Here is a 71159-nt window from a genome sequence, read left to right as displayed (position 1 = left end):
CTAAATAACAAACCCACGTGTTGCACCTCTCTGGCTCTGCAGTTGACAAAGACACACTATCAACTTCCCCATGGGCACCATCAACACATTGCTCAGACTGGTTCAAGAAAAAAAAACAGAAAATACTTCACAAAGAAAAATACTTCGGAAAATCACAGTAATGTTAGAATCAGAATCTTAGAAAGTGTGGAAATTGACATTTCAGACAAACCCATACAGCATTTGTCCTAAATACTGTATACAGTCTGAGTTATATTAATGCACTCCCACCTGACATCACTGTGCTGTAGAAATAACCATTGGACCTTAATAGCAAGGCCAGAGGAAGTTTGTGCTACGGCGCAATTAACCAACATAGACTGTTAAGTTGTAAATATAACCATTCAAAGGCCATCAAGTCCAGAGGAAGCCAAAAGGTGACAGGTGGAGAACGCACATCAATATCCATCCTGCCATCTTTCCCTCTGACCTTGAAGGCTCAATATCACAGAGCACGTGTAAAGTCACGAAGAGGTGACAGTACGAAGATGGAGGAGGGAGGCAAGGTAATGTAGCAGCGGGCCTGCTTAATTCCCCCATTATCCCTTTGTTTCCTCCTCATCGGAGGACCGGACGTGTGAAAGGGGAACTCCCTCGCCTGCTTGTGGCCTCGTGATGAAGTCATTGACGACAGAAGTGTATTTCAGTATCTCGCAAAAGTACAATTTTCTCCAGAGGGGCATTTGCAGAACTCGAGGTCACAAGCACAGGCTGAGGATGGGAGTCCACATATTGGAAAGAAGCCAAGGGCCCAAGGATATAGAGGGAGAAATCATGTATTGACATTCAACCTTAATGACCCACAAGAAGTACGGATCTAGACAGGTAGGCAATTATACCAAGACCGCAGTCTCCCCAATCACCAGGCTACCTATGAGCTTTAGAATCCAATCACATCACTTGGCAATGTAATAATTACAAGCAAGGCAGGTATTTATCATGTGTTACTCCACTGCTTGTTGTTTATATGGATATGACTGATGGACAGTTACCTTACCTCCTCTTGCATAGAATGCATAGGAGTATCCCAACAAAAACATACCCATACAATAAAGAAACATTAACATGGTGCATCTCAGGGTGAGCTTTTATTTCACAGTACTGTACACATTTGCCTTGAGCCTTCCCCTCCATATCTACAAATTTCATGATTTTTGAAACAAGACAATTTCAAGCTTGCCTTTCATTTCCAACAGCTTCAGGCCATTTCAGACGTGAAAAGATGTTGTTCACCAAAGACGGGCATGGGCACACACACGGGCGCACACAAACACACACACACTACACACACACACATACACACTGTGCACGCACGCACTCTCTCTCTCTCTCACACATTCAATCACACAAACATGCACGTGCACTCACGCCGCGCACACGCACACACACACACATCGTGTGTACAAACATCGGGAGATATTGTGTCCTTGATCACACGCAAGAGCACACATTTTGGACATTAGACCAGTACAGAAGGTCTTTGTGTCCAGCTAATTATCTACAATTTACAACCACATTTAATTACCTTTTTTTCTCCAAGAAACCTCATCAAATACAAAGTATAAAACATTAGATTTAGTTAATACATTACCAAAATGGAAATAAGGGGGAGGGGGAGGTAAAATAAAAATATATAACCCAGTGAAGGATAAACCCTAACAATTTCCTAGTAAGTAATTTGTAGTCCGGCATAGCCCTCTCAAAGCAGTGATGCAAAAAACGTACACAAGTTTTTAGGAAAATATTTGAGATCTTTAAAATAAAATAAAAACATTTAAATGGCATGAGCAGTGAAATGCTGTCCCTTATTTATATATATAAAAAACAGTACAGAAGTGATCTGACGAATGCCATGTCATGCCAAAAAGCGGTATGGTCCGAGTACAAATATAAAATAACCACAAATCTATCTGCATCTAAAAGGGCCTTTTACATATTTACAACATTTCTAAAGGGAATGAAAGAGCCAAGAGCCAACATTTCAAGCTGACTGACTTTCAGATAATAGTCGATCACACAATAAAACACATTAAGAAGAAAGGGCTGCTGGTGGTGTTAAAAGGACTTGTAAAAAAAAATCACTCAAATGGGCTATCAGGCTACAACATTCTTCCAGCCATCACATTCTTCGTACAACCACACACAGATCATTTTTGGCATCAAGTTCCAGTTTTGTTTTTGCTTGCATGTTGTTGGGTGGTTTGAGCATGACGGGGCATGAGTAGTCTAGAAGAGGTATTTCCGGCAGGTATCGACGCCACATTTGCACTCCACTCGCATCTGTTTCTTTGGGGAACACGGCAGGCCCATCACGTTAAAATTAGAGTCCATCTTTGTGCTCTCCGCATCCACCGGGTCAACTGCGGAGCGGACAAGGAGGAGAAGGCCTCGTTACACACGCGAAAACATTTCAGGAAGAACCAACTCACAAGTTCTATAGTAGCCTACATCCTTTACTTGCATTATTTTAATCCATTGTGTCCTGGAGCGACATATACGATGCATTAAGGTTTTTGAGATTTGAGCTGTTTTATTAAAACTGTGGGTATGTTAAAGCTGAATGAACACATTCTAGTGCAAAATGAAGGTCCTAGCTTTTAAATACAACTTATTCCATGCTTTAATGTGCTTCGGAGGCTGAAATATTCAGGTTTTAATAGGGGGAGGACACCTTTTCCCAAAAAGGGCTTAGGCAAAAATGGGTTAATAGTCAATTTTGGGGGTTTTGTGCCATTGATGACAGAATACTGAAGAAATGACAGAAAATGAGTGCAGGAGAGAGCAAGTCGGGTGCGTGTGTGGGTCCCCGTGGGCAACCTGCCCAGTCATGAAATACATAATAACATTGCAATCATCTTTGCGCTATCCCACCTGACAGATTCCCTCCATACAAGTGCAAGCTTAAGATTTATGACTTGACAATTCCCCCCTGAGCTTACTGATGATTATGTGTTTTTACAATATCAGCATAACTTACTTTTTTTAAAAGATTTTTTGGGGTCTTTTTTTACTTTATTTGATAGGACAGTGTGAAAGGTGGACAGGAAGCAAATTAGGATAGAGACGGGGAGGGGTCGGCAAAGGACCCGGGCCAGGAATTGAACCCGGGTCAGCCGCATGGCAGGCGAGTGCCCTACTGGCTGGCCAGGGCAGGGCCAATATCTGCATAACTTCATGCAAGCTGGTTTCCTAGAGATCAGTTACCAGTTCTGGTACATTACATCAATACAACAATTACAAGAAAAGCAATTTCATCCAGGGACTGAGGACAGCTACCATGCCAAACATGTGCTTACTGTACACTCAAGAGGTGGACTAGTGAAATTGTCATCACACATGTATAATAAATACAAATGTGAGAGTAATAGAGCTGCCGCCCTCTCGAGTTTAATTACCCATATTTATTTATTTTATTGGGATAACATGACAGGCAGACGTTTTGGCCTAAGCCTTCTGCATCGTCTTAGTGTGGCTTTTCTCCAAATACTATGTGTGAATGCTGTTCGCTCGCACCCGAAGACCTTGTAAAGAAAAACAGTTTGGAGTCGATTGCTCATTTTGAAAAAAAGAGTAGTAGAGCTGAAGACATGGGGTGGGACAGATCTTGTATCGTAGTTTAGTGGTGAGTATCCTCTCAGCACTTACTCTGCATTTTATAGTCGAAGGTGAGCTCCTCCCCGGCCTTGATGCTGCGCGTGGCGAAGAAGGCTATCCTGGGCAACCGCTCGTCCAGGTTATCAATGAACACGTTGTACACTTGAAGATTTGGTTCACACTGTGGTAGGACATTTAGAAATTGATTAATTCAACAGCACGGCAAGTAAAAAGTAAAAATGCAAAATCGTAAATAATTATTACTTTTTTTTTTTAAACCAGCCATTTTTTTCACACTAGCCATTATATATATCATGAACACCCCATACTATGCCCAACTGACCTTTCAACAAGGGTCCAAATCCAATCCAAAAAATATACTCAAATCCAGCAAATTTTATGTTGTTGCATTGTCCTTGTGAAAGCAACCAACAAAATCAAGCGAATATCACAGACATGGCGTAGCTGGCCAATGACTGGTCAAAGTCAACTTCCATTAAAAGAGTTTGGAAGGGAAATTTGTACTTAGTGGAAGATTAAATTAGTATTATCTGGTTACATGGGAAGTGTGACAAATAGCATACACCACGGTAGATTAATCCCAATCGTACTTAGTCTATAAGGCAAGCAGTCTAAAAGTGTCAAAAGTAAAAGTGAATTCATAATGTACAAGTACAACACTAGTAGACTTACATGATATTACATAGCTGTTACAGCAGTTAGTTTAGTTTATTAGGACCCCCATTCCCACACATTTGGTCCAACAGACTCCGAATCAGTTGAGCATAACTGGGCGAATAGACCGGCCAAGCTCAGGTCACGGCTGGTGTATTTGTGCTGTAAGACAGGTGCACTGGCCTACAGTAACTATGGACCAGCTACTCGTTGAACTCGAGCATTGGAAGGAGACTGTGCCAAAGTTTTTAACTACTTTGACATGACACTTTAACATGCCTGGTGTTTTTTTCGGGAAGAGAAAGTAAAAACCCCATCCCTGCCACAGAGAGTTACCTTCTGCAAACATGGTACACTTAAGAGAGACGCTCATCACCAGCCTCGAGTGTACGTTGTGGTCAGCAGATTCAAATTCCTATTTATTTCTACTTTCTGATGCCACGTGCATATGCGTGCTAAGAAAGAAAGAAAGACAGACAGACAGACCGAGACAGATAGACACGACACACACACTCACACGCACACACAGCATTTACCGTAGATGACTTACACTGTGGTTGACAAAGTGCGAAATGTTGCCATAGTGGGCTGCGTCTACAGTGTACTCGTCCACGTCTACATAGTCCAGGTCAAACAGGTACGTGGCTCCCTCCTTGTCGTAGATTTGACCTCGCCTCTCTGCCTCCTCTGTTGTGATAATCTGAAACGGATCAAATTTCAAAAGAAACCAGTGTTGTGGTGAATGATGCGCCAATCGGTGTTCTAACAAAGGTGAGGTCACATCCTGTCAGAGAGGAAGTTAGTGAGTGTTTATTACATGTTCACATGGGCAAATGCTTGTCTATATGACTACAGTCCCACACCAGATTTCAGGCACCACAACTCAGATTTTTCAAAATAGTGACTACACGTAGAGAGCTGTAAGGGCCCCGTTATACCATCCGTTAAAAGCTTTCACACGGTTGCGGAGGTTTGACGGAGGTCGTCTGTCACTTTGTCTATTAGTCAAGAGAATCTGGTGGACTCGAGACAAAACGGAGCAATACCAGAGGAATTTGTGCGGGCAGTACAGTCAGAAGGACACCAATTCAGAAAGCTAAAAGTAGAAGAGTAGTATTTCTCTTTCTCTCATTCTAAAAATGGTGTAAAGAGTTAAGCAAATAATGAGTTTATGAAGGGGGTATATATCCACTATTGTACTAGCCTGCATTTGTTCCCATTTCAGCTCTGAGAGTGCTAAATAATAAACCTAATAGGGTCATTTCACGTGAAATCAGACACTTTGGGCCGACCCGGATTTCAATCATAGTTGGTGTGCCTTTTTAGTAGCAAGGTAGCACCCCAGAACTGCATTGGTTTGAATCTGACACTAATATTAAGGGAGAAACAGACTAGGAAAGGTTCACATGTGAGGGTAGGACACTATATATTACACAATCAGCTTGGAATACAACAACTCTCAGAATATGAATTATGATGAATTGAAAAATTGAATATCTAAAAAAGCTACTGCTGCTTCAAATGCACTGGTAGAGTACAAAATGAGAGTGTAGACATTGATTATCTCTTTAAAGTACGGTAAAGGGAAGATGGCACAGGTACACAGAGAAGGAATGTTCAAACATTCATATATCATCATTTGGTGTGTATAAATGGACATCTGTCTTAGTTTCTGAAACCTGGGACCATGGACACTGACCATTTTTGTTTTGTTTTTGTTTTGTCATGTGATGCTACTATGGTATTACCATATTATTAGTAAGTGGCTGTATGATGCCATATTTGTACATACTTAATATATTTGTACATACTTAATACTGTATGATGCCATATTTGACATACTTAATATTAGTGTCAGATTCAAACCAATGCAGTTCTGGGGTGCTACCTTGCTACTAAAAAGGCACACCAAGCATGATTGAAATCCGGGTCGGTCGGGTCCCAAAGTGTCTGATTTCACGTGAAATGACCCAATAGGTAATCTTAAAACTCCTGTATTTGTTTAAACGACATTACACAAATATTAAAAGTTATTTCAGTGTGTCATCTCTGTGAATTGTAGATTGGGCAATTTCATTTGGAATACATTATTTGTAAAATTTAAGACAAAAACACAGCAACTGTGCATTCATAGCGGTATAGGAGTATGAAGGCCAGATCCGGGAGCAACGTCTGTAACGGAAAAATGAATTTCGTCTGGTCCCGGAACTATAATAAAACAAGTTTAAGCCAGGCCTCTCCATAAGACCCAACATCTAAGAAGATTAGACCTGTTATTCATCATTCCTTGTTTTTGATCTTGAATCCTTTGAAGAGACATGACTCAGGCTGTCTATAAACAAATTAGCCACAGAAACAGACCCTGTTTGCGAAACAGACCAGGAGCAAGACAACCACCCCAGCCCCCGCCCATATTTCCTCCTACCTCTCCTACATACTCCATGACGAAGGTGTTCTTGCGTATGCGCTCCAGCGTGCGCACGCCCCAGCCGCGGCCGTTGTCCGTGCGGAAGATGCAGAGGCTGTGCCGGATGCCGCGCTGCACCATGCGGTTGGGGCACTCGGGCCCGCATCGGCAGCGCTTGTTGCACTCGTAGATGGGCATGCCGGGCCGTAGCCGCACCTGGCCCTGCTCGTTGTAGGCGAACTTGTGCTGCGAGGCGCCCGCGCAGCAGCCGTTCACGGGCTCCTCCAGGCAGTCCGTACACTCGCAACCCAGCGCCACCTCCGTCAGTGAGATGCCCTCGCCCACCTGAGCATAGGATTAAATCAAATTAGATATACCTTATTAATTCCAAAATGAATTCCAGAACTATTGCAGGTACTCAAAAACTACACAGCTTCTGCCCATTGTCAATGGACACAGTGGAAGTTAGACCATTTTCAGCATTTAGAGAAGGCAAGGTTGAAAGAGTGAGCGCAGTAAAGGAATGTGTTTAGATTTTCAAGCATTAAAGGGTATGTTGTAGCTGTATATGATGGCAAACGGTGGCTAGCATGTGTTGAGGAATGTATGCTGAACACTGGGGTGCATTTCTCAAAAGGGAAGTTGTTAGCCTGTTAGCAACTTTGGTAGTTGCCAATGGGAAACTGCATTGAAAACAACAAAGTAGCTAATGTAGTAAGCAACTATGGCTTCGAGAAATTCACCCCTGGAGAGGTGAAACTGAACTTCCTGCATCCTCATGGACCATCTCCATCCTTCACTTTCCCATTCAGACCAGATAGACTCGTCATGGATCATCAGGATGTGCTTCTGGCAGTGGAATCTGTTACTGTAACGGGACGTACTTATACATTATCTACAAAAGACACAGCTGCTGCATCAAACGCACTGGTGGAGTACAAAATGAGAGTGTAGCCATTGTTTCTCTCTTTAAAGTAAAGGGAGGAGGGCACAGGTCCATAGAGAGGGAATGTTCAAACATTCAGAAACCATCATTTGGTGTGTATGAATGTACATCTGCTTAGTTTTTGAAACCTGGTACCATGGAAGCTAACCATTTTTTGTTGCATATTCCGATAGACACGCTGTCGTGATATATTACAATGGTATTACCCTATTATTACTAGTTGATCTGTATGCCATATTTGTGAGTGACACCAAAAGATTCCTCCCCAGGGTTACAACAGTGAAGCACCGCCAGATGCCTTCATTGCAGTAGTTTATATAAAAAGCAACTTTGTTATTACAGGGATTTAGTTGCAGTCCCTGTGAGATGCTGACAATGAGATGTTGGATTCCTTGCTCAGGGGCACTGCAGCCCCTTCAACTTCTACTGATTACCCCTGATAAGCCAGAAATCCCCTGACTCGTGGAAAGCCTGTCCAGAAAAAGACATTCAGGGCTGTGTTTCCCAAAAACTTGTGGAAAGCCCAAGTAGTACCTGTGGAAAGCCTAAGTAGTACTTCAGTATGAGGGGCCTCCCAGGCAATATACCACATCACTAAATGTTTATGCGTACAATCCTTTTATAAGCCTACATACAATATTTTTTCTCGCACATGCAAATAAAATGGTTGCGCCAAGTGCACTACTTAAAAGTTTTGGGAGACGCAGCCCAGTTCAGTTCAGTTCTCACCTTGTAGTCGTTGATGTAGGTAAAGTGGCGCGGTGGGCCCTCCAGGTCCACGTGGTTCTCCACGATTATTCTCCCTCCGCCCTGCTGCTGGTTGAGGGCGTTCAGGTGGCGCTCCCAGCGTTTCAGCCTTTTGCGGAGCTTGGCCCGCTGCACCATGTGTGAGACGGTGGCCTGGTCCAGGCGCTTGGGGATGACCCGCCGCTTCTGCTTCCGCATCTCCAGGGTCAGGTCCTCCCAGAAGTGGTTGAGCAGCTCCACGCAGCGCAGGTTCTTGCGCGGCTCCCACGTGTTCCTGGACTCGGGGAAGCCGCGCCATTTCACCAGGAACATCTCCTATGAGAGACACGCAATTTAAAGGATGTGTGCACCATTGTTTTTATTTTTTTTTTACAACATTCAATCCCCTTTTCTGAGTAGTTGTCTGTGATGTAATAGAATCCCTCTCACCATTTTTTGTAATGTTCGCTGCCGTCTCTGTTATGTGGCTAAATTGGATTCAACTCAACCTGCTTCTACAAGGCTAGTCATTTGCATGCATGTAAAACATTGCCAAAACATCCCTAAATCAACTTTCATGCAGAACTTTTTGCCATCAAAATGGTAACGACCATTAATTTGTTACGCAACACTCTTGGCAATGTCATAGCCATGTTATTATGGTGTAGTTATACTTGGGTTCTGAATGTTTGTAAACACGATGTTATGAGGAGGGGCAAGACACTGGCAGCCAACCACGTGCGCTATTTTTTTTAACCGACAGCGGTTTGCAACAATCAGAGGTTGAGTTGTGCGCAGATAGTTTCGCGCAGTCAGGTTATAAACAAACTTTGGAACCCATGTATACTTTTTCAGCCATTAGTGAGACCCCATCTACACTATAGGGCTGGATAAATGTTAAAGTAACCGTCATGGAGATTTTGGAGAAAATGATGTACCGATATTCGCAATTTACCACTAAACAGTTCAGTGCTTAAAATAAATCTATGGGAACACCTAATAACTGATTAGCAACAGTAGAAGAAAGTTGCATGTGGCCTTATGTCAAAGTTATGTACCGGTATACAGACATGGCCTACAACATGGCAGCATAAGTTATACTACAGTGCATATGAACACTGTTTCCCCCTCGGAAAAGGCAGTGTTCAATAAACTGTTACAGTAGGGTTAACCACACTACAACACAACTGAAACCATCTCACTCTCACTCACACTCACACACACACACACACACACACACACACACACACACACACACACACACACACACACACACACCTGCGGCGGTGGAGTCGTCCCATTCCTAGACTTCTCTGAAGGAACAACTTTCTTGTAGCTGCATAGATATTCCACTTCATATTCGGACAGGTTGGCTTTGCTGATGCCCAGGTCTCTGGACGTCACTCCTTCCAGGCGGCAGAGGCACTCCAGCTCCTCTGTGGTGGACTTGCAAGGGACTCGGCAGTCTACAACCACAGAAAACAGAAAAGGATGTAGAGCTCAAACATCGTCCCAAACATTACAATTGACAATGGCATTTACACTTGTGTGAATCGTGAATGAGATTCTAAAGACCGTGAATACCCACACAGCAGGTCAAAAAACGCTTTAAAATTGGAAATATCCACAAATGGTGTTGTAAGAACTTGAAAGGCAGCCAGAAACTGCAGGTATGTACTTGCACGTACTGTAATGCATGGTTTACCTAAAGTTAAAGTGGTCTCCAAATGCTGTATTTCTTGAAGAACAGAAGTAGGCCCCCCATCTACAATTCTGACTAAAAATTCGTGTTGTGTTTCGTGGACAGTCAGCAGGGAAACTGAACTTCTACGATAACAAAATTCCCCACCACTTTAAAATTAGCCAAATGTAGTGCATTTCTGTAAAGAATGGACCTGTAATAGACCCTACGTCGACAGCACTGGGCTGATTGATTGTGGTGTGGTTCAATGTCTTTAAAATGTGCACGTTACAACACATTTCAATGAATGTGCAGACTGCTCCATACTGTTGCCTTATCTCATGAAAGTCGAGCAACGTCTGTAGCGAATAAATGCTGACTTCCAGTATCTTCTCTCCTGTCCGTACCAGATAATGACCACTAGCTGCTAGACTTACTGCTAACTGAGGACACTGCTTATAGTGTATCCCGTCTAGCCAAATCTTGGACAGCTTTCTTTCCAGCAACAGCCAGTTGACGTTATGCTAACATGGCTGCACACAACAGTTAGCCCAACATCAGAAAGCTTCTCTTCCAACATCAAGGGAAGGTATTTAGTTCAGCGCGACTAAAGGATAATAACCTTCAGAAATGAAGACGTTCATCCACACTGTATTCTCCCCTTGGATGAATATTACAACAAGAAAATGATGTAAATATGGCTGAAACTTTAAACTTTGCGCCAACCGGGTGGGCCGACTTTACAAATGTCAACAATTAACCTGTTGCTGTTCGATCATTTACATTAAACAATCCCATACAATGCGGGCACCATTTGCTTAGATTGTTCTTTGTTGAAATCGTTTGCGGTTTGGCGGAATGAGATGTTCATCCACTTTTACTTGAAAGAGTGCTCTTACCTTTCAAATATTCCGCCATGGTTCCTAGGACCGCCAAAACGAAGATAGAAATCGTTGTCAATCATTGGATAGGAAGTGGTTCGCGGGACAGTCGACGGAACCAATAGGAAATGACCATATGATTTGACGCACAACGTTTGTCCAGGACATTTCCGATAGGGGGAGCAGTTTCGGCTTTTGGTACAGAGCCGGGTGCCTGAAATCATTCATCAACAGTACAGTACTAGTACAGAGTAACGTCTATGTCTGAAATTACTTAGTTAGGCCTATGCGTGTTTATCTCCATATCTGAAAGCAAGATGTAAACAAACTCAGAAAAAGCAAAGAAGTAAGTTGATAAATGTATATCATTTATTATATCGGAACAATGCATGTCATAAATACATCAGACAGTAGTTTTGTAGTGTAAGCCAGCATGACCTTTACATTAAACGCACAAAAACACAAATAAAAAACTCCCATTTTGATATGTTTCTAATCTCTTCATTATTTTTTTCTATACTTTTCCTCGGGAACTGCAAGGCAGTGCCACATAGTGTCGTGCAAATGTCATTTAAGACCAACATTGACAGCAGACAAATACATATGCCGCTGAAATTAAGGACATGTAGTACAGAATCCCCCCCACCCCTTCCAGTATACAGCAGTCAGTTTTTCTAAGCAACTGTGACAATGCACTTACAAACATACAGGTAGCAATACACTTGCTACAAGTAACACTCCCCTACCCTATTTTGTCAGACGAAGGCGGCATCTCTTCAAATGGCTTGTGTAGCCGGACGGAAAAAAGAGAGTGAGTCTTTAACCCGGTGAGGTAAAGGCCTAATTGCACATAATGGAGCACAAAGGAACGGACAGATAACGGTCATGCCAATGACTGTATATTAGAATGGACACCAAGATTCCATTCTACCCAGCAACACCCACTATTCCATTCTAATCGGAAACACCCACTCAGACCGGGACGTGATATATGGAGTGGGTGTTTCTGATTGGCATTTCCAACCAGGAAATTCTTTATTCTGGTTGCAAATTGACAACTTAAAAATGCTTCAAATATGTTGAACTGTGTCATGTCCATACATGTACAGTCATTGGGTCACATGATCAGACGCACTGGTCCGACCAGCGCCCAAAGCTTTGGTGGTTGCCGGCGCTTTGGAAGCATGGTGGTGGTAGTAGTAGTGGTGATGGTCATGGTGGTACTTGGCGCTGCTGTGGTGTTGTTGTTGTTGTTGTTGTTGTTGTTACTTCTGCTTGCGCCTCCAGGGGGGTAATTCCAAGAAGCTGGTCGAGTAGTAAACCAGGTTAAGTTAACCTTGTGGTAGTAGTAAATATCTAATAGAAGAGCCTGGAGTCCTCATTTCCTTCAGTAAATGATTCTTGTAGGCTATCTATTAGCAAGTTTACCACTTGTTAACTAAGGTTAACTAAAGCCTGGTTAATCACGTAACCATGTTCTTGAAATACACCCTAGATAACCATGCCGTCATGGAAGCATGGTAGTAGTAGTAGTGGTGGTGTTTGGTTGGTTGTACTCTGCGCTTGGCTGTTGTTAATTGTTGTTCCTACTTCTGCTCGCGTCTCCAGACGATGACCATGCCGGTGGCGTCGGAGGACGCAAGCAGAGACTCGTCGCAGTTGAAGCTGACGTCCAGCACAGGGCCACTGTGGCCCTGCAGCTTGTTGACGATGGCCTTGGTGTTACGCTCCACGTCAAAGAAGTACACGCACGCGTCCTCGCTGCCCGTCACTGCATGGAAGACACACAATTAAATGTAAGTTATATGTAGGTGAAAGGTTGTAGTGGAGGGCGCGCACACCTGAGAGAAAAACATCAGCAGGTGCCAAGTCAAAGAAGTACGTATCAAACATGGGGAAGGATTTGCACACCGCTTGCAAAAGACTTAATCATCGCCATCCTCAATAAATTAAGTCTTTTGCAAGCAGTGTGAAAATCCTTACCCCTTTTTCATACAAGTCTGTGTTCTCATTCTCATTCATCAAAATAATTTACTTGTAGGGAACTGGACTTCCTTTTTGGAGCTCTTTTGATGAAGAGGGCCTAGATGAACAATCATTTTCACGTTCAGTTCTAATTCTTATGTGGGAATCAGAAGTTATTCATCTCTGGAGACTGGACCTGAACGGCAACTACTCCATGCATGACAAGTAAAGGGTCACATGACATGTAAAGGTGCAAGTTGGCCTGAGCATCTGAGACCCTGAGGTTAGTGCCAAGGGGAGACACTATTCATATACACTGATTGTAACTAGCATATACAGTACACACTGCACATTCACAAGGACCACCATGGAAACGAGCTCCCTAAGCTTTTTTGTGTTATCCTTTTGACGTGTTGCACAAGGTTTTCAAGACATAATTGTTGACGTTATTTGTATACCTTTTTAATGCTTTGTACAATGTCAATAAACTAAATCAAATCAAAGAAGAAAGCTCTGGATTCTTTGTATTGAAGACGTTTTGAATGCTTAATATGTAGTGTCTGTGCCTGGCCTTGGCCTTCTCTTGTGCCTCAGGAAATAGACTGCAGGAAGTGGTATTGCACATAGGTGGTTAAGTGGCGACCCTAGATATGGTGACTCAGCACAAGTTGTAAATCTAGTTCCAGAGTGGTGTTTCTCAATGGGGGCGTTACAGAGACAGCTGACAGGGGGTGGTGCTTACTTGCGATTGGGGGACATAAGCCCATTTTATTTTTTTAAATACTAAGGGGGAGGGGGCATTGTTGGCCTTATGATGAGGTCAACAAGGCTTATGATGAGGTAAATGGGGGCGTATGTTCTAAAAAGGTTGAGAATCACTGTAGAGGAATGTTGACAAGAACTGAGGTTATTGGAAAAGGGAGAGTTTTGTTTCAATTTGGCATTTTTATTTTTATCTTCCTGTTGGGTGCCAAAATGGCCTAGCATATGAGATTCTGTATCATGTGGCTTAAAACAGTGCTTCCTGTGCCTCAAACTTTAAAATGAGAAATAGGCAACATCAGATCCATTATTGATAAATGAAATGACCAGAATAGACTTAGAACTGAAAACTTGAAATGTCAGTGATAATTAAGCCTTTGACTTCGATATTCGATATTCGAATATAAGTCGAATGTTAAGAAAATTCGAGACATTCGAACGAATATTAATTGGCCATTAATATTCGAATCTGACATGGGTATTGCTTTTTTGGGTATTTCATTGTTATTGATTAAAATAATTTCCTTTCCACATCGCAATTCACAGTCTCAATTTATATTTTCCATGGCTGGTTAATTACTACAGCTGTGTTGAGGAGAGTCGCGTGCGTGGCTCATCTCTCTATGTTCCGTAGCAGGACACTTGCGGCAGGCAGTCTTATCTCCCCCAGAGTCCGCATAACAAGCAGATGAGTGCTGCAGAGTTCCATTCAAGTGAATGGCTACAGTTAATAAACAAAGCATCATCACATTACTTTCTGGAGTTGTTGACGAGTTTCTGGAATTATGTGATTCAACCCACAAGTACCTGTGATTACGCCAAGAGTAAGATAATAACTTCTTGTTTTTTGGATTTTGACCAAATTAGCTTCGTTGGTCTGGGTGTCAGATCAGGCAGACTCCAGGTGATGATTTTGTTAGCATGCTTTTAGCATGTTTTTAGCGCACTGCTAGTTTGTGTAATGTTCGTTTTTAGACGAGAGCAGTCATCTTACCTGGACCTACAAACACACTACCTAAATGTCCGTCATTAGTGATAGAAAATAAATAGGGCCTACATATTTGTTGATATTGGTGCTGTGTGCTCAATTCTCATGATTCCCATGATCCAATTCAAATTTTAACTTGGGCTACAAGTTTGACATGGCTGCTAGCTTTGCCATGTTTTAATCTGCATTCACACCTTTAAGTACCGTCTTCTTATAAGTGCTGAACGATCGCTAAACAATAATGGCTGGTTGAATGCATGTTGTTAATGGGCCATTAGGCTACATCTCTGGTTGGAATAGCCTTTTACTAGTCACTGACTGGGGGAAAGAACAACTTCAGCTTGACATCAGGTCTAACTGGGGCAATTTTAATGGTAAAAAATATGGATAAATATTCGAATATATTCGAATATCGTTTTTAATTTAGAAACGAACTTCGACTATGATTTTGGGGCACAAGTCAAAGCCCTAGTGATAATGTTTTGAATTAGTGAATGTCAGACATGGGGGCGTCTGACAAGATTAATTTATGTCCTGTTACGGCCTGTCATGCATCTCAAGAGTGAACATCTGTTGGTGGGAATGGATATTTCAAGGCTTCAGTTCCCCAAATCCTCTCTAGCCCCAGTGGGCCGCGTAATTTTTAAGATAAATAAATTAATAAATACATGTGCCGTAAAGAAGGGATTTGAGAATCCTATCAGCAAGCCAATCTGCAGAGTTTCTAAAGACACCACCATAGTGTATTTTCATCATAGAAATCATGTCTTACTTGTGAAGAATGTGCAGTAAACATACTCTGCAGAAGCAAAACTGTAACTTACAGGAGAGATACAGTATGTGAATGCTAGACCCTTACAACTTACCACTTCAACGGGACAGTTTAAGCTGACCAAACACTGCTATTGAGAGATGGGCAGAAACCCAAAACTAAATTTGGGGCACCCACTTATGCTGCATAGGTTCATTATGTAGAATCGAACTACCAAGTTTTAACTTCAGTATTATTCAACAGACCTGCAAACTCGTCAGAGAAAAAAAGGTGACAGTCTCCAGCGGACCAACACCCCCCCCCCCCCCTCTGTAATCGACACACCGCAGCGCCATGGCAAAGCAACGGGGCCGCCAGCGGGCCCATCGGAGAGCCAATTTGAGCTTACATAGCCTACACCACACCAGTAAAAGATATGAGCCAAGTAGTTTATTTCACCAGATTCTCTTGCTCTTCAAAACACTTCAAACTACCATTATCTATTAACTACACTCACCGGCCACTTCATTAGGAACACCTCTCTAATGCTGGGTTGGACCCCCTTTTGCCTTCAGAACTGCCTGCACTGCCTACTCGAGTAGGCTGTGGCATTCCAACAAAGATAAATTGGTACTTATTGGCCCAAATAGTGCCAAGAAAATATGCTTATCCCATTATATCTCCAGTATAAAACATTGATGTAAGCAGGCTCGGACTGGGAACAATTTTCGGCCCTGGCATTTTCCCTCTATACCGGCCCCGCCATCAGACAGGGCAACATTTTTCCAATCTTCTAGTGTTCTTTATGGTGACACCCCCCAAAAAAAACTCTCCGGTTCTACATGACTCACGTGAATGACCTAATTGGTGACTGTCACCAAAAGGTGACGAGTTTGCAGGTATGATTCAACCACATAACACACTTCTGTTCCTGAAAGAGAGACCGTGAGGAACATTCTTGCAGGCGAAGAGAAGCTGTTATAAACAGACCATCACCTCTAAAGCCAGGGTTTATGGTGTGCATGGACAAAGACAGACTTGGAAATAGCTGGAGCGTAATGCTCCTTGATTGTGTGCCCTCTGACAGCTGGTCTGGGAAGTGACAATGTAGTTCAAAGCCAACGAGAAGACATCAAAGGCTTACTGGAGCCAGAGAACGATTCCCTGAACTCAACTGAAGCAAACTGATGGGTCATCCTCATAACAATAGTGGCAGAACAATAAGCTTCTTGGTCACTAGGCAACAACCTAGTCCCAAGCCAGTCCCATGACTTTGGTTGGTATGATCCCTCACACAAGTGAGTTAGGATACAAGTAGAGAGATGGCTTCTAATTTTAAGGTCATGTTAATCCATGTTACTGAATTCAATTAATTATCTTCCAACAAAACAGCCAACTTCAGACAAGACTGTAACTAATGTTTTTTTTCAGTCATGGGGAATGGGAAGTGGCCTATCAACATGCAAATGTGAGCAGTAGTGCCCCTGCATTGTTTCAGTTTGAATTACAAGCAAGTAGCAACAGCCATCACTGTTCTCAGGGATGAAAACACCTCCAAAAGGGGAACAACTACAACTTATATCCTTTTTAAGTTAAAAGGTAATTAACGGCAGAGTTCACACCTAAACTATTAGAACCACAATGGCAATGGTGACATTGGCAATCATGGTAATACTTGTATTTTAGGTGTCAACAGGCATTCATAATGAAGTGGAATTGATACACCTAAACGTCACTTCCCCTTCCCCTATAACTATTTTTTTTGGTCATTATCTTCGTTAGCAGTCTAGCTTTGGGACTGTGTACTAGAGGGTTCAAAGGGTCTCGAGGGTACCCATAGCGACGTATCTCCTCTCGCTGTTCCTGGAAATGACAGCATATCTCTCCGTCTAGTCTAAGAATAGTGTGGTGGTTAAACCCTTTCCACTACTAGCACTTAACATGTTTCGTCCCATAGCTCATGGATAGTTGTACTGTTATCTTGGAGTGAGCAGCAGGAGCCACTGATTTTGGACCACATTCTCTTGGTAGCACTATGGATTGCTCCTTAAAAGGTCCAGTTTAAAACAGCTTAGAAGTAAGGATAGACCGATATATATATATCGGTCCGATATTTGTGATATTTAAGTGTATCAGTATCGGCCGATATGCGTGTGGTTTTGTATGATACACAATATTTATCACTTTATGTCATTCAGGGTTTTTTTTTTAAAGCAGCAAGACATTTTATTTTTTTATTACTTGATTGTTAGACATTACTTGATTGTTAGAGTGGGTGTTTAAATGTTACAAGTTCTACCTCAATTTGATAATGTTAAAAGAATGTTTATGGAATATTTGTCATTTTTTAACCTTTTTTTAACCCATATCGGCCCCAAATATCAGATATCGGAAATCGGGTATCGGCAAAGGGTGATGAAAAAAAAAACTACTTAGAAGTATCATGGACCGTGCATGGTATGGGAAAAAAAGAAATGGCTCCTACAGTAGAGTGGGTTAGCATTCATCTTACCTATGCATGCCCCCTGGCAAAACATACGCATGCACACACGGGGGTAGTTGTGTCGTTAGCATGGTGGGTAGTCACACGCGCAAGCACACGCACACACGCACACACGCACACACACACACACACACACACACACACACACACACACACACACACACACACACACACACACACACACACACACACACACACACACGAGTGTCTTACCTACGCAGGCCCCTTGGCGGAAGGACATGAGGGGGCAGAAGATGCTGTGGAGGGGCTGGGAGGCATGCTGGATGGGGAAGCTCCTCTTCAGCTGCAGAGTTCCCTCGTTATCCACCACCCTGTTACCACACACAACACAACACAACACAACACATTATACGAGACACAGACACACACGCATGCACACATGTTAACACGCATGCACATGCGCAAGCACTTTAAATGTGTCATACAAGAGGCCACAAGTTCTCCCAAGTGGCTGCACAATAAGAAAATGAAGCAATAAGATATCAAATTTGTAAAACAATCAATAGAGAAAATGCTAACATGCTACACATTTGTGCTTTCAAATCTGTTGCTGCTATATTCCAGAGGGAGTAATGGACATGGACTATCTGGTTTGACAAACATTTTTTATATAAGCACAACCCTGAAAATATTACGCAGTGAAGTTGTGTACTGTGCGTATTAAAATAGCAGTAATGCAATTTCATAACCTATAGCTTATTATGAATTCCAAACATTTTAGGATCTAGAGAACCCTCATCACTCCGAGCCACTTCTGTGATACCCAGACAAGCTTTTCAAAGTCAGGTCTTTCTCATAAAAGTTCTAGAAGGAGATTTTAGGCTATTTTTAGTTACATCAGCATGAAATGCTGAAGAGCCTGAGCGGTGCTTTGCTGTGTTGCAGTGGCACACAACATTTGGAGAGCACTTCAGCCGTTCTACCTTCACATGTAACATTCAGTGTTTTAAGCAGCAAGAGGAGGTCTTAAATTCTTCGACAGAAAGATCCACACGAGAGCTCCGGCTGGTGTGGTCTCTACATAATTCAGCATCTGCCTAGTATAGTGGGTTAAGCCATTTGTATAGTGGGTTAAACCATTTGTACCCTACTTAAAACTCTCTGTAATGGCATAACAATGTTATGCCACATACAACAGTGAGTTGGATGGCCAGGGATCCTATCTGCACGAAAAGGCTACATAAAAGGTCCAGCCGTGACTCAATCTGATGGGCACTCCACTGCTACACTGGCAACCCGGGTTCGATTACGGCTCGAGGTCATTTGCAGACCCTTGGCCGCCTCTCTCTCCCCACTCGCTTTCCTGTCAAGATCTTCACTGCCCTATCACACAATAAAGGTAGAAAAGCCCACAAAAAGGCTACCTAAAAGACAGTAAAAGCAAACTAAGGCCTTGGCCACGGCTCAAACAGCTAATAGCACTGTAGTGTTATGCGACCCGGGTTCGTTTCTGGCCTGTCATTTCCAAATCCTAACCTATCTCTCTCCCACTCAATTCCTGTCACCATCTCACACTATCATATCAAGTTAAGGCATAAAAGCCCCTATTTTTTAATTCAATTATTATTATTTTTTAAAGCTAAGCTAAAGGCTTAATAAAAACAATAAACAGCATGTGCTGACCTGTAGAGGAGGAGCTTGTTGACGCAGGCGTTGACGAGTAGGGAGGGGTCTCTGGCCTCGCGGCTGATCCAAGAGCGAGCAGAGATGCTGGAGATGGGGCTGCCCTCAGTCACCACCAGACGCTTCGCTTTGGTCAGCTTACCTGCAGACAAGACACAAGACATGAGGGGATAAATACATACAGTACGCTTCAAAGCAAATAAGCCATGATGGTAAATAAATACATAACTAGACATCGAATGAGACCATGCTGTCGCCAGTAAAAAAATGTGTGCCACTAATAATTACATTGTAACAGATTACATTGAACACATTACATTGTTATAATTATTGTTTTTGTAACACACTGGTGATTATAATGCACTGGTAGGATGAAGGCATCACAGAACGTTGGTGACTGCTAAATTATCAGTTTGTTCATGAATGTAATCAATATGGCATCATATTATTTAGCATACTGTATCATCATTAGTTTATGACAACACATGTTCAATAATTATCCTGAAGTAAAGGATGGATGTCCACAACACTGTTATTGCTCCCAGTTTTTATTGGGAGCATTAACAGCAGGGCTCTAAATTAACACAATTGTCCTGCTGTCACAGCATTTCCGGTCTGCTAGGTGTGGTTATGCCTTGTTCAGACCAAGAGCGACCAACACTAACGGAGTGACGGAAGTCATTACTTCTCTATGGAAGGCACGCAACCAACGCTACCAGAGCGAATTCGCCAGGGGCGAAGCAAACTGAGTGACCAGAGCAAATTTTAACGATTAAAGTCAGGCTAATCTTATGGTAATGAGCTATGACGCGGTTCGGCGAAAACCAATTGGAATGTTCGTATCAACGAATGTCCCAGGCTGTCAAGCCAGAGCCATTATGTGATTAGCTAAATCAAGCATATCAATGCCGCGTCCAGAACGAATTCAAGGCGAAACTTCTTCTGCTACCTCCGCTACCAGGCAGCGTAGTTCGCTCTTGGTCTGAACGAGGCATTAGGCTGCCCATAGCCCCTGTGAATGATTTGGCATTAGCAAACTGTATCAAAACACTAATAAAGCCACCCTTGTTGGTGTGGGTTATAAGGTGGACGATGGAAACCCATGTGTACCTGTGGCCATGTCGAACAGGAAGGAGAATATGCTTCCCCTGTCGTCTCCGGCCCACAGGATCTTCCCCGGCGCGTCAAAGGAGAGGGACATGACCCTGCCCGTCAGCTTACTGGAGCCGCCCTTCACCTTCTTACCTGTGGAGATGTTCACCACCTGCAGCAGGTGCTTACTGTTCCCCACCTGTAAAGCGCACACACACACACACACACACACACACACACACACACACACACACACACACACACACACACACACACACACACACACACACACACACCCATGAAGTTGCTCAGTAAAATCTTAGAAACTCTGATTGCAAGCAGAGATACTGTCTGTATACAGTGCTAAGATTGAGAGAACACTGCACTTCCTCATCAAGACACTACACCGTGACACATTTGCACAATGCACTTGCACAATATTTAGTTGCATCATTACAAACCCCAACTCTGGTGAAGTTGGGACGTTTGGTAAACAGTGAATAAAATCAAAATGCTATCATTTTCAAAACATTCAGTCTATTCATTAGATGGAGAATAGTGAAAAGACAACATCTTAAGTATTATAACCGAGAAAAAATATTGTTTTGGGGGACATATGTACTCATTTCTAATTTGATAAATCCAACACGTCTCAAAAGAGTTGGGACGGGGATCAGTGAAATTTAGTAAACATCCAAATAAGATAAAACAACAAAGAAGAACATTTCAAAATGAATTGTACTGACCCAGAAGACATGGGAAACTGTCCTTTGCTTACAGAAGTCAGCAGAAGTTGTAGAAGTCCATTCTTTTTGACAATAATAGAGCATTGCACATCCTGTGCTACAGTGAAAATGGACCATCCAACTTGTGTTAGTGCTAACTTCAAAAGTCAGCCTCCATGATGGCATGCGGGTGCAGTAGTGCATTGGTTAAGATGTTCTCACTCATCTGTAGAGTTAAATACAGTGCTGAATGGTATACATGGGTTTTAAACAGCATGAAAAGTCACTCATGCATTATATTTTGAAGGGAGATCTTCGATTACTGCCACATAGTAAGGTCAAATTGCATTCTCTACTATGTTTTAACAGTTTGGCTCCATCATAAGGACCATCAGGTGATAAAATGGTGGGTTTTTGGTCAAGACCTGTCACACTGTAAGCACTACAGAAAGGAAAACATTGCAAAACATGACAAGGAATACACCCACCATTTAAGCTGGTGAAATCATGTCCAAGATAGGAATTAACACTGTTTTTTATATAAAATCATCTCATCGGTTAATGTATCTAACTGTTAAGTGTTGTCTTTTGTTTTGTTTTTAGTCTTCCTCGACATTTGCTGCCATTTATTGTCCCCGTCCCAACTCTTTTGAGACGTGTTGGATTTATCAAATTAGAAAAGAGTACATATGTCCCCCAAAACAATATTTTTTCTCGGTTTTAACACTTAATATGTTGTCTTTTCACTATTCTCCATCTAATGAATAGATTGAATGTTTTGAAAATGATCGCATTTTGATTTTATTCACTGTTTACCAAACGTACCAACTTCATCGGAGTTGGGATTTGTACATTACATGACATTATATTGCATTACAATTAGCTGACACGTCTTTTAAGTACAGGATATTGGCTACAGTCCCAGCATCAGTGTGGGGTAAGGTGTCTTGCTCAAGGGCACTTCAGCCATGGATTAAGATAAGGAGTGGGAGGGTGAGATTCCCATCTGCAACCCTCTGGTTTAAAGCCCATCTTCTCAACCACTAGGCTACGGCTGCCCTTCATTCACATTATTTTGGATCACGGACAACCACAGACTCTCTTCCCATTTCAGGATGGAGATGCGCAGAGGTTACATTAATAACACAAGATAACATTCAGTGCGTTGTGCCCGGTCACCAGGTACCTCAATCCTGCGGGGTCACATGTCAACTTGTGAACTGTGAAGCTTCAGATTTTGTCCCTCAGCCCAATGGCAAAAGGACCCAAGCAAACTAGTGAAACTCAAAACTTCACGCAAGTCCTACAAACACTTTCCATGAAGACAAGAAAACATATTTGCACAGAAAACAGGCTGCACCACCCAAAGAATGTGGAGGAGAAGAGACAGTCTGTAAATAATAGTGTGCTAAAATGGCTTCAACAGCACAACAGGAGTAACACAACTATCTAAAAGTCGGCCTATTGTACCCATCTGGACTAAATGTCCAGTGAACAGACATTGTGTACAATAGGCCGACTCTATCTTGTCTGGTCGGAGGAAAGAAGGTGGATTGTATGGATATGGGATGTAGGGAAGGTGGACTATAGGGATGTGACTCCAAATAATAGCCATTAATGGCAATTACAGGTTTAATTATTTCATTGATTACAATGCATGGAGTATGTGTTTTGTCTGAGAGGACACAGCTATCTCTGGAGGTTTGATAACACTACTTTGACGGAAGGTGCACTGTAAACTGTGGGTACAGGGCTGTGGCTTTAATTCACAGTAATTACACTTAAATTACTGCACTGATAGTTATTGTTTGAAGTCAGGAGACAGCGCAGCACAGCCTCCCCACAGCAAGGTTGTCATTCATGGGCTGGAGGGTACACTGCAGACTGCGGAACGGAGTGCGTTATTGGGCTACTTATTATATGAAGTCAGGAGGCAGAGCAGCACAGGCTCACCACGGTGAGGTATTGGCTGTGGGCTGGGAGGCATACTGCAAACTCTGCAGGGCTCTAAATAACATCTACTACAGTTTTAATAAAAACTCTGGACTGACCACGGTGAGGTTGGGCTGAGAGGCTCACTGCAAACTCTCTAAATAACATCTACTACAAACACAAGCAGATAATTGGAGTGTTTCTGGGTCTTCACCTTTCCCCCTTGGTGCTCATCAGTGTAGGGGCTCTTAAACTTGGTCCAGGTAGACAAATGCTGAGGCACTCAAGGTTGCAATTTTCACTTTTTTTTATTTGGCTACAATAATCGCCTACGCGTTTCAGTCCTTATGGCCTTGTTCAGGGCGTATCCAACATCTACTACAGTTTTAATAAAAACTCTGGACTCACCACCCTGAGGTTGTTGTTCATGGGCTGAGAGGCACACAGCAAACTCTCTAAATAACATCTACTGCAGTTTTAATTAAAACTCTGGACTCACCACGGTGAGGTTGTTGTTCATGGGCTGGAAGGTGCAGCAGAGCAGCTCGCTGGCCTCTGGGTCGCCCACCTCCCGGATGCAGCGGCCGTCCTCTGTGTTCCAGATGCGCAGCGTGCCGTCCATTGACGTCGACACGATGACGTCGTTACTCAGCGACCAGGCGAAGTCGGTGACGGGCCCCGCGTGGCCGCGCAGGGTCACTTTGACCGCCGGAGGGGGCGGGGACAGCGTCATGATTGACAGGGTGCCGTCCAGTGAGCAGCAGGCCAGCAGGTGCTTGTCGTCGTTGGCGAACTGCAGTCTTGGAACTGCAAACAGGACACATGGCGAGGAGAGACAGACCACAAAAGAGGGAAAGGAATGAGAATAGACCTCAGTACACAGCGAAAACATTGAATACAATTGAAGGTGAAGATTGTGCACATCCCAGGAAAAGGTGCAGGACAACGGCTGTAGTTTCGAAGTGAGAGGTTCTCATACTTAAAATCCTTTTTGTTTTCTTTTATTATTTCATGGCTGGAAATAATGGTCATGATAATGTCCATGAATTAATAAAAGAAAACAAAAAGGATTTTAAGTGTGCGGACCTCTCACTTCGTAACACTGAATACAACCCAACAATACCTTCTTTCAGTAAAATAAACTATGAACACATTTTATTAAAGCAATACTGCACTATATCTGGAAATACAGTATGCACATTTCACACCTACTCTTCAATTAAACGATTGAGATTACTTTTCTCCTTTTCTTCCAGAAGTTCACTTGGGAAGGAGTAAATGAGTCAGAATATCACTTCAGGTGACAATGGACAGTTTGAACATTAGCACTCTATGCAACGTCTTATAATTCTGATATGCCTTTCACATTCTTCACTTCGAAAGGCTTTCCTGACTTGTAAGAATAACTGTGTGTGTAAACCAGAAAGGATCAAACCTACAGAGTAGCTGAGGTCGTTGAAGAAGTTTTGCCATGAATTCGCCGTATTTGAGCTGGGACCTACATTGACATGTTTGACTTACCTAATCATATAACGGTTCTGGCTTGTGAACCTGGGACATTCGAAGACATGAACGTTCCCAATTGTTTTTCGCCGAACTGCGTCATGGCTCATTCATTACCATAATATTAGCTGACTCTTCATCTGTGAAATTCCCTCTGGTCACCCAGTTTTCTTCGCTCACTTTGGTTGCTCAATTCACTGACTCTCCATAGAGAAATACCGATAATTACTTTCGTAGCGCAGGTCGCTTTTGGCGTACACACACAGAAACAACTCCATGACAGTTCATAACTCAACTACTGCACTGCAGCTGTCTGACAATATCAGGGGTGATAGCGAAAAAAAATCCTGAGCCCGAACTTTTCCCCCTGATCTAACGACGACGACAAGATACTGCATAGTGACGTAACGTAGGCCTATTTTGACACATTATTCAAACATTTAATAGCCTGTATAAAACCATTATTAAAGCCTGATAGTAGAAGAAAACCCTGAACCTGTATCACTTTCTGAGATAAGAATAACCTTATGGCTAATTATTATCAATGTTTTTATTTTTGCAAACTCTGTCAAGCCTGAAATCAGGCATGAAGCCTGAATACTATCAGCCTTGCAATATTGAGCACTCAGTCAGAGCTACCACTGACAGTCAATCTCAGTGGAATACTGTATTTGACAAGAGTATGTCAGCACTGTTCCACTGCTGCCCTTTATATTAAGTAATACTGTACTCATAGTAGGTGGTGCACTGCTGCTGTCTCCTCTGCAGCTGCCTATGGGTCTCTTGACAGCAGAGAGGAATATAGTACACCAACACTGCAGATCATTTGCAGTCAAGACCAGTTGGAGCATATTGTACAATCTTTTTCGCCACCATCTCTTCATTGTAAGAAAGTCCGATATTTCACACAGTCACCCTCGTTTCACTTGCAAGTGATTCATATCTTTTATTAGTCTAAACACATTACCAATACATTACGCCAGGCCAGGCGTGCAAACAGGGATGTCAGGCTTGATGGTAATGAATGCAAGTGTAGTGGGAAAGGCTGACTTTCTAAAGCTTGCCTTTTGTTCAATGTATGCACATCAAGCCTTCCTGTTACAGCATTGTTGTACCATTATAGTCTGCTAAACTATGATGACACAGTGTCTGTCAGGCTGAGACACAGAATAGACTGTGTGAAAGCCCAACTGGGAAACTCCAACTCCCATTGTCATTGTGACACAGCACTCCACAGCACACTGCACATTGCACACAACCAAATTGCATTTTATGCCTCACCCGTGCAAGGGGGCAGCCCCCAATGGCGCCCCAAGAGAGCAGTGCGGCGGGACGATACCATGCTCAGGGTACCTCAGTCATGGAGGAGGATGGGGGAGAGCACTGGTTAATTACTCCCCCCACCAACCTGGCGGGTTGGGAGTCGAACCGGCAACCTTTGGGCTACAAGTCTGACGCCCTAACCGCTTACCCATGACTCCCAAAATTGTGATTAGGCTTTGTGTATTTTATATGTTTTTACTCACCGGCCGAGTCCACGTGCTGGTCAAAGATGTGGTGCATGCCAGCGAAGGCATAGTTCTCGCTCAGTGTGGTGTCCCCTGCCATGGCACGGCTAGCCTCCGCCACCGAAGTGGGCACCAGGCTGCCAGGGGGCCTAGGACCAGGGATAGAGGTAGCCAAGTCATTACATGGTATAACACGCTAGGAGATATCATAACACACAGGTTAGTTAGTACTGTACACATTAGATAAGGGAATGGGATAATGTCATTTCTCTAATTTCACTGCATTTTTCTTGTCTTCTTACGCTTAAAATCCTTGTAATCCTTTTAATGTATTGTCAGGAGGTCATTGCGTGAATATTTCTAGACCGACCATTCAGCAGCATTAAAGAAAGCTGTATAATGATACCATTTATACAATGGGCTCCAGGCCCAGGGACTCATGTCTGACAAAAGGCATACAGTATGTGTGTGTATGTGTAATCTCACTAGATGGCTAATCTACCTGGCAAAGCTAATACAGTTACTACAACAAATGTACAGCAGAACTTTTATTTCATGAAACCGCCATGTCTACCTATAGTAATAACACTTTAATTACCACACAGTTCTCATAATTAACATGCAAAGGCCCACTCATACCCTGTGTTTGGTCAATTAAATACACAATTCTGTTCACAAGTTCTAGCCATCAATACCTTCGTACCTCTGTCCTTCTTTTACCTTTGCCAAGCTTTTACCTGTTCCACTTTTCATCACTTTAATCTGTAATGTCAAGCTCCTCAGTTTTGTGTAAAACTACGCACAAAATCAACGTTTTGAGCGTATTACAGACTCCACAAGTAGGGTATGAATGGACCTGAAGCCTGTTCTCCACCTAGCATTGATGTCCAGATTCGCGGGGCGCTAATTTACCTCTCGTCGTAGACCGCACGGTTCATCTGTGCTTGTAGCTGGTAGGAGCCTCGGCTCACAGAGCGCCGGTGACCCCGAGCTCCTTGGGCCCTGGGGTCCTCCTCGAAGTCCTGGGGAAGGGCGATGGATGGATGGATGGATGGATAATGGATGGAGGGACAGAGAGTGAGAGAGAGAAAGAGGAAGGAGAAACAAATGGAAAGAGAAAGAGAGAGAGAGGGAGAGAAGGAAAGAGAGGGTCTCACAATGTGATAAAGGAACTATGTTGCTGAATTACACTGCAGCCAACATGCAGAATACAACTCAATCATTCACACGCACGCACACACACTTTCACACATTTACATACATGCACCCGCACGCACATACACGCGCACACACACATACAGGCGCACACAAACACACACACACACACACACACACACACACACACACACACACACACACACACACACACACACACACACACACACACACACCGAGTCTTGCACAGTCCCAAGCCATGCAGTGCAGCTCTATGAAATTAAAAATTACACGAGAATGAACACAAATGAAGAAGCCAAAGATAACACAATCAGCATTAACAACACAACCATGCACTTTTCATAATGATCTTCCTTGCTTTCATGAGAGGTTTGACTGGCATTCTCTATTATTGAAAACATGGAAAGTGCCTCTGCCTCTCGCATACATCCTTGCCACTGAAGCTTACAATAATGACAGTGATTCCGTTTCCTCTTTTTCTCCTCCGGGTTTCCCCATCTTAGATCACTCATTATCAAAATACATTTGCATTTTTGTGTTCTTTTCATGATTGAATTTTCAATTTTTTGGCTTTTGACTAATTTGTTTCAAATTATTTCACATCTTTACCTCTTTCCTTCTTTGGATAAATCATGTAGTCAATCCTCATCTTAGATGAACCTTATCGCTACTTGTTTGATAAAATGTGTTCAAAATTATCGCTGGGTTTTAAAGCTGGGTTGTGGCTCCCTTCCCACGTCTCATTTCTCTCCCACCAAGTCTCTCCATCTAAAGCTCTTACAATCTCTTTGTCTACTTCAACCCAGTAAGACACTGCCCCTGCTATAAATTACCTGTTACCAGTATGGCAATGACCAAGTCGCCATGTATTACTAAAGGCCCTGTGCGCTGTCGTAGTGGTGTAGTAATACGGTAGTTTATTTATTTTTTTTAGCGACTCTTACAGTGTCGTCCGTTAAGGGGCTGCAACCTACCCTTCGTATGTTGACACAGTGAATAAGCAAATAGACTGGACATAAATATCTGCTGCTTCTCTGTGCATTCTCGTCTTTTCCCTTTGTCCTACTGTAATATATGTGGTAATGCCCTTTGCTCTGACCAAACTTACTTTGCAAATGTGAACAAATAACACTTTTGTTTGGCTTGCGACACTCCCTTCTCTCTCCCATGGCTTTCTACCATAATCACAGTCCTCTACCTAAAAGCTAAACCTAGCAAAGGAGTACAGCCATTTGTTTTGTTCAAATGATCTATAAAGGTTGTCTGTTACTTGGACTCTTGCATTCTATCCACCATTTCTCCACCCATCCCGCCCTTCTCACAATCCCACATCCTCCTTCTCTCTCTCTACATGTAAGCTTATAGATTTTCCTCTCACTCCCCATTTCATTCTAATGTTCTTTTCAAGTTGCTTCAACGCTGTTCCGAGTACTCAATAGATGTGTGTACACTTTGTGGACTTTAATATTCCTTTTACCCCCCGCCCCCACTTATAGTTCTGTGTGCGTGCGTGTGTGCAGTCTCTTTCTCAATCTCTCTCTCTCCATCTCTCTCTCTCTCTCTGTGGGCCTAACCCCCATGTGCTCCAGCAATGAATAATTTGTTAACTTTACCACCCCATTGACCTGGTGTCTGTCTCTTTCGCTCTCTCTCCATCTCTCTTTGTCTCTCTGTGTGGGTCTAACCACCATGCCGTACAGCTCTGAAGAGTTTGGTAACTTTAACATCCCATTGGGCTAGTCTCTTTTTCTCTCTCTGTCTCTCTGTGTGGGCCTAACCTCCATGCGGTCCAGCGTGGTGCGGGAGCTGCGCACGCTGCTAGCCCTGAAGCTGCTCTGCTCGGACAGGGGCCCATAGCGCAGGGCCAGCAGCTGGCTGCGCACGCGCAGGTACTGCTTGCGCAGCCCCGGCTCAAAGCCGCACTTGGCGTTCTCGCGCAGCAGCTGGCTGCGGCGGCGGATGTACTGCGTGCGGAACTGGGGGAACGTGGGCGTGCGGTAAGCATTGTACCTGCAGAGACAGTGGCACAAACCACACACAGGGGAGAGGTCATCAACATAAAACACACAACACAAAATAAAAACAACACAAACATACAATCAAACAACCAAATAGCAGCATCCCAAATGATTATTATCTATACACCCAGGCAGCAATTCAAGCAAATGCAATTATTAGAGTAATGATTGATGGAAGAAAGCTTCTAGTTACTGCCAGTACAATGTCTGTCACTGAAGGGAAAGAAGCTGCCCGGTCCTCCTCACCTTGCGTCGACTGCCAAGACCTGCTGCCAGACAGCAGCCATTCCACACACAGGGGTAGCCTACGGTGGATGTGGCGGCATGGAACTGAAAGACAAAAACAAACCATTAACTGCCATGTCTATATTTCTTTACAATGGGCATCGACATTGATTCTTCAGCTGTAAGCATAATGCCACGAAAAGCCTTGTAGGAGCTGCGGATGTTTTTGACAGGTAGCCTACGACGTTGAGGTCATTATCCAGGGAGTCAGACAAGCAGAAGATAAGCAATTTATTGTGCAAAATGAATAAACAAACGTAACTTTATAAACACAATTGGTGACAACAACTTAGACACAGTCGATATCCATTAAAATACCAAATTAATTTGCAACAAAGCATGCTAGGGAGCCAAATGGCCTGCTTCCTGCTCTTCTAAACCAGGATATCGGCATCGCCTTCTCTGTGCTAGCAAGATGCCATGTTTTGGAAAATCCAGTAGCAGCCTAATGTAATGTAATGCTAGGGAAGATGTAAGTAGCCGCTAGCTCATTAGCTAGCTAGGTGGTAATCAATTTCGATAGGCTCGAATCAGTATCAGCATAGTGTGCAGCATGAGGACAGTTTTCACAAATAAAATTAGTGCTCGTACGCATGGCCAATGTTTCATCTCTATCTACTAGACACTGCTTTCTGTATATGTCATTTTGTACCCACCTTGTTGCCAATATCCCTCACCGATGTATTCTACCGTAGATGCTGCTGCTGACAGCTACCAGCTGGGTCACATGACATTGTTCCACCCACTGAACTGGCTGCGACGGATCAGATCTGTAAAACGCAAGGATTAGACATTGTTTCTCGGTGTATGTATTTCAGATGTTTACAAATCAGCTATCGCTGAAGCATGAACAAAATTCAAGGTTCAAGGCGAGATCAAATTCGAGCATGATTATTATAGTCTACTATTGCATGATGACCACAATGGTGGTAATATTAGAAACACTGGACGTTTAAAATATGTTGAGCCTGATAATTAAAGCTATGTGAAAGTAGCTATAGCTACTACTGGTAATAAACAATGAGAGGTAAAAAATACATTTTAGAAAAAAAGTATTTTAGTAAAGTCATCCACAATCCACAAAAGCAATGACCCGTGACTTTTACTTTTAAGTTCTGTCTTTCTTTCCGCCTTTCTGCTTATGTGACATAATAACCTTTTGACCTTTTGAGGGGCCTACTGCACCGGCAGGGTTGCATTCTGCGCATGCATTTTAGGAACTCTCACTTCACTGACGACTTGAAATGTTGAAAGAATCAGTTGTTTCAGCCATCATAATGTGCAGGAATTTGTCAAAATCACGCAGAGAAAGATACCTATCATATTTTTATTTTCTCAAGACACGCTTTCTGCTTTATAACAAGCCTATTTACAATATATTCACATAGTCAAAACCAATATATGGCTTTATGTAATCAAAATACAACCTACCAAAATACAAAAGTTAACACAATTTATAAATGTAGGCTTCTAAATGTATATGGGCTATTACTGTTACACATGTTAAACACTGTTACACATATTAAACACTGTCTTAACTTTGTGTATTTGTGTATTTGTTGGCTTGATTATGTCCTCTTTTGAAAGTCGCTTTGGTTATAAAGCGTCTGCCAAATGCAGTGTAATGTAATTTAATGTAATTTCCTTATGGACATCAGTATAGTATATTCTTACTACATTAACACATCTTAAAATATGCCCTATGCTTGTGTCTTCTTTTCATATTCATAGAGACAGTATGGAGGTGAGATGAGGTGAGGTGTCAGTACACACACAGACACACACACATACGCACACGCACGAACGTATATGTGCACGCGCGCGCACGCACACGCACACGCACACACACTACACTAGACTACACGCATACGTGCGTGCACTCACACACACACACTCACACACACACACTCTCACACACAGACACGCACGCACACACACACACACGTGTCCCAGAGTCTGGTGGAACAATGGTGGAATTATCTGGTGGGCACCGACTTGCATGGTTTTCACCTGAGCTCAGCAAAGGCTGCTGGGAAGGCGGGCGTGCTGAGCAGCTGACGGGGCTCTTTGCTTGTTCGGCCAACTCTTTCCCGAAGGGCCCCCTGCGCTCGCCACATTGACCGGCCGGAGCCATAAATGGAGGAAGGCCGAACGACACAGCTCACAACTCATTTCAGTAAGTGTGCAAAGACTTTGGAGAACAGCCAAAATGCCAGGAACGAAAGGTATGTGGGACAATTTCTGTTTTATTTCTTCTTCTCTTTTTATGTTCAAACAAATAAGGAGTGATTTTTCTTAGCAGTATAGCTTATATGTAATGTATGGCATTGAAACATTTATGGGTACGTCATTTGAAATTGCACAGTGGAGGATTTACAGACTTTTAGTTGTAATGATTACAAAATATTGAGAGAGAAGGACCAGGAAATTGCAATGTCCTTTCCCAAGTTAACAGAAGTTAACAGCAGTTCAAGGTTAAAAGAATGGCTATACATATATAATATATTATTGATTAAAAATTATATATGCAAATGTCTTGGATTCCTGGGGAAACATTTTGTTTAAAAAAATAAATAAAAATGCCTTCCTGATTTTGTGTTCTGCAGGTAATAAATCGGACAAGAAGTCAGCCACCAAGGTGAGACCATGGACACACAAGAGATTTTAAAGAACAATTCACAACAAATAGCTGTACACATTTATGCTATTTTGGCACATACTGACTGTACATAAGTTGAAAAATGTTTCCTATCCTGTCTGACCTTGTTCGTCTTCACCCTATAAGCAGCAGCCTCAGAGTCCTAAGGAGCAACCGAAGAAAGTTGATCAGAAGGGAGATGACAACAAAAAGCAAGGAGGTAAGCATAGAATTGACAGCTGAACTCTGTCACACGCAAAACAGATTCCGACAATTTAAAAAGCATCCTTCAGTTATTTAGGCACAGGGTATTTGTTACAGTCCCTGGAAGTAATGTGAGGCGTAGGGGACTTCAGCCATGAATGAGGGGAAGACTAGACATGTTCTTATTATCGTTTGGGAATGAGTGATTCTAAAGAGGACCTAAAGACTGACTTCTGAAATTATGTCACACACACACACTCTCACACTCACATGCACAGTATGGATGAAGTGAGGATTGAGGGGACCAGATTTCATGTTACTGAACTAGATTATAGGTAAAGGGTGCCGGATTAAGAGCAATTCAGTATGAGGACCATCATGCAACACAGGGTTCGTTCATGATGAAGCAGTGGTGCTTTTGCTAGGCAGCGCACATGCACACTTTGCCAGTTTGATGCATTCTGGTTAGAAGAATTTCAAATTTTCTAACCAGAATGCATCAAACTGGCAAACTGTGCATACGTGCAGCAAAAGCATCGCTGCCTCATCATGAACGAACCTACTGACTAAGGGCTGACAGGGGGACCTAGATTCAAGAACAGGTATACACTGGATAGTCTTGGTTAGTATTACTAATAAAAGGTAGGGTGTATGGAGTAGTATAGTAAATATTGAATAGCAGGTAGGTCAAGAGGAACCTTTTAAATTAAAATGCTGTCTCCGTATCTCACCCTATGATGTACTGCACTAATGTGCAAAATTCAAATCATTTAAAAATAGGAATGGAATAGAATAGGAATAGAATATGAAATTACTGTTATGGCGTCCATCAAGGTGCAGTAACAGATAACACACTGTTTATACTGGAAGAACATCCTGCAATCTCCTCAGTAGCCTACATAAACAAACATCACATGACCGTGTTTCGGTTACTCACCTGTGTGAATCATGTGCTGTCAGGAGTGTGATCATCTAGAGCTGGGGCTGACTCATGTCTTGTCAGAGATGTAACTACCTTGCTGTGCCAACTCATACTGCATGTAATGCTGAATTTGGTCAATTATGTGTTGAAACCATTAGTTTCTATTAGAAATCATTTAGTCCATGGGTATTTTTCAAGACATTCCTTTGCACCTACTGTAAAACAGAGAACCAATAAATGAAGTCACAACACATGGCACCATTGACATCAGTGCTCTGACAAAGCAAAGCAGGCTAAGACAGTCTCAGTGTGAAACTTCCTAAATAAAAACAATATTCCAAAGAACCATTTCCTAGAAGTAGTAATGTCATGGCAACGAAGGATAAAAAAGCAAAAATAACTTTATCTTGAAACAGTTCCTGTTGGCTTTTATTTGGTTTATGTTTCCAGTTAAGGTATCTGTCTTTGTGCTTTTTCCCCTCGCAGGACAGCCGAAGGGAGAGAAGCAATAACTTTCAAGCCTTTGTCAAGATGGCACTAGAGACACTTCTGGGCTCCTGTCGCCGTAAACATGGCGGCCCCCGAGGCAGGCAGGGTTGATGTCACATCCCTTTCCTCTTCCCCCCTCTGTCAGTACCACTCCCCCTCTCACCTCCACTTATTCCCAGCCAACCAACAGGGCTCCTCTTGTCCTGTGGTCATGGAGAGGATCTCCAAAGCCTCATGTCTGTGTGCTCTGTGGTGTCAGGAAGATCCAAACCACAGGCACACCAACCCTCCCCCACCTCATGTGTGTTTCCTAACTGGCCGCTTTCGGGTTGTGAGATACTGCTGCTGAGGGAAATGACCAGTACCTCTTTTTCCATGAACCAGTGACTTGGAAATGAATTTGCTCACAACCCCTCTTCTTGCCCCACCCACTCCATCATATCTGACTCCGCCCCATTTCAATGGCCATGTTATGGTCACCTTACTTACCTATCATGTAAATACAACGTAGATGAACGAATAAAGAACAGAAATATTGTAACAACAAATTCATGTGCCAGTTTGATCTATGCATTGCATGCTGTTATTCTAAACCAAATTTGCACTGCACTTTCAAAGAAACAACAAAAACTGTAGAGGTTAAATGAGTTCTGAGAATAGTAACATTAACAATGACATTAACAAAACAAAGGTTTTAAAACATAAAAAGTGGTCTAGACAGAGCTTTGATGTTTGATGCTGATGTCTTGATATGCTAGCTATATTTTAAAGACCAAGAGTGACAATGTGGAGACAAACCAGTCTTAGCACAACTCATTCAGGTAAAGAATTTAATAAAAGCATCATACCTTTTCATATATATTCTTTGCTCACACACGCCCACACACAGAAGCACAGACTGAAAAAGAAATCAAAATGGGTGCGGAAAATGCTTAGGAAAGACAAAGTTGAAGAAATGAAATCAAATGAATAAACAAAAGTACAAAAGAAGTAGAGTTAGAAGTCCAAGAATGTGCACAGGTAGAAAGCAGGGTATGAACTACATGGTGGTGTGCAGATGATTATCCCAATTGGCACATACATTATACAAAGGCTATCAAATGCTATTTTCCCCCTGTTTGTAAATCAGCATATCCATTTCATGTATCTCAAGTCAAATCATTTCAAAAATTGAAGCTTTGCTCATATACATAAATATATATTATCCAAAACATTTTTTTCTTTTTAAATCTACACTAGTGTAACTAACCTCTCTACAACATAGGATCAAACTGAGTTGATGGGGATGGATATATACAGGGCTCTAAATTAACACCAGCCAACCAGCCAAATGCTGGTGAAATTTCAGTTTGGCTGGTAGAAAATACCAACTTACCAGCCATTTTGACCCCTTAGTGACTGTGTGGTTGGCTAGTAAGATTAGCATCTACCGGCCACTTTGGCTGGTGATGAAAAAAGTTAATTTAGAGCCCTGTGTATACAAACCATGGGCAACCAAGGGAGACTCCGTTATTTAATAAGTGGGTCAAGAGAAAAGGGACACCCCACAAAACAGGTAATCTAGGGCAAACGGTGGTGAAGTAGTCTACAGTAGGGATGGCATGATTCTCTATCCTATTCCTGCTCCTTTCTGGACACATTCCAGCATTCCCAGTTTCTTATTCCATTGTTTTTATTTCCAGAGCCACTCCTGGACAGCATTTTCAAATGTCCCTTAGTTCAGTGTTTCCCAACCTTGTTTGTCTTCTGTACCCCCTAAGCATTTTCGTTGTGCCATGAGTACCCCCCAGTCAAGTTCTATATCACTTTCTCTGTCCCAATGTAACTAAGCCCCATACATTTGTTAAAATTATATATGTCCAAGTACCCCCTGCAGTGTGCTCGCGTACCCCTAGTGGTACACGTACCCCTGGTTGGGAAACACTGCCTTAGTTCTCTACCCTGATAAAGTGGTCATCAGGAATGTGTTTCACTGGCTGTGGTAAATTATTAGACAAGCATGACTGTAAGAGGACACTTTCAGAAACAGCAGTTCAATATAAGGTAGGAGCAGGTTCGCACACTAAACAAGACACAAAGGTCAAGCCTTTGTGTCTTGTTTAGTATGCGAACCTGCTCCTACCTTATATCCTTCTTCTTTTGGGTCCACGCACCTAGTTAATTTTCGCAACATCTAGAGTGCAACAATACCCTCACCTCCAGAAACAGCAGTTCAAAAATTGATGTGAATATGAATAAACTGAACTATCTAATCAACAATATTACAGTTAAATTCTTTTGAAACCACACCAGAATGCTTTGAGGACAGACAAAAAAGACAATGGCAATGCTGTAGAAGTGAGAAAATCCCTGCCCTGAACTCCTGTCTTAAAGTACACAGCATATAGCTAGAAAATAAATGTGGCTGTGTGTCTCGTTATGTTAGCGTGGAGGACACTCTAGACCGAGTTGGTGTGTTCACTGGTGGCTTTGCTACAATTCTGGAACTGACCTGATTGCTTTAGTCGCAGGGTGATATGCGTGAATAAATCAACTGGTGGGATGTCTCTGAACAACATGTGGTTTCTCACTGACCTGGAAAACCTCATTTCACATTGACAACACCATCGCGTTCAAGTCAGAGCTGCAGCCAGATTCTGAACTACTGTACCTGTTTCAGTCTGCTTGAAAAACGCTCCCCCAAAACTAGTCAACTAGGCTGCTATTTATAGCGCCATTGACACGGTTGAGTGGAGTAGCTTGGTGCTGTGTGTATGTGTAAGCCTAAGGCAGAGAGAGACAGACAGTGGTGCCTCTCTCGAAAGCAGGGCTGCATGCTGCACCAATGTGAGTCACTCAGCTGAACAACAGTGGGAGCAGTTGACCCCAGGGCCCCCCACACCAGTCTATACACTAGGTGCACACATCAGCAGCACTGGCTACTGACCACATGTGCCTTGGTTCTGATCCAATTGACGTGCCATTCTGAAAGTGTTATGAAGTGGTGCCTGGCCCAAAGGTCGGTTCTTAACACCCCGCTATGTGGGTCAACTCTGTTTGTAGTTTGTAGACCACTGAAAGCGAAGAAGATGCCTGATAAGCAAAAGGGTTCCACAGGAAAAGCACTGAAGAAGAACCACACTTGGATGCTATCGCCGGAACTATCACCAGAACTGCAAGGAACCTGTAACTGAGGTCCCTGTCTTGTCTATCTAATAATCCCTTACACACTCTGGCAAATCAAGTTCAACCATTCCAGTTCAAACATTAATGCTATGATGATGTCAGAGAATACTGGTTTTCTTTCTTCCTGTTCAGAATTAAAGGTATGCTTGTTCAAGTCACCTCACATAAATTCATCTGTGCAAACTGTAAACAGATGGATTTGTTCAATATATCCTCTTGTAACAAGCACGTAAAAAAACGACAATGAATGAGAGTAAAATATTGAGAGCTAAAGTGGAGTTAAATGGAGTCTAGGTGGTGTAGTGAAGGTGATGTAGTGTTTGCCAAGGGCCAGTGTGTCTTCCTGGTTCTTCATTGTGCAATACTGGCAAGTAAGGGTCGGGGGTTTTCAGCAGCGTTACTGTGATTCAGTTGGTTGTTGACAAGGTTAGGGGTGAAGGAAGTGTGTATGTGTATGTGCATGTGTGCTCGTGTGTGTGTGTGTCTATTTACATTGTCTGTCTTGTGCAGTTCAGTGTTTGCGATGTCTGTGTTGGTGTTGCGCAGTTCAGGTGTAGTACTACTTCACAGTGCAGTCTTCAAGGCCTGTGTCCCGGTAGATACATAGATGCAGTAGATAGACAGATGGATAGAGGTTTGCCTCTAAAACAGGGCGGGACCGAAGCAGGTATAAAGTTGCTTCATGTATTGCTTTCTACTGTCCTTTTTCCTCCACTCTTCTCTTCTCTTCTGCATTCTTCTCTTCTCTACCCTGGTTTTCTGCAGTCCTGGTCCCATAGACGTGACTGTTCTCCCTTGGTTCTTTGCTGCTGCTGCTGATGTGCTGTTGTGCTTGTGATATTAGAGGACCATGCGGTAGAGCACCCAGCTGATGAAGGTGACCCAGTGGCTGGACCAGCTCAGCTCCGTCCACTTCCTGATGGTGTGATTGGCTATGCTGTCCTGGAAGGAAGAGACAACAACCAATCGAGGTGGTCAGGGGAAGGCCAGATAAAAAGACAGATATTCACGGACTGGATATGCATAGTTTTCAGTATTTGGAAGAAGAGCACAACACTGCTTCTTCACGATTTCACCTTTCTTTTCCATTTGTCTGCAGTCAGCACAGCAAAACAAAGTGGTGAAATTGCCAAAATAATCAGTTTTGCGCTTTTCTTCTACATAATGAAAACTTTGAAGAGCAGCAAATAAATGTTTAGTAGCGTGTGGAAGAGATTTCCCATCCATATTATTCTGATAAACCAGACTAAATGTGAGATTGGATGTTTAATTTAGTCTGGCCCCGATGAATGATACATCGCCACTCCCTCAAAACCCTGCCCGCTTTGATTCAAAACACATCTCTGCTTTGTGATTGGTTTGCCAGATCCAGGGCAATTTGGCAGTTCACGGCTAGACCACTCGCAGGTAAAACAAATTTGACCGCCAGCGTGTGGCACTAGTTTACTAGGCTATCTCCATATGGTTGATCAAATGATACATTCTAACACTGTTTCCCATCAAGTTGGTCTAGGGAAGGCGAGATAAAAGGCACATTCACGATTGAGCAGTTCTGTGCAGCACTGCAAAGAACCGCATCTCTAAAACGTAGGCTTCAGTATTATCACGTAGGCAGGTATTCTAGAGATCAGTGGTGCTGTGCAACGCAGGTGTACACTGCACCACGATACTGGATAGAGAACGTTATTAAAGACAGAAGTCATGGTCATCGTCTGCTTAGTTAGCTCATCTAAATCCTGACCATTATCCGGAATTAATGATCAATACAGACTGCATTCCGCTTATAACCGAAGATAAGCACATCGAAAAATTGTATCGTGAATACTGCAACATGATACTCATCTTATCATGCTGCAGACTGAGGAATTGTGTGAGAATATCAGTAATGATAAGGCACACCAAATTCTGAGTACAGTGATTTGCATAGTTGTATAACAGCTAAACACTGAGGGTAATCACTAGCATCCAGTGTCGTTGGTTAAAAGGGTTCATGCCTGCGGTGCTTCTATGTTCCAAAAAATGCATGGCAAATAAATATATAAATGGGAGAAAATATATAAATGAGAATGTGTTATGCTTCGCTGTTAAATATGTGCCTAAACCTCATGGCTGTTGCAAGGAGGATTTATTTAAACCTAGCCCAGGGCCCCTTCCCTACACTAGAATAAATCCTCAAAGTAAACCGGTTTGTACACCACTTGGGCACTTGCAGGGTTTACAGTATCTATTATTTATGGATTTCATATATACCTCCTCTTCGTCCATGTCATCTGAGTTGGAGTCGAACACCGAGCCCAGGTAGACCAGATGAAGGAGAGTCAGGCCACTGAAGAGCAGGTTTAGGAGGCGCACCCACCAGCCCTGAGAGAGGCGCGGAGGAAGAAGTGAAATCAGTGCACAGCACATATCATAACCGTAGGGACACATAGACACGAATTTGGCCAAGCGAAGCGAACTTCGCCATTCATTCCTATGAGGGAGGCGAAGGCAAGCAAAAACAAGCAAACAGGAGCGAAGCAAAGCAAAATTATTAAACCAAGTTTAATATTATGCAAATGAGGAGCGAATTTCGCCTGCAGCGGCCAATCAAATCAACAATATAACTGTTCCATTCCATTTGATTCACCGCAACGACCAGATGACGGTTGAGCTATCAGAATGGAACACTGAATTTCACCTCGCTCGTTTCGCCTGCTATGTGTCCCTAGCGTAAGTGTCACATTATGATGTAAAAACAATCTAGTATGTACCAAAGGCACAAAGTGACAGAACTGGTCCTTCTTCAGAGTGGTTAAGTTGGGAGAAGCACACATCACACTTATAAAAATAACACTGTACTGTGACCCAAAGTCCCAAAGATACTTCACCTTCTTGTGTGCATGACTGCAGTCTGGCTTGCATGGTCTGGATAAGACGCAGGCATTAAAGACAGTGGCCAGCCTTTTCCTTAGCCCTGGAACAAATAAAAAACAATACATTCACCAGCATATTGAAGCCCTTATGAAAGGGAAAAATGCACAGTTTCAAATGAAGGTAACACTTTATTTGATGGTGTCTTTTAGTATAATTCCATGTATCAACATGTAATAGTATGTACTCACTCTAACCCTAATCCTTAACTTATATTAAAAGGTACACTGTGTAGGAAATGGTCAAAAAAAGTATTGCAACTATGCTGCTCTTTGAAACTGTGCTGTATACTGCCAAATTGGACCTTTTCTTGAATATTTACTACATAATTTACTAGTATGGTTAACGTATAGTAGGTTTTGCTGCTAGAAATGCCTATTTTCTGAAATTCAAAATGGCAGACCATGGAGAAGATCCCCCTTTTCATGTATGAAAAGTGCAATTTTGCAGTCATAATGAATGCTTAGAATTTGATGGTGGTGGTAAGTATTCATGAAAAATGTAACATTAGTGAATGGGTAGCATGAATTCTGGAAATAAACAACTAAAAATCTTGGGCAGTGTACCTTTATAGTACAGAATGCTAGATGTTGTTACATACTTTATAGCACTATACCTAATTAATGCAACAGGGACAGAAAATAAAAGGCAACTAAAATGCATTGCATGCATGGGGGACTATAGGAAATGAAGCCCTGTGTGGTGAATATGAATCATTCGGTTTCTGGCGCAGCGCTGCAGCATGATAAGATGCTACTCTGCATTCTCGTTAGGAAGCACAGAACTGAACAGAGAGAGAGAGAGAGAGAGAGGAGCAGTGGCGCTACGCTTACCATGCTCCACATACGTAATGAAGCCCAGAGATAACAGAACAGCCCCGAGATGGAAGCTCAAACCCTGCAAGTGAGATAAAAAAAACCAACAGGAACAGTGATGGGAATGAGAGTAGATAGACAGACCTCCTGTAGCTCAGCTGCAGCTTAAAGGATAACTCCAATTTCAACATGCAGTTATAATGCTCACACTACCATGGACTTATCAGTACCTGAGATTTTTTTTTCCTTCAGCCTTTTCCGAGATCCTGGTCATTGTAATGGGGGCAGGTGTTTGATTACATTTCAAAAAAACATCTTGATTTATTCCCAAACACATCCAAAAGGTTATGCAACATCAGCAGACAACTAGCAAACAGTAATACCATTTGAGAAAATATTTGGAGTAGGCTCATGTTAAAATAGCTCATATCTCGGAAAGGGCTGAGCCAAAAAATGCAGCATCACCGTATACTGACAAGTCAAGGGTAGCGTGAGCAATACAACAGCATATTGAAATTGGCAGGAGTGCTCCTTTAATACACATACTGCAAGTTTCTTATATACCCATAGATAGACACAAAAGTAGAGACAAACTGATAACATGCATTTTACTACTTTGTAATTCATTCATTAGTATTACATAACCCACTTCCTACACCATAGTTGGTACAAAACACTAAAATAGAAAACGGTGCAATCAATGCACAGCTACTGTATTTTGTCGAAGCACTGCAGCATACATACAATATTAAGGCATGTGGGTTAAACACTTTTCTATGAATTATTAAATAGATTTAAATCAATAAATATTAAATACAGTAGTCCATGTGCATTAAGGACAAATACTATGATGGCCTTGCGACCTTCCACACAGGACAGTCCCATTAATGGTATAGATTAGAACAAACCGTACTCACATGAAGCAAAGCACTCGCTGAGTACGTTATGAGGATGGCAGTGAAACTGCCGAACTTCAGAGCACTTTTAAAAACATCTGCAATGACAAATAATTGTGACAAAAGCAATGACAAAATTTAGCCAGAAAGAAAAAACACAAGGGGATTGGAATTAATACATCCCACACGCGACACTTTAAGTGGAACATGTTTTTGCTGTTGCATCACTACATACTGAATGTGAGTGATTAGTTATGGACTCTACTGAGACTTGGAAGAGCAACAGACCCCCTAATTATGGATCGCCCTAGTTCTAAAACACCACAGCCAAGCCAAGCCCACACAAAACCCACCGACTGATCTCCTTCCAAGTGCGTGATGATCAGTTTATTCAGGGGCACTTTGCATTGAAAACGTCTTCTTTTTTCACATGAGGCTTGTCTAAGTAGATCAAGCCCTACCGCATCAGACATTATGTTGTGGTTGAGGCAGAACGAGAGAGACCATTGACTAAGACTACTTTGCTGTCTGTGATGTGGTTCAGTGGGTTAGTGTGCTCTCTCCCCGCTCATTTCCTATATCTCGCATTGTCCTATCTGAATAATAACAACAAAAAAACTGCTCCATTGCAACAAGTATGTCTCAGTAGACCTGTCTGTGTAACACTCACAGGTGTTGAGCCAGGAGGACATGGGCTGGTTCCATGACGTCACCACCTCTACCATGGACCTGGGGAACTCCACGCTCAGTGGCTTAGCCACAGTCAAGTCCCTGTGACAAAATAAAAGGAGGGCACAAAAAAGAAAATAATACAGGTGAAGGCGGGTAGTTTGTAGCCTGGCTCTCACGCACACCCTTTGTGCTTTGTGCATCTTCGTTAAACTTTGTGAGCTCGCACTTGGGTCTAGAAATCTTAGACGAGCCCGAAGGAGTCAGATATTTCACAGCATGTCCAATCAGAATCGCAGGGTGGGATCGCAGGACGGTATACTGTATATACAAGTCAGTGGTTGAAGTAATACTTGATTAAAAAAAAACATGTGAATTCTTCAATCAAGTTTGAGCTGTTTTGAACACACCCACGCCTTTCCAGAGCTAAGGGATTGACAATATTCCAGATGGTTGGAAACAGCCATTGCGTGAGAACCAGTTTAGGTAGTTTGCAGTATCCCTCCAATCCCAAAACAGAAATATGTCTGCAGGCTTTATACAATGCAATTCTGTCCACAATCACTGACATGCAGTATGTTCTGGTCACGTGCATCTTGATCTATACACAAAGGGTCATTTAACCCTTTCATGCGTATCCTGTATAATAATAAGGTTGTTGGTACCAAAATGGCAATGACCATCCGTAACTATAAGCTCAGTAATGTTATAGCAACATTGTTATGATATCGTTTTCTTTTCCAGCAAACACTGAGTCGGATCATGCTGCAGATTTTGAAGGATGGATATTGTAGTAAAAAAAGAATACATTTAGATTGTAAGATGGAATTTTATGTCAGCAACTGACCACTTGAGGTTCTCCTTCTCCACTGTGAAGCCAGCGCCGGCCAGAGTGGCGGTGGTTTCGCTGAGGTAACTCACAAAAAAGTTGCTGAAGTGGAAGGAGAGGGTGTTCTCGTAACCCAGCAGCCACCTGGAGAGGAGAGGATGAAAGAGATAGCGTGGGTTTAGCCAATGTTAAAAAAAAAGAAACAAGCTGAACCAAGCAGCGCAGCTCAAGGGGTAGTAGCATGCATGCTTAGGTACACACTTTCCTTCCTGGATGAAGAAAGAGCTTACCTTGCAAAAGTCCCTCTGAGGAGGCAGCGAAGCGAGAAAAGAGATCAATTATTAACTTCTGAGGCGTTACAAAAACACAAATGCTTTTCAGTTACCTGCATTTATTACATGCAAATTTAATATGCTTTAAAGGGACACTGTGCAGGAAATGGACAAAAAAAGGTACTGCAACTATGCTGCTCATTGAAACTGGGCTGCCTATTGCCAAATTTGATCTTTACATGAAAGTTTACTTAGTAATAAACAAATATTTTCTAGTATGGTCCAAGTACAGTCATTTTTGCAGCTAAAAATGGCTATTTTTGGAAATTCAAAATGGTGGACCATGGGGAAGATCCCCCTTTTCATGTATGAAAAGTGAATTTTTTCCAGTCATAATGAATACTTAGAATTTGATGCTGGTGGTAAGTATTCATGAAAAAGGTAACATTAGTGAATGGGCAGCATGAATTCTGTAAATAAACAACTAAAAATCTCACACAGTGTCCCTGTAATTATTTGATCAGACATTGGGCACTGGAGAAGACAGACAAAAGTAAGAAACAAAATGCTAACTGCTACAGCTATAAGTGTCTCAACCAATGATTGGGTCATGCTGAAATTATTACAATACACACACACACACACACACACACACACACATACACACACACACACACACACACACACACACACACACACACACACACACACACACACACACATACACACACACACACACACACACACACACACACACATTATACAATCAATGGTCTCACCTGTTCTTCCGCCTAGTCTTCTTCCTTTGTAGCCATATCAAAGAAAACATAATAAGTAAGCATGGGACAGCAGAAAAGGCAGAGAGATGGTTGAAAACATGGAATCCTGAAAGCCCTGAAACCTCGTCAATTGCATTACTTACAATCAGTTCAAATTATCAACCATGAATATTTCTGATAACCAGCTCAACGCACCAAGAGTGATTGTGGCCGGGTGCTAAATCCCACGACACAATAAACTCAAAAGGAACGGAGAGCACTCCCAGTCACATTTATTGCCCATCAGATGTTCCTATATAAATAACATCACCTGATTTAAAATCGTAACACTTCGGAATACAGATACAGAGTGCCTTATTCAGCTTCAGTCTTATTGCAATCTGAAATGAGCCATGAGCCCCAAAAACCAAAAGAGAAATATTCATGTTTACCGAAGCAGTTTGTCAGTGGAGATGGGAATGAAGTAGGGGAAGAGATAAGGAGCCACACAGTTTGAGACGAGCAGGCAGAACCCACTCTTAGCCCAGCTGGTGAAGGTTTTCCGGAGCCATGCGAAACTCTGCAGAGAAGACGAGGTATACATTATCTCACAGTCAGGATATACGTATAGAAGTAGTACAATACCCAGTCAGGAGAGCATGACTCATCGTATACCCTAAGCGCCGTTCCACCAGTGGAGCAATGTAATAGTCACTGAAAAGCTTTACCGTACTACCATATTGTAGTACTACACCACTATGACAGTACACAGGGCTTTTAGTAATACATTACAACTTAGTCATTGCCAGTCTGGTAGCAGCTTATTTATAAAAGGGGCCATGTCGTCCATGTGATACACGTAGGGTGTTATTGGGCCTTTACTCTACCTGTACATGCTGTATGCCTACAGTCTAAAATGTAAACATCATGTCACGTCACATCAATCTAAACATGACATCATTTTGAAAAGTGCAGTGTGCTTCAACTGTGAACCTGTCGTTGATCTGTGATGTTATGGTGTTCCTAATACTCTGAAAAAAATCAGACAATGGAGACACAATCAAAAGTTAGACTTGAAGTTATGTCACCCCACAGCCATGAATAAAAATATACTGCTGACACTAGTCTTCATTTGTCAATGCAGTTAAGCCCAGAGACTGAGCCATGCTATGTAATATAAAATGTCACCATTGAAGCGCAGCATCCCACGCATGCTTTTCTAATCTCTTTTGTGAGTTTGTGGGCGTCCGCAGACAGATTCTCACCAGCTCTCTACTCTCCACGGCTTCCTTGTAGCTGTTGTAGCTGCTCCAGGGTCCGAAGATCACCGTACCCACAAAGTAGATGTAGCCCATGAACTCCACCGGGGACGGGACGCTCTCCACCACCCCTCGGTCGAGGTCAAAGGCCAGCGAGATGGCCTTCATGGCAACCACCATCTGGGAAACTTCAAAAGATTTTAATACAATTATTTATTTTTTGGTCTTTAATTGGATTATTCATGATAGGACAGTGAGATAATTTGACAGGAAACGTGTGGGAGAGAGAAGGGGAAGGTTCGGCAAAGGACCCGGTCTGGAGTCGAACCCAGGTTAGATTAGATTAGATTATATTAAACTTTATTTATCCCCAAGGGGAAATTCTTTTTCCAGTTTGCTCTGTAGATTAAAAAGAGAAGTAAAAATAATATAAAAATAAAAAAGTAGATAAAAATAAAAAAGGTGATCATGCAGAAAAGTCCAGGAGTTTCTCTTTGTCCTTAATGGACAAATTATAGAGTTGCATGGCTCTAGAGACAAATGATTTCCCCAGTCTGTCAGTCCTGAATTTCAGTTTGCCGGCATAGCAGCCCAGTGCCCTACCGTTACAGCCATGGCAGGGACGATTTTTAATAGAATTTATTTTTGTGTGACATTATTTAGATTCCTATATCCATGTGCATTCCTTGTTGTTTTCAAAGTAGTTGCACGCGTGTTTCTATTTTCAATCTCATTCGCCTGTCTGTCAATTTGGAAACCACTTTGATTTTTGAAGGGTTTAGGCAGGATGTGGTTTGGACATGATGTAGGCCTGGTGACCTTGTTTTTGGGTTCCCAAGTGGACTACAAATGTCCTCTGGACAAATATGTTTACATTCATTCATCCATTGAAAAGCAGGGACACAACATAAAATACATGACATTGGAATATATAAAGGAAACATGACATACATACAAGAAACAAGACACAAATACAAGAAACAAGACACAAATACAAGAAACAAACAACTTAACTGGACAACCAAATGGATGATTGTGATCACAAGATGGCAATGAAAATAAATAGTCCATGAGATAAATGCATTCCTTAAAATAATGTGCAATTTTTAAATGGCAGATTCAAAAGATTAAAAAATGACCTACCTCTCATCTTATGCCAAGTGGTGGTGTCTGTCATGTGAGCCTCCCTGAAAACACACACACAAACACACGCAGGCACACACACAGATGATTATTTTCATTTTTTCCATTTCATTTCCATGTAGAAATCTCATACAAGCATACGCACAATTTACTAATGAATGGTCAAACACCACATTGCAATGCAGTAGACTGAAGGATATTAGGCCAAATACTGTGATGTGCTTGACCTTAAAAACTGTTTTTCTAATTTATCCCCTAAAGTGTTTTTTTCCCATCAGGTTGTACATTTTTTGCCATGAAAACTGGAATAAAGGGCAATTTGTGGTCAGGTTCCTGTTTTGCGAGCTTCTGAATAGATTGTATTGTAACAGCAAAGTTTTTGCTCCTCAGTAATTTCCCCAATGTGTAATTTAATTGTACATTGCCTCAATAACACTTGCAAAATGGCTAAGTTTTATCATCGCTGTATATCAAGATTTGGTAAAATGTGCCACATTCCATAATCAGTGGAACAAATGAGACGATACACATCGGAATAGCTTCTTTGTTGTTGTAAGCAAAAGCAATTGGACTTCTTTTTGGAACTGGAAGTCTTTTGTCCAGCTGCTTACAAATTGCTCCATGTGATTACTGTGGCCTGGATGAATGAGAATCTTTACAGACATAACTTGAATCAATTTTCCATATTGTGTACTGCATGAAACTGCCATCACACAGGTCGTCACACACAGGGATGATCTTCTTAAGCACCCTAACAACACAGGCATTTTCTATTTCCAGCTCTGGGGTGCTTTTCTTGAAAGCGTAGTTGTTAGCCAGTTAGCAACTTTGGTAGTTGCCAATGGGAAATTGCATTGCAACAACAAAGTAGATGACATAGTTAGCAACTACGGTTTCGAGAAACGCACCCCTGTGTTGTAGTTCCCCTGTGAATGGTACATTTCCTTCTTCTTCTCAGTCTCCTATTTTTAAAGCACATCTCCTTGCAACATACCGATTTGGACATAGGGTCATTTCACGTGAAATCAGACGCTTTGGGACCCGACCGATCCGGATTTCAATCATACTTGGTGTGCCTTTTTAGTAGCAAGGTAGCACCCCAGAACTGCATTGGTTTGAATCTGACACTAATATTAAGGGAGAAACAGACTAGGAAAGGTTCACATTTTAGGGTAGGACACTATACATTCAGCCTTGAATATATCAGTCACTGTTAGTCACAAAAAGATGCCTGTGGTATTGTTTGAAAGCTCTTTTCTGGCTCTACATATTACACAATCAGCTTGGAATACAACAACTCTAAGAATATGAATTATGATAAATTGAAAAATTAAAAATTGAATATCTAAAAAAACTATATTTTAAAATGGCCAGTTCCTTGTCCAAACGTAGCCGGCAATGTCATTAGCAACACCTCAAATGCTGGTGTTCGGTTCTTTATTCATTTCAGAGAGAATTTGACTCACAAATATGGCATCATACAGACCACTTACTAATAATATGGTAATACCATAGTAGCATCACATGACAAAACAAAAACAAAACAAAATGGTCAGTTTCCATGGTCCCAGGTTTCAGAAACTAAGGCAGATGTCCATTTATACACACCAACTGATGATATGTGAATGTTTGAACATTCCTTCTCTGTGTACCTGTGTCATCTTCCCTTTACCGTACTTTAAAGAGATAATCAATGGCTACACTCTCATTTTGTACTCTAACAGTGCATTTGAAGCAGCAGCTGTGTCTTTTGTAGATAATGTATAAGTACGTCCCGTTGCAGTTAGGTTCCACTACCAGAAGCACATCCTGATGATTCCATGACAAGTCTATCTGGTCTGAGAAGGGAAAAAAGTGAAGGATGGAGATGGTCCATGAGGATGCAGAAAGTTCAGTTTCACCTCTCCAGTGCTCAGCATACATTCCTCAAACATGCTAGCCACAGTTGCCATCATATACAGCTACAAACATACCCTTTGATGCTTGAAAATGTAACACATTCCTTTACTGAGCTCACTCTTTCAACTCCTTCTCTGAATGCGGAAAATGGCCTAATGTCCATTGACAATGGGCAGAAGCTGTGTAGTTTTTGAGTACCTGGAATAGTTCTTGCAGATTGAAACCTCTTCAACAGGTTCTCAGCTTCATGATGGTGCATCTCTCTCAAGAACATCCATTGCCAGTTTGCCACAACAGAGATGTACCATCATGAAGCTGAGCACCTGTTGAAAAGGTTGGAATCTGCAAGAACTATTCCAGGTACTCAAAAACTACACAGCTTCTGCCCATTGTCAATGGACACAGTGGAAGTTAGGCCATTTTCAGCATTCAGAGAAGGCAGAGTTGAAAGAGTGAAGGGAGTACGGTAAAGGGAAGATGACACAGGTACACAGAGAAGGAATGTTCAAACATTCACATATCATCATTTGGTGTGTACAAATGGACATCTGCCTTAGTTTCTGAAACCTGGGACCATGGAAACTGACCATTTTTGTTTTGTTTTTGTTTTGTCATGTGATGCTACTATGGTATTACCATATTATTAGTAAGTGGTCTGTATGATACCATATTTGTGAGTCAAATTCTCTCTGAAATGAATAAAGAACCGAACACCAGCATTTGAGGTGTTGCTAATGACATTGCCGGCTACGTTTGGACAAGGAACTGGCCATTTTAAAATATCGTTTTTTTAGATATTCAATTTTTAATTTTTCAATTAATCATAATTCATATTCTTAGAGTTGTTGTATTCCAAGCTGATTGTGTAATATGTAGAGACAGAAAAGAGCTTTCAAATAACACCACAGGCATCTTTTTGTGACTAACACTGACTGATATATTCAAGGCTGAATGTATAGTGTCCTACCCTCACATGTGAACCTTTCCGAGTCTGTTTCTCCCTTAATATTAGTGTCAGATTCAAACCAATGCAGTTCTGGGGTGCTACCTTGCTACTAAAAAGGCACACCAAGTATGATTGAAATCCGGGTCGGTCGGGTCCCAAAGTGTCTGATTTCACGTGAAATGACCCCATAATACATCCGCATATACTGCCACCAAATGTGCTTTAACCCTTTGCCTGAAGAAATCCTGCTTATTGAATACAGTATCATAGTTTAGACCTGGCACCTGGCCAGTGGGTGTGACGTGCAGAGAGTTACTGTCATTAGTCAACATGCTTTACCATATCACTATAGTCCCCCACACATCTATACTCGTGAAGAGCTTCAGCCACAGGTCAGTGGACGGGCCACATTAAAGTAGAATAGACGTGTATTCTGCTCTCTAACCCTTTCATGCAAAACCTCTATTATCAAGCTTGTTGCAAACAAATTGTAATAACCACGTCTTAATCTGTTACTGAATACTATAGGTATTGTCATAGCGATGTCATGATGAGGATTAGGGATTTTCCGCCAGCAAACACTGAGTCGGATCAAAGGTGATTGATCTGCAACAAAAAGCTACAGCACAAGTCTGTGGGTGGACAGCCAATTCTCTAGGTTCTCCCTGTCCCTCAGAGAGTGTAAAGCCCCACTGCTCCCACACAGCAGGTAGATGAGGATGGGGATGGACAGGAAGATGCTACAGATGGTGGAGTTCTATTCAATATTCTATTCTATTCTATTCTATTCAGATGGACATGCCAAACTCTTCACTCACCCTAACAGCAGGTATATGAACACGGTGATGCAGAGGAAGGTGCCGCAGATGTTGGAGTTTTATTCTGTTCCATCCTATCCTATCCTATTCTATTCAGGCACAGATCCCTGGATGGATAATCTGTTCCGTTCAGATAAGACCTGCCGCACTGCTCACTCACCCAAGCAGCAGGTAGGTGAGCATGATGATGGAGGACAGTGCCATGGATAGCGGACTTCTATTCTATTCTGTTCTATTCTATACAGTAGTATTCTGCTCTGTATGTTCTGTTCTATTCTATTCTATTAAATTCTGTTCTGTTCTACTCTATCCTATTCTGTTCTATTTTATTTTATTCTATTCTGTTCTTTTCTATTCTATGCAGGCACATGCCTGTGGATGGAGGGCCTATTCTACTCAGACAAGACGGTCTGTTCACTCACCCCAGCAGCAGGTAGATGAGCACGGTGATGCAGAGGAAGGTGCCGCGGATGGTGGAGTGCCGGCAGAGGAAGAGGATGAGGTAGCAGAGCAGGCTGAGCAGCACCACCCACACCATGTGCAGCTGAAAGAAGAGGTAGAGCACGTAGAAGCCTCCGCCCACCGTGCTCAGGTGCTTCATGTAGGAGGGGAGCCCTGGACATTACATGGGGAGACAGAGACAACAAACATTACATTACATTGTAATGAAAATATTAGACTTTTATGAGATGTCATTACATTACACTTAGATGACAATTTTAAGAGATGAGATAAACACCGAAGATGCTTTGCTGCTTGTAGCTTGTAGCAAAGCATCTTCGGTGTTTATCTCATCTCATTACACTTAGATGACACTTTTATGGTAACTTACAGGGTATTGGTAACAGTCCCTGGAGCAGTGTGGTATTAGGTGCTTTGCTCAAGGGCACTTTAACCATGGAGTGCGGTAGGGAGTGAAAGGGTGGGACTCGAATATGCAACCTTATGATGTAAAGTCCATCTCCATAACTATTAGGCTATGGCTGCCCCCAGGAAGAATTGGTTAAGTCCTGGACAATCAGGTTTCGCGGTTAGGGTATTAGGGTGTCAGGCTTGTATCTCCAGTGTTGCCTGTTCAATTCCTGACCTGCCAGGTTGGTGGGGGAGAGTAATTAACCAGTGCTCTCCCCCATCCTCCATGACTGAGGTACCATGAGCATGGTACTGTCTCACTGCACTGCTCCCTTGGGCCGCCGTGTGGGCTGCCCCCTTGCACGAGTAAAGCATAAATGCAGTTGTGTGCTTACTAGGTGCTGTGGAGTGCTGTATCACTATATGTTTCCCAGGTGGGCTTCCACTTAAGATGGCCAGGAGTGGATTGCATTTGACATTACATTAGAAATGTTTTGTCATGACTTTTTTGGATTAAGCAATGCCTGTTCACTCAGCTGCCTTATGATTAAGGGTACAGTTTTTCCATAAGGACATTATAACACAGGGGTGGGGAACCTTTCTCATTCGTGGGGCCACTTGAAATTCCTCCAAGGGCCGTGAAAGTCCTCTGAGGGCTGTACTATGAACACAAACCAGGATTTCCCCCTCCACTTTAGGCCTATATTGAAGCCAGCCACCATTAAAACAGAGGCTACCTTCTCTAGGTCCCCTGAACATAACTGAATTGTATTGCAAATGTCATTTGTAAGATGCCTTTACAAAATATGCCATATTTCATGTGAAGCTGCATTATACCGGGGACCGGACCAAACGGCCTCAAGCGCCGCAAACGGCCCTCGAGACATAGGTTCCCCACCCCTGTTATAACATCACCAACAGTTATGCCATGGTCTGAGGCTTCCAAATACCAAATGATCCGTAAATACCTGATGTAGGTCAAAACCATATGTAATAATCATGTCGTTATGGCATGATATTTGTTTTGGACTGATAACCAATGCTTACACAGCTCACTTAGTTTGCATATAGTAGTTGATTCCAAGATGTCTGTAAGCTAGTCGTAGGTTTATTACGATTTGTGTTCATCATTTAAAACTTGAAAACATTATTTCTCCTTACCAGAATTGCTTATATAAAAGTGTCCTGGTCTGGAACTGATTTGTACCATATGAAGAAAACATTCCGACATTTCTCCTTTGCTGTACACTGACTTGTGCAGTATAGGTCTGGAATACCCCCTGGAATCTCTCCCTTTTTACCCTGCTGTGTAAAACCAAGTGTCTTACCCAGTGGCATGCACAGACAGGTGGGTGCATATGGAACCTAGGTTATAGAGGCTATATCAGGACATTATTGTCACACGCTTTTGATCGTCAAGCATTTGTAGATGATAATGCCAACATGGACCACAGTAGATTGTGACAGAAAACTTAAAAAATGAACACCTTTGAAAAGGGCTGAAGGGCAAGGGGGCAGGTGCCTTAGCACCATGCACCTAATCCCTACGTTCACACCCATGGCCTTACCGAGTCTCCAGAGTAGGCGGCATGCGAGGCAGATGAGTAGGAGCTGCCAGGTTTGTTCCAGGCCATGTTGGACAGTAGGCAGCAGGCATCCCCCCGGCAGCTGTGTGAAGAACTCCTGGTGGCTGGGTGCTGCTGGCATGGTGACACTACACACAGTGCAAACAGGGACATGGAGGGATGCAACACAATAGGTCAGTGGGAGAGTGACCGAATAAGTGGGTTAGTGAATGAATTAATTACTACTAAAAGCACAGGCTGCATTTCACACTTCCATGATTTCGAGTCTGCTATTATTGACCTATATTGCAACTTTCAATATGTTGCATTCTCTCACATGGTGGGCACAGGGGCAGACCACAAACCAGTGACATTAATCTCGTGGTACATCCAGAAGTCACACTGACAATAATCAAATCTGACTAGCAAAGCCATCTCACCAAAAAGCCTGCCTACACACAAACGGCTCAAGACCTCCTGCCATGCAGCTGCTGGAAGGTGAATATTATGGAGCAGAGGGTTTGACTCTTCTGGTTTCTAGTTCGAGTCAAATAAACGGATATGCTTTAATAATAGTACATTTCATAATAATAAAGCTGATCACCTAGGGAAAAATAATACATGCTATGCATGCTATTTAACCTCAGCAGCATCTACTACCGATGACCTACAGTTGTCTCTCTTTCTACAAAACATTGTTTTTGCATTGCGTTTGCAATGGTAGGGGGAAAAAAAGAAAAGGACAAAAAATCGGCGCAATTCATGCATGCATCCCCAATTCGTTGTATCGAGGAGAATTAATCCGATGACTGAAGAGGCAGCATCACTATCGGCTGTTCTACACTACCGGTCACCGGTGGCTGATGCCAACCGCAGCACAGATGATACCGTGTTGCGGTCCATTGGAATGTACTACTCACGCGCTGAAATGAGTATTCCAAGAATGGCTGATGGGTCTTCACTTGAACCGGGATGCTGAATAATTATCAGCGTGCGCTTGGTCCCCTCTCCGCTTCATGAGCTATGTGTGGGATGCGGATGATGCTGAAAATGTGGCCGAATCCTATTGTTGCCATCAGCGGCGACGACAGCTGACTGCGACTGCCCATCATGCAGTGGGCAACTGAATGGAGACCACGTAGGCCAATCACTTCAGCCGCTTGTAGGGAATCAGCCAATGAAAACGTGGGCTACCCTCTGAAAAAAAAACGAGGGCATCGATTAGCCGCTCATGACCCTGCAATAAAAAGGATGCGTTTGGTAAATCCTGCATATTAAATCGGCTGAGGCACATCAAACCACAGATGCAAGGTTAAATATTGACAGGGCTAGTCATAATTTTGACTTTGCAACTAGTGTTGCCTGTACTAGTGATTAAAATCCATATTAATTTGCATTATACGTCTAAAAACCAATTTACTTTATCAATCAAAACCATAAAAAACACACAATGCATCCCCGTAGCCGCTTTGTGTCATAAATGACTGTGAAATAACGTTTTGCATGAAAGTAAAGCCTCAAGACTGGCAAAGGACTGGCTACAACAGTTAAGAAGTATTGTCAAGAAAACACGACAGTACACGGCAGTGAACATTCTTCATTTTAAATTCATTTTATTAGTGAGAAAGGCCGCATACATTTGAGTCATGGCAATAAGGCCAGCTCGATATTATATTTTTAAGTAACATTCCCAGAAAAGAATTCACAATTAAAATGTCATGTGGTCTTTTTTCTTTGATTTTAACATAATTCCATGGAAAATAGAAGAAAAAACCCAGATCTTCAGTAGGTATAAAAAGGTGTTTCAAAAACATGATTTCTTAACAAACAAACAAAAGTCACAACATGATTCCTTGTCTTGATAAATGTTTTGAGGTAGGTCTTGGGGTAGTCCACATTCAGTGGAATATCTGTGGAGAGATCTTCACAGCAGATTGAACTCAATTAAGGACACAAATGTAGTATTTTGGTTTGTTAATTTCACCACAAAACAGCAATGAGACATAAATGGCCATGAGAACCCTTCTGGAGGGCAGGACACAACATACAACAAAAAAAACCTACAATCAACGAAATGTCCAAGAGGGACTGGAATGGTGATGCATTGTATTGTTCCTCCATGCCTGCTGCAGGCCCGTTTCACCCCAGTCTCAAGGCACCGTGGGAAGTGGAATTCAGCCGGAAAAACAGTCCCAAACACTGCTTACTTACATCTATCATTCACAACTACCAGCAGCAATTTCATAAGGTGATAAGTAGTGATACACACAAAAATCATTCATTCAAAGAGTGGAAATAGCAAAAGCATAAAAGAAATTTAAATCATAAAAAAACTAGAAGGGAGCAGAGCATGGCCCTGACAGAAACATTAACCATGTCACGTTTGATGTTACTACTACATTCTCGTTACAAAAAAGCTTTTTAGATTTCAAAAAAGGTTTTAGAATTCGCCTGTCCACAACTCCTTAACACTCCAGAAAGGTCCTACAGCTCCCTGAAGCTTAGGTGCAGCTAGGAATCAGGGCCACGTTTCCCAAAAGCACTTCAGTAGCATCTAAACTTAAATAGTACAGTAGTATGAAGTGCCTCCTATGCATGCAATGCATATCCTTGCACATACACTAGGCACAAGTACTTCATGAGCACATGCCAGGAAAAGTATTATATGTAGTATACTTTGCCACACAGCCCTATATTAAATCCAGCCCTGATATATTGTCTCGTTGCAGCTTCATACTACTGAAGTACTACATAGGCTTAGGTGCTGTGCAAGTGCAGTTTCGAAACAACACCCTGGGGTGCATTCCAAGAACCTGGCTAAGTCCAGGTTAAGTTAACCTTGGTAAATCATCTGATACAAGGGACTGGAGTCCTTGGGTGCATTCCAATATGAGACCTTGCGTCCTCCACTTGGGCTTGTGGCGTCATGTTTTGCCTCCATGGAGAAAACAATTACGTTTCCCCGCTGTCAGCCTAGCCAAAACAATTTTTGGGGAAATATTCTTCATTTACCAGCCTGTTTGAAAATGAGGAAAATTACTTTACAATTGAGCTTTTGCGAAATATTGAAATACAATGCTGTCGTCAGTGATGTCATCACTTTCTGGTACGAGGCCACAAGCACAAGTGGAGGACGCAAGGTCGCATATTGGAACGCACCCCTTATTTCCTGAACTAAATGACAGCGGTGGGTAAGCTATTAGCCGATTTGCCACTTCAAGCAGGTTAACTTTTATGTTCTTGAAATACTCCTCTGCACTAGCAGCCATCTAGATGACCACTTCGATGTCATAGGCGATCCTGTGCATGCCCATGGTCTTCTTCTGCACCGCGTTGTTGCTCCCCTTCCTCCGGTACTCGGGAATGTCTGCGTCCAGCACCAGCTCCGGCTTCCGGGGCGAGTGCCCGGCAATGTTCCTGCTGACGTCAAACAAGGACATCCCCTCGCCCTTCCTCTTCTTCTTGTACTTCTTCTTATCCACGAACACCTGGGACATCTTCACTTCGCCGCTGCTGAGGCCGCTGTACGAGGGCACGTTGGGTATCTGGTACTCCATGGAGTAGGAGCTGGGGGTGGGGGTGGGGGTGGGGACCATGGGCGTGAGCGTGGGCATGACTGGCGGTGGGAGAACGGGGGGTGGTAGTGGTGACGCCACTGCTGCTGGCACCATCGAGGGCAAGGGCCTGGGGGGCCTGGGCAGGGCGACCATGGGCGGGTCGAGGTTGAAGGCGGGCAAGTCCGGGGCGACAACGCCCGGCAGACGCATGGTCTCCAGCTTGTACTCGTGCTCCTGGCAGAAGAGCACGCCGCACTGCTGGCAGCGGTACATCTCCTCCTTGTCGTGGATGGTCATGTGGCGCTTGAGGTTGTGGTGCGTGGTGAAGGAGCGGTCGCAGCGCTCGCAGGGGAAGGGCCGCTCGCCGGTGTGCACGCGCTGGTGCTCGTGGTGGTGGCTGCGGCTCAGGAAGCGCTTGCCGCAGATGCTGCACTGGAAGGGTCGGTCGCGGTCGTGGAACTGCCGGTGCTTGGCCAGCTGCACGATGGTGTAGAAGGTCTCGCCGCACACGTCGCACGCGTACTCGCCCACGAAGCGCGGCCGCTGCTCGCCCAGGCCGTCCGCCGTCTGGTGGCCGGCTCCCAACATCAGGTCGGAGGACACGTTTTCCTCTTTGGGGTCGGCGAGGTCGGCCCCGGCCATGGCAGCGGCATGGTACTGGTTCCACAGGTCCTCTTCCGAGACCTCGTCAGCGTTGAACAGGTCCAGCTCATCCATGTTCAGTGTAGGGGGTGCAGCCTTTTTAGAATAGAATGGAATGGAATAGAAAGCCTTTATCATCATAATTATACATTGTATACATTGACATTTAAAACAGTTCTATCAGGCCCTGCCATGGCCAGCCGGTAGGGTACTCGTCTGCCATGCTGCCTACCCGGGTTCGATTCCCGGCCCGGTTCGATTTGCTAACCCTTCCCCATCTCTCTCCCCATTCACTTCCTGTCCACCTCTCAAACTGTCGGATAATCAATAAAAAGTTGTAAGAGACCCAAAAAAACAGTTCTGTCAAATAGTAATGGTGAGACATAATAGAATATGGGTCATTTACGTTTCTTTGCAGCAGACGTCAGGGTGGTGCAACCACAGCTAATGCCATAATTGCATGGATTTAGCGCTATACTGTTTTCATTGGATTATCTAAGAAGCATTTTCAATTGCTTGCACATTAATTTATCGGCATTAGCTGTGGTTGTATCACATCACGTTCACTACTAAAAAACATTGATGACCCATACACTACAAATCAGGTAAGAAGGGGGATACTATTAGTGCTGCGAGAGCTTCTGGAGAGCTTCAATGTTTTGAAGATGCACTGTGTAATATTTTAGCAGTTTCTTCCCAGAATTCAGGCTGCCCTTTCACAATTGTGACTTATTTCATGAAGACTTACCAAAATAATCAAATTGTAAGTTTTCATTATGACTGTGAAAATTGCACATTTTATATGAAAAGGTGGATCTTCTCCATATCTGGCATTTTGAATGTCCTGAAGTAAACATTTAAGCTACAAAACTTGGACCTACTGTGCTTTGGTCATACTAGTAGGCTTAGTATTAGTTTATTAGTAAATATCCATGAAAAGCATAAATAAGCAATGAACAGCATAACTTATTTGCAATACCTACTCTGGCCACCATCCTGCACAGTGCACATTTAATTGAACTAATAAAAGATACCCGGTTGTTTCACCCCTTTCTCTTTAATGAGAAATTGCATAAACATGATGGGCTACATAGGCATCATCCCATCCTACGTCAATAAAGTGTCCAGTTAACTTGTGCAAAGATGTGCACACGCAGACATACTTCACGAAGAGACGTGTTAAATACTTTGCAAGTCAAATAATGTCCTCCTCTTACGAAAACAAAATCGCTTGTCTACTCTGTGCATAGAGACTTTCAGAACACTGACGTGCACGACGGTATAGCACTTTGCAAAATACAACTCGAATTAAACAATGTCTCACTATATTCCCTTTTTGCTTTCACGTATAGAATCTGAAAGGCTTAGCTACGTTCAGAGGATGTGGTCGAGATCACAACGCACCCCGACGTTTACATTCCAGTAAGTTATCCTAGGAATGCATACCCAAAACTGAACACTCAATTAACTTACAAATTAAGATTTAAATGGTAAGGGGAAGCACGATCACTAGTGTCGCGTTCACGCCACAGTGCAGGGATGCACAATCCCTCCGCCAGACGAAGAAATGCAGAAACAATGTTGCGCTAATGGCTAATATCACAACAATCGCGCTAGCAGAGAGTTGTTGGCTCGGGGCCAACGCGGGTTTTCTTGCAGTCATGCTGGTGAAGCATGGCACGCTGGTGGGACTCTCTGAAATACAACACATTCTTTTCAAAGTACCTCCGATTAAGATATGTAAACCGCGACGGTGCAAACGTCTTACTTTTCAAGTCATAATGTAAATTATTCAAAACATGCTTACTTACCTTCTAAATTTGAGTCCGAAAGCCAAACTTCCGGACGAGTGGGTTGTCCTCATTGATAAGAACCCCTGCCCCAAGCTTTTCCACGCCCAAGGTTCCTTGTAGGACAAGTTCCCACCCTAAAGAAGTAAAGTGGGCCTAGTAGCCTACCCTACCTTTTGTGTTGATCAGCACGGCAAATTACTGCACTTTTTTAATTCACCTATTGAACGCATGCCAGCCATGACCAAATAAGTGTATGCATCATTAAATCAAATGTATTACTTGCAGTACATTACCTTGTGTAGAATAGCATGACAACATCACAGATTAAACCACTAGATGTCGCTTGTGCAATGTCTTTTTGAATGGACAACAGCAACACATTTTATTTTGAATTTTATACAGCAGATTCTAGATTTCTCTTTGCTCTAAAAAGGGGGACAAGTCACAAGGCTGCAGGGGCCAACATTACCGGTGCTGAATTGTTAGGTGTCATATCATATGCATTTGAAAGTTTGTGAGGGATTTTACAGGGTATCACCCTGCACAATATTTGGTTATCAGAAAACTTGCATCAATTCAAATCAATGAAAGACAGACATCACAGAGGCCATGTAATTACTAAACATATTGTAAGGCACTGAAAGGAAATTAAAGCAAACCAGAGCTATTTACAAGATGGAAACTGTAATAATTTAGGCCTACCGTGACACTAGACAATTCACAGGGATTAAAGTTTTCCGTCGCTATGACGGATTTCCGTCAACTGGATTTTCGTTTGGACGGATTTCCGTCTTTATAATTCATGTCAATTAATTTACAATTTTTACTTTCCAACTGAACTCAAATCGAGAGCACTCCTGGTCATGAGAAGGGAAGGAGAGGTGTGTTTGGTGTACGGATTTAGTTATACACGCGCCATCACCGTGGTGTGTCATACAACAGATTCACTCAGTAGTTTTGAGCCATCCCCTTTTCTTCCGTGTTCCAAAAAAAAAAAAAAAGTACACGAGCGGTCAGCAATTCGGTTGCGGCGCAGCGCGAGATATTAAAAAAACAAATAGCCAACATTGTTGCTGATGGCAGAAAAGAAAATAAGTGTAATACTATGTTTAAAGTGCCATGAAATGACACTCATTAAATGAGTTGGACTGATATTCCAATATGGGCTAATAATGCATATGCATGGAATGCATAGCTTGAAGAAGGTAGGACACGTATGTTTCCATTATCATTGCACCTGCCGTGGCGGATAGTTAGAAAAAAATGAATAGTTTACTTCGACTGCGCATGATGTCCTTTTCATGAAGGGGTTGCCTTTTAAGCATTGTGACACACAATTGTGCTCTAATGGGACGGCTATCATTGGCAGCTAGCTAGGATATGCCATGCGTAATACCATGCCTTTCATCCTCAAAGTTTAGCGCGTTTGACTGGCTACGTGTAGAACTAGCTCTAGTTGTCTTTCTGACAACGGATAATGTACAGTCTCATTTGTAATCATAGCATATTAACTTTGTTGTTGCCGATAAGAAATAAGTTAAAAATGGGTTGCATTTTACAGGGGTCACGGAGGATATCCATGGCAGAGCCAATATTTTATGCCACGTCTTGCTCTGGGAAACAGTGTTCTGATGGGTGAACTCATGGTCAATAAATGCCGTTTCGGTGTTTCTTTCACTTTCAAGGCTTGTTGTAGGCTACTGTGTGATGCTATTTTTGCTAACTGGAGTAGTGTGCAGCAACAGTTGTGTGTGTGCTTGTTTTTGAGTGGCTAAACGTCTGTGCGTCTGTACATCTTCTCGGACTATACGCTTCGTTTCAGTTCAGTTATTTGCGCACTGCGCACTCAGGACTGATGGGTGGGTGGTTTGTCTTGATTCGAGTGGAAAGTTGCGCGACAAGCTTGGGAAAGTGTGTTACTTTTGTTAAACGATAGACGTATGTCTGTGACTGTGTCGTGTCCGCTTGTAGGAGAGAACACGAGTGCGTGTAGGAATCGGGGACGTTTTTTAAATCAATGGTAAGCGTGTGCCTGGCACCGCACATCGAGAAGCAAAAAAGTACCGGTAGCCATAGGTTTTCAAAACGGTAGAACACAAGAGGTAGACTACAGGATGAATAGTGAAAAACATACAAAATAACCAACAACTAGTTTTCTCCCTCTGATTGCTATGACCAGTGCATTATTTTTTTAAATGTCAGAAATACTGCAAGCAATGCGCACCAGTGCTTTCACCAGAACAGTGTTTGCCCATTCTGATGGGAAAGAAAAATATAGCCTACTACTAAAAAAAAACCATAATGGGATCACTGTATCAACGCATTGCAATTCCAACTCAATAATTCTATGATATCAGCTAGACCATTTTGAAGCAACACTCATTGTGAATCCATTCTGCATAATGTTGTGAACAATTCATAAATAATGGGTAGATATAAGAGGAAATAACCAAAACATGAACCAAATTGCAGTTCAATGTTTGCAGTCTGATATAGGCCTAGTATCCATTATCCCTCCATTCTCGGCCATTTCTAGTCAATCTGGTGGCCTAGGCCTGCCCCTTTCCCTCTTTCCTTTTTCTTGTATTTAGAAATTGGCATCTGTAAACATAGCATTGTAGGCCTACATCTGATTGAGCACATCTGATCTAGTACCTACAGGTACATTCATACTGAGTGTGTATATAGGCCTACTGAGTGTATAATGAATATTCATTGTTAATGTGAAGTGTAAAGTTTTATGTTGGTTGAAGTTCTGATTTTGTGGCACTTTTTGGTTTTACTGGCGCCCTCAAGACATAGGCCTATTCTGCTCTAGGCGACTGCCCTGTCTGCCTATGCCTAGTGTTGGCTCTGGCACCGTTCCTTGCATAAAACCAGTGTATGTTTCGTTATGAGGGCAGAGCCTGGCTACATTGGTTTTCGTTGGGTTACGGAGTGATACTCGATCGGGTGCCTAACCGGTAAAAAAAGTTCAGTCAGATGACTTTTTTTTGCTTTAATCCCTGAATTCATATTCATCCCAGAAGACACATCCATGCCATACGCCCCTATTACGTTCCAGTCCTTTTTCATCTTCTGATGAACTAATCCAGCAGTTGAGTTATGAAAATAACCCAGCATTTTTAGATGCATCCAAGCATCTCTATAAGAGGGTATGTCCGTCCGTCTGTCTGAAACGCGTTCCTCAAATTGTAATTCCCTCCTGAGTCCACAGGGCAGCAGAGTTTTTGGCCTGCAGCTCCCAGGGCCCCTCTACATAGACGGACACATCTTTGTCCGCCTGTCGGACTTGTTACAGAGAATCTCAAAATCTTTCATGAAACTAGAAGGCTGGTTAAAGACCTTGAAAGTACAAGTGGGCAAGTATGTGTGTGCGTGCACGCTTGTGCACCAAAGCGTCTGAATGTACAAACTTATATGTGCGATTAGCGTGTTTTAGGCCCCACCCACGTGGCAGTTTTCGAGTGAATCCCATAAGGTTTTGTATCGTTTCCGCCTCACAGCCACACGGCACCGTTGTTTTGGGTAGCTGAAAACAATATTTTTTCGGAACAGGTTCCAGAGAGGAAAAATCTGGCAACGTTGCCATTGCAGAGTCCTCTGCACAAGTAGAGCACATTTGCTTATGATGCTGCTGTCAATGCTAAGTTTGTTTGCATTATTGAAGCCCAATCTACTAGTTTTATAGTTATACCAACAGTGCATTACCCAGTAAAAAATATATATTGTTGCATTGTCTTGTGGATGTAGCATGCATGCTATTCTTAGTCACGTGGCTATGCTATACTCCTCTTTGAGGTCTTCTGAGTGGTGTATCCTCCTCTGCTCCTCCACCCCACTGAGATCAGAAGAGAGACCATCCCCATCACCAGCAACCCAAAGCCCATCAGTGACACATACAACCTGTAGAACATAGAGTTCACACCAAAAGGGTTCTCGTAAATAAGGTGAATACTTTGGTCGAAGCAAAGTACACGTAGACCCTTCTGAGCTGGACTGTCATTCCACCCTCGGCAGCGGTACACGCCACTGTCTTCAGGGGTGAGGCCATACAAGATTAGAGAGTCATCCAGTGACACGTTGGCTCTGGCCCTAAGCTGCTGGTGAATGCGGTATAAACCAGGCAGGGGCTTTGTCACAACCAGAGCCTCCTGTTCCAGTGGGTCTCTCTGAAGGTACCACTCTGAGACCTTCAGGCCATCACATTTCAGGACTGCAGTGTCGCCTGCCGCAGAGAACGTAACATTGGTGGCATTTCGTTCGGAACAGACGTAGAGAATGCTCGGGAAGCTTTCTTGAGGATGACTCTGTGAGTAGTGGCAGTATATTCCTCCATGCTGTGTGGTGGCTGATGGGATGACCAGAGAGTAATTCACCATGTTCACATACATGTCTGTGCCTTCCTCTTCGAGGGTCACGTTGAAAGGCAGTCTCCAACCGATTTCCTGTGAGGGATTCTTTTCATGATACCAGTGCACAGGGTCAGCCACAGGAGGGTGAGCCTTGAGGTTGACTCGAGCTCCATTCTTCACCATGTGCATGGATGACCCCACAGATACAAATGAATGGACATAGTTCCATTCCCGTTCAGAGTACAGGTGACATTTGCCTTCTTTCCAAAGCAGAATGTGGTGACAGTCTCCTGCTCCCTGGCCTGACATATTAGAGATGTGTATCGTGGTACCGTTGCTTAGCAAGTGAGCGGTGTGCTTCAAGTCATATGGCAGGATTTCAAAAGTCTGATTTGTATCCAGGATCGTCTGTCTTTCAATTCCAGAACAGAAAACGTGGGAATCTCTGTAGATCTGCAGAATGTCGCCTTGACTTTGGTTGACCTTGCCTATAGTCCATTCAATGACACCATCAACTTCTTCTTTTCCAACTTCCATCTTGCTTGAACATACAGTCAGGCCGTAGAATGACTTTTGTTGGCACGTGTCTCTGTACCATATTTCGATCCTGTAATCACCACTGTCATGCACAGAGAGGTTCCTCAGTTCAAAACATGGGGTCTTCCACGAAGTGAAGAAAAACCTCACTCTGTCCGCCTGCTCCGAGTTGGAAGGCGGATCAGATGAATTCTTCAGAAAGATGGAGTCATTTCCATTACCTTTGTAGAGAAGGTAATGAAACCGACTGGAGCGCACACTATGGCGGAATGTTGTGCTTCCCCCCTCATAAGCAAACATGTAAGGCTCCTGGTAGTAGTTGCAATAGGCACAACACAGGAACAGGGGCAACAACTTGGCCCCACTGATCCTACCCATGCTGCGTCTGTGCCTTTCTGCTATGAAGCGTGTTTTTATAGCCTAGACATCCTGTGAGCATTGCAATATGCATGGCTGGTACAAAAGATACCATCATGTCAGCGGAAGGTGATACAAGTTGGATTTACCATCAGCGTTTACGCAACAGTGGCACGTTAAGTCCCTTATTCTGCAAAGTTTGGAGAGAACAGAATATGATTTCATCTCAACATTTAGTGGTGGCATCTCAGTATGATCAAAGGGTAGCCCAACTTCAGTTTGTCTTTGAAAAAATAACCGTTGTTTCAAACACACACTGCACACTGGCATGGTAAAAGGCGATATGTTGTCGTTCACGTACAGTAGGTTACTTTAGTTTGAAACACTTGAGTAGCTTGAATGTGAATCAGTGTTTCATTGCTCTACTGCAGGGGTCCCCAAACTTTTTCTCTGGGGGCCACATTATCGTTCCTGACTGTGATCAGGGGCCGGGATCAATCGTGGGCAGTATACTAGGCCACTGCCTGTAGCCATAATTTCTCGCACAAAATAGTTCATCATTACAAGTGATTTTCAAAAGAAGCGAGTACTTCAGATGTTTTTTAATTCAAAATACCACAGGCATCTTTCTGTGAGGATTGTTTCTTTGGGCCTGTTCAAATGGTAAGGTGCAGAGAGGTGGAATGCCGTCAAAGGGGCATGGCGGGCCGTATCCGGCCCCCGGGCCTTAGTTTGGAGACCCTTGCTCTACTGTGACTGAATGTGTGTAATTGATGCAGAAACCACACAGGCAAAGCAGAAAAGATTCTCCACCAGGAAACACGTATGGCATGAATGATGTACAGTACCTCAAACACACACACACACACACACACACACACACACACACACACACACACACACACACACACACACACACACACACGACTAATAAAACACCAGCACACACAAAACAAAAATCACACACACACGTTAAATGAAGAAGGGTTAATCGGAATAGTTTCTATTCTAATAGTTAACATATTACAACACAACCCGCACAAGGTAACACTGAACATCAAGTAACATCATCCCTGAAGAACAAGTTAAAAAGCACTTAACCCATTGATGCCTAATGCACCTGCAAAAAAGGCTGCCGAATGCCTAAGCCCTTTTTAAGACAAGTTGCCCTCAGCCTATAAAAACCAAAATATCTCAGCCTCTGAAGCACATACAAACATGCAATAAGTTGCATTTAAACACTAAGACCCTCACCTTGCATTAGGAAGATGTTCATTCAGCTCTAACATAGCAAAGTTTTTAATAAAATTGTTTCATATCTCATGAGCCTGAATGTTTCGTCATACACCTCCAGGCACCAGGGCCAATGTTGCACAATGCAACATCCAGCATAATTGGTTTAATATAGCTTAATTGTAATCTGAAAAAAAACCCCACTGAACTACCTGAGAAGGTCTTACATAATGGGTGCCAACTCCAAAACTGGCAGAAGAAAACGGAAACCATATTTTGAAGAAAAAAAAAACCAAGATGATCATGTGCAGTTCCTGAGAATCCTACAGTATACTGTTATGGTAAAACTCGAAACAACTAATTAAGTAGAAGTAGAAGTAGAAGTACACTTATAGATGTAGTTACAACACTAGTAGTGTAAAATTACAAAGTGGAAACCATGTAATATCACACCACTGGTGTTGGAATTACATTGACAAGAGTACTTCTACTTCTACTTTATACAACTCTGGAAGCAAGATTATTGTAAGTGCTGGAAAAACAGAGCACACCTCTGATCCATATATGTCCTCAAGAGCTTCTTGGCAAACGGGATTACAGTACCACTTCGATATCAAACGCAGCTCTCTTGCAACCGTCAGGAAGTCTGCAGACCACCCTGGGCTCCTTTCTTCCATTGTAGTCATTGCAATGGCATGCAGTGAGATCGAGATTTTGTCTTCTGGGCGAGGGAGGGTCTGGGAGTGCGGCAATCTTCCTGGAGACATCCAGCAGCCAGGAGACCTCCTGGGTCTTCCTCCTCTCCACTGGCATCTTCGCCACCCCCATGTGCCTGCTGGCGTACGGATGGTCGTGGTGGGCCTGGTGCTGGTGGGCCGGCTCTGGAGTGATGGTGGGTAACAAAGACTGCTGGTTGATGACAGGCACAGGAGGAGGCACTAGGGTGGCACAGGGGAGCTGCAGCAGGGACTTTAGGAGTTCACGGTTGTGCTGTCTGTTGTTGTGTGTTCTCTGCTGCTTCATCCTCACCTTCTTGTGCACCTCCTCGTGCGCCCTGAGATGGAAATACTTCAGGTAGCGCCAGCCGCAAGACACACACTCGTAGGGTCTACTGGGGTCATGGACTTGCATGTGCTTGGTAAGACGCGCAATGGACGTGTACTCCTTACCACAGCCACCACAGATGAACTTGCTTGAGGGGAATGAGTCCCACAACTCCTCTGAAGCAGGTGATAAGGGGATTTCAAATTGGGGGGTGCCCAGGTCCAAGACGGACACCTCCTCCTCCACCTCCTCCTGAATGGCAGGTAGCTCGTCATCCATGTTGACAGTGGGTATAGCTAGGGCCTACAAGACATGACAAACATCCTGCGTTGTAGTATTACAAATGTCGTTTTTATTACTACTGTATTATTACATAGGCTATGCAGTAAATTCATTATTTTTACATTGGACACGAAAAAACGGCATGGTATTAAAGTTCCATTTAATACTGACTGTGGCATAGGCCTGCACTGTGCACTGCAGTCCTGTTTTAATGTACCCTTTTTCATAATAGGTAGACTATGCACTGTTTTCATATTGCAGTGTTAAGATTATTAACTATTAATAAAAGCAGCCAAAAGTACTGGTAATGCTCGGCACACACAACACTCATTACAAAGTTAAACTGTTGTCTAGCCGTTGTCTGGTTGACTAGCATCAGGTAGGCCTACCACCAAACAAGAAAAGATCTCAGAAGGAACAGTATAGAAAGGATTTCTGACTGAGTAGAACTGTTTTAAAGTGTCCAGAACATCAGAGTATTCTATTTTAGAACAGTTAACATTCATTATAAACAGTGAGCGATGTGCATAAAGGGAAATGTGCAGGTTTTTCCTTGTTCTTCTCCCGTTGAAGTTATTAGGCCTACTATTATTAATAATACTATGCATATCATATGGGAACAGGGACCTTACCTCACACTGAGTATTCCGGGTCAAATCACAAAGTAGCCTAACCAGCTGCAGATAGCACATGCATATAGAAATGACCAATATTGAAAAAATAATTCTAGTCAGTCAGATAATGCATGAAAATCAATCAGGAATGCTTAGCTCTGCTACTTCCCATGCTGCGCGCGGTTTCTTACGTAGCACGTTATCAAGTTTTAGACAGCTGATCAAAAGAAATAGTAAATATAGCTTTACACGTGACGCGCCTACGTTTGAAGGCTGTTGTGGAATAACAATAATAAAATAACACATTAAAAAAAGCGGGAAAGTTCTTTAACACTATTCTACTTTTCAGTAGACTGACTTTTCGAGTGACTTTATGAGTTTATCTTGAGGCTTGTCCACTGTCGTTGATATGAAATTATTCCCTCTTACCACTAGATGTCACTCTCTGTGTAGTTTATCCTTGGCTCTTGGACAAAACAGCCTGTTCAGCATTTCCCTGTAGGCCTACTTATTATTCTGTACCTTTGTGTAACATTGGCCTGCATTCGCCCTCACTTAAAGGCTATATCTCAATTGATTTGTCACAGAAACAAATCAAGTTTCTATGGTTAGGAGGGTGCTATTGCTGCAGGATCAAAGGTGCTGGCTAGGTGATCATGAGAAAAATGCAATGCAAACATTTTCTACAACCCCAATGTGTGGAATAAAAACAAGCATTTATAATTGTATGTCCAATGTCCACTGGTTTTGTGAATGTTCACATTTAGCAGGAATGACATGGGTCAGACACAGTCTGGCCCTCGACCTAGGCTACAGGCCACATTCAACACAGAGTTTTGCCAGCTAATCCCTGGAGAAGAAGGGATGCTCCCAGTTCTACTTGCCACCTTATTTCATGCTCAGAGCAGCTAAAACGCTGTATGAAATTGGAAGGAGCAAAGCATTCACTTGTCCTCTAGTAGCCTATCACACACACACACACACATTCACACGGGCACGCACGCGCACACACACACACACACACACACACACACACACACACACACACACACTTGGTGACATGCGCACCACTGTGCACAGTGGAAGATTGGGAGATAACCTCTTGTGAGTGGAAGGTGATGAAAGTTTTGATTGCTTGTTGTCAGACACATCTCCAAGGTTAACCACTGTGTCACGGGTAAAGACCTTTCATCATGGACAGTACGTGTTGTGTGGTAAAAGTTGGAACAAAAACAAAGAACAGAACATGATTTTGATCAAATTTGGAAAGTTTGATGAAATAACCGTCAAAGTGAACTCTGGTCTTGTGATATTCATTTAGTCCTATGTTTTCACATCGGACATGTTTGCTGAAAAGCTCAACTATAACAGCCTTAAAATGATATTAGTAGCTACATTATTTTATTTTATGTTATAATGATGTAGTCTATGGAATAGATCAAGACATGGTTACTGACATTTTGGTAACAACAGCTCATAATGCATCGTTCTGCCAGGGAAACACCGCACTACTCATTGAAAAGGCTTTTAATCAAATACATTTTAGGGGATTTGTATGCCTTTATTGTCAGGATTATGAGATGCTGACAGGAAGTGAGTGGTAGAGAGAGAAGGGGGAGGATTGGGAAATGACCTCAGGCCAGAATCCAACCAGGTTTCCCCGGTGTACTGAAGTGCCCAACCATTTGAGCCACGGCAGCAGAACAGGAATTGAAAGTATAGAGTTGGCTCAAACCTTTATGGGGCTCTAAACAAAATTTCACCAGGGGCGTCCCCCATACCACCACCTCAGCATCAGATGCTTCACCATCCTGGTTACGCCGTATGCACAACTGTGATAACGTGTACTAATAATTATAAATCATAATGTCCGTCCAAAGCATGTCCTTTTATGCTTCTTTATTGTACACACTAGCACAACTATACAACATGTGTCTTGTATGTCTAATGTCTAATCCATGGCTAATCAGTTACCTTATGTTCCGGTCTATATGTATTGTATAGGTGACAATGGGTAAGTTATCCCTCTTGTGGCACGGGGTAGTACTACATATTAAATTACTCAGGATACTACATCCCTCCCCTCTTAAGTTTAAAGCACTTCAGTGAAATTAAACTATAACACTATTACTATGTCACCTTCACCTTAACCTTACTTTGGCTATAATAGTGAAATTACATATTCAATGTCAATAACAACTTAGAATATCTTAAAATAACTAAACTCTGTTACTTTACTTCTCTTAAAAGGTTAAAGTTCAAATGCAAACAATTAACTCAAAAAACTCTTAAGGCAATGTTTGTTTACAATGTCTTTTTTTGTTTTGTTTTTTTCTAACTAGGAAGGTTGGGTAGACTGCCAAGCCTTCCAGTGTATATCCCAGAGCGTATTCTGACTCTTTCTTGAGGGATTACACTTCTAACTAGTAAAGTCTCTCAGATGAGCAGGAGCCTGTCTGGTGCGCGCAGATCTACGCAGCACAGGTGTCTGTTGAACTCCTGTCTCTGGCAAATGTTCAGCTGGCGGAGGAACCTGGGCTGACTCAGCAGGCTGCTCAGTCACTTCCCCTCCTACTGAAGTTGGAACGACCGGGTCTGCAGGCACGAACTCCACTGCTGGCGCTGGCAACTGCAGGCTGTCAGGCTCTCCTCTCTCCTCAGGACTGGACATGTCAGTTGATGATGCGTGACGCTTGCGAATCTGGTCGACGTGACGTCTCATCACGCGTCCATCTCCTGTCTGTACTGTATAGGATACAGGTCCAGTGTTCTCATCGACTACTGCTGGTATCCACTTGGGACCATGGCTGTAGTTACGCACGTATACATCATCTCCAGATGCGAAACTTCTCCACTTGCTGTGTGCGTCATGATGTTCTTTTTGTTTGAGTTGTTTCTTACGAATCTTTGACTTCACATCAGGCAGCAGAAGATCAAGTGTGGAACGAAGTCTTCTCTGCATGAGCATTTCAGCGGGAGACAAGCCAGTTGTACTTTGTGGTGTAATTCTGTAGTTGAACAGAAATCTGGCTATTTTTGTTTCCAGTGTATCTCCTTTAATTTTCTTGATTCCCTGTTTGAATGTTTGAACAGCTCTTTCCGCGAGACCGTTGGAGGCAGGGTGGAAAGGTGCGGATGTTTTGTGCTGTATTCCATTCTGTTTCAGGAATGTTTCAAACTCTTGGCTTGTAAAGCATGTTCCGTTGTCAGATACTAAAGTCTGGGGTAGACCATGTGTACTAAAGCACTGTCTTAGCTTCTCAATAGTCACCTGACTTGTTGCACTGTTTGTTTGGTATACATCAATCCATTTGGAATGTGCATCGACAATGATCAGGAACATCTTTCCAAGGAAGGGACCTGCATAATCGATATGCAGTCTGCTCCAGGGCGTTTCAGGCCACTCCCAAGGATGAAGCGGCGCCCCTGCAGGACACTTCATGTTTTCTCCGCAGGTGAGGCAGGACTGAACTTCCCCCTCAACTTCAGAATCCATTCCTGGCCACCACACGTATGAGCGTGCTAAGCCTTTCATCCTGGACATGCCTGGGTGTGTGGAATGCAGTTGTTTCAGTATGATTTTCCTTCCTTTCTTCGGAATCACAACTCTCGACCCCCATAGAACACATCCATCTTTCACACTCAGTTCTAGCTTTCTCTTACTGTAGGGTCTGAATTCTGTATCCACCACCTTTGGCCATCCTTTCAGGCACCAGAGTAACACTTGTGACAGTGTCTGGTCTTTGGCTGTCCACTGTTTCACCTGAGCTGTGGTGATAGGCGGATCTTCCATCACATCCAGCATAAGGACTTGTTCGTTGTCATCCTCTTCCTCTGTGTGTGGCAGAGGCAACCTGCTCAGTCCATCTGCGTTTCCATGGTCTTTTCCTGGTTT

At 42.8% G+C, this 71159-nt stretch overlaps 6 protein-coding genes across 10 annotated transcripts in view; all 6 read right to left on the bottom strand.

Moving 5' to 3' along the window:
- Positions 1-1103: 1103 nt before the first annotated feature.
- suv39h1b (SUV39H1 histone lysine methyltransferase b) lies at positions 1104-11028 on the bottom strand. 4 transcript variants are annotated; one of them, XM_063207682.1, is made up of 7 exons: positions 10968-11028; positions 9666-9853; positions 8391-8723; positions 6734-7060; positions 4859-5008; positions 3685-3814; positions 1104-2399 (listed from the first exon to the last, which is right to left on the bottom strand). In XM_063207682.1, the coding sequence occupies exons 1-7, from the start codon at positions 10984-10986 to the stop codon at positions 2266-2268; spliced, it is 1281 nt and encodes a 426-aa protein (XP_063063752.1). In that variant the 5' UTR covers positions 10987-11028; the 3' UTR covers positions 1104-2265. The 4 variants fall into 4 exon arrangements, 2 of the variants coding, with proteins under 2 accessions (XP_063063752.1, XP_063063753.1); XR_010036309.1 differs by having other exon boundaries at positions 2301-2399; positions 4845-5008; XR_010036310.1 differs by lacking the exon at positions 1104-2399 and adding an exon at positions 3396-3560 and having other exon boundaries at positions 4845-5008.
- Positions 11029-11296: 268 nt separating this feature from the next.
- On the bottom strand, positions 11297-30536 carry wdr13 (WD repeat domain 13). Its single transcript, XM_063209218.1, has 10 exons — positions 30458-30536; positions 29763-29846; positions 29277-29508; positions 27235-27344; positions 26341-26471; positions 23811-24118; positions 20673-20853; positions 19563-19704; positions 18132-18250; positions 11297-12720 (listed from the first exon to the last, which is right to left on the bottom strand). Exons 2-10 carry the CDS (start codon positions 29801-29803, stop codon positions 12536-12538), a joined length of 1449 nt encoding a protein of 482 aa, XP_063065288.1. The 5' UTR covers positions 29804-29846; positions 30458-30536; the 3' UTR covers positions 11297-12535.
- Positions 30537-36271: 5735 nt separating this feature from the next.
- LOC134456310 (protein-serine O-palmitoleoyltransferase porcupine-like) lies at positions 36272-52860 on the bottom strand. Its single transcript, XM_063207681.1, has 12 exons — positions 52834-52860; positions 50856-51028; positions 46771-46814; positions 45634-45815; positions 44821-44948; positions 43357-43482; positions 42511-42611; positions 41862-41938; positions 40963-41026; positions 40087-40172; positions 39470-39580; positions 36272-38161 (listed from the first exon to the last, which is right to left on the bottom strand). The coding sequence occupies exons 1-12, from the start codon at positions 52843-52845 to the stop codon at positions 38060-38062; spliced, it is 1206 nt and encodes a 401-aa protein (XP_063063751.1). The 5' UTR covers positions 52846-52860; the 3' UTR covers positions 36272-38059.
- Positions 52861-54437: 1577 nt separating this feature from the next.
- LOC134457282 (zinc finger protein 652-like) lies at positions 54438-58944 on the bottom strand. Of its 2 annotated transcripts, none has more exons than XM_063209216.1 (2): positions 58861-58944; positions 54438-57145 (listed from the first exon to the last, which is right to left on the bottom strand). In XM_063209216.1, the coding sequence occupies exon 2, from the start codon at positions 57122-57124 to the stop codon at positions 56120-56122; it is 1005 nt and encodes a 334-aa protein (XP_063065286.1). In that variant the 5' UTR covers positions 57125-57145; positions 58861-58944; the 3' UTR covers positions 54438-56119. The 2 variants fall into 2 exon arrangements, with proteins under 2 accessions (XP_063065286.1, XP_063065287.1); XM_063209217.1 differs by lacking the exon at positions 58861-58944 and adding an exon at positions 58523-58735.
- Positions 58945-65747: 6803 nt separating this feature from the next.
- LOC134456309 (zinc finger protein 652-like) lies at positions 65748-67441 on the bottom strand. Its single transcript, XM_063207680.1, has 2 exons — positions 67283-67441; positions 65748-66671 (listed from the first exon to the last, which is right to left on the bottom strand). The coding sequence occupies exons 1-2, from the start codon at positions 67340-67342 to the stop codon at positions 65919-65921; spliced, it is 813 nt and encodes a 270-aa protein (XP_063063750.1). The 5' UTR covers positions 67343-67441; the 3' UTR covers positions 65748-65918.
- Positions 67442-69408: 1967 nt separating this feature from the next.
- Positions 69409-71159, bottom strand: part of LOC134456308 (uncharacterized protein K02A2.6-like) — a 3240-nt gene continuing 1489 nt past the window's right edge. The window contains exon 1 of the mRNA XM_063207678.1: positions 69409-71159. This exon is cut by the window's right edge and continues 1489 nt beyond it. Within this exon, the coding sequence (XP_063063748.1) occupies positions 69684-71159 (1476 nt within the window). The 3' untranslated portion in view covers positions 69409-69683.

Source organism: Engraulis encrasicolus, chromosome 10, assembly GCF_034702125.1.
Source record: "Engraulis encrasicolus isolate BLACKSEA-1 chromosome 10, IST_EnEncr_1.0, whole genome shotgun sequence".
Lineage (NCBI taxonomy): Eukaryota > Metazoa > Chordata > Actinopteri > Clupeiformes > Engraulidae > Engraulis > Engraulis encrasicolus.
Note: the sequence above shows the minus strand (reverse complement) of the source record. Positions and strands in the feature narration are given on the sequence as shown.

Bases quoted from the DNA above. Each gene is read 5' to 3' on its own strand.
- suv39h1b (XM_063207682.1), bottom strand. The intron at 7,061-8,390 runs GTGAGAACTGAA...TCCTATGCTCAG, and splicing joins CCTACATCAACGACTACAAG to GTGGGCGAGGGCATCTCACT. The intron at 2,400-3,684 runs GTAAGTGCTGAG...TCCGCTCCGCAG, and splicing joins CTTCGACTATAAAATGCAGA to TTGACCCGGTGGATGCGGAG.
- wdr13 (XM_063209218.1), bottom strand. From the start codon at position 29,803: ATGGCTGCTGTCTGGCAGCAGGTCTTGGCAGTCGACGCAAG. The intron at 29,509-29,762 runs GTGAGGAGGACC...CTGTCTCTGCAG, and splicing joins GTCTTGGCAGTCGACGCAAG to GTACAATGCTTACCGCACGC. The intron at 27,345-29,276 runs GTTAGGCCCACA...GCCCTTCCCCAG, and splicing joins CCACGCTGGACCGCATGGAG to GACTTCGAGGAGGACCCCAG.
- LOC134456310 (XM_063207681.1), bottom strand. The intron at 45,816-46,770 runs GTAGGTCATTTT...AATCTTTTGAAG, and splicing joins CACTTGGCATAAGATGAGAG to TTTCCCAGATGGTGGTTGCC. The intron at 38,162-39,469 runs GTATATATGAAA...TCTTCCTTCCAG, and splicing joins ATGACATGGACGAAGAGGAG to GACAGCATAGCCAATCACAC.
- LOC134457282 (XM_063209216.1), bottom strand. From the start codon at position 57,124: ATGGATGAGCTGGACCTGTTCAACGCTGACGAGGTCTCGGAAGAGGAC.
- LOC134456309 (XM_063207680.1), bottom strand. From the start codon at position 67,342: ATGTGCTATCTGCAGCTGGTTAGGCTACTTTGTGATTTGACCCGGAAT. The intron at 66,672-67,282 runs GTAAGGTCCCTG...CATGTCTTGTAG, and splicing joins CCCGGAATACTCAGTGTGAG to GCCCTAGCTATACCCACTGT.